General features: G+C 39.7%; 1 protein-coding gene across 2 annotated transcripts; it reads left to right on the forward strand.

Moving 5' to 3' along the window:
* Window positions 1–8041: 8041 nt before the first annotated feature.
* BDNF (brain derived neurotrophic factor) lies at window positions 8042–57384 on the forward strand. Of its 2 annotated transcripts, none has more exons than XM_063289545.1 (2): window positions 8042–8204; window positions 56292–57384. In XM_063289545.1, exon 2 carries the CDS (start codon window positions 56313–56315, stop codon window positions 57051–57053), a length of 741 nt encoding a protein of 246 aa, XP_063145615.1. In that variant the 5' UTR covers window positions 8042–8204; window positions 56292–56312; the 3' UTR covers window positions 57054–57384. The 2 variants fall into 2 exon arrangements, with proteins under 2 accessions (XP_063145615.1, XP_063145617.1); XM_063289547.1 differs by lacking the exon at window positions 8042–8204 and adding an exon at window positions 8497–8590.
* Window positions 57385–72089: the final 14705 nt, after the last annotated feature.

Raw genomic sequence — 72089 nt, forward strand, 5'->3', positions numbered from 1 at the left:
GAAGTTCACAAGATTGTTCAGGAGGCGGCAACAAAATACATCCCAAAGAAAGAGAAAACCAAGAAGGCAAAATGGCTGTATGCTGAGACACTAGAAGTAGCCCAAGAAAGAAGGAAAGCAAAAGGCAACAGTGATAGGAGGAGATACGCCCAATTAAATGCAAAATTCCAGAGGTTAGCCAGAAGAGATAAGGAATTATTTTTAAACAAGCAATGCGCGGAAGTGGAAGAAGACAATAGAATAGGAAGGACAAGAGACCTCTTCCAGAAAATTAGAAACATCGGAGGTAAATTCCAGGCAAAAATGGGCATGATCAAAAACAAAGATGGCAAGGACCTAACAGAAGAAGAAGAGATCAAGAAAAGGTGGCAAGAATATACAGAAAACCTGTATAGGAAGGATAACAATATCGGGGATAGCTTTGACGGTGTGGTCAGTGAGCTAGAGCCAGACATCCTGAAGAGTGAGGTTGAATGGGCCTTAAGAAGTATTGCTAATAACAAGGCAGCAGGAGACGACGGCATCCCAGCTGAACTGTTCAAAATCATGCAAGATGATGCTGTCAAGGTAATGCATGCTATATCCCAGCAAATTTGGAAAATACAAGAATGGCCATCAGAGTGGAAAAAATCACCTTATATCCCCATACCAAAAAAGGGAAACACTAAAGAATGTTCAAACTATTGAACAGTGGCACTCATTTCACATGCCAGTAAGGTAACACTCAAGATCCTGCAAGGTAGAGTTCAGCAATTCATGGAGCGAGAATTGCCAGATGTACAAGCTGGGTTTAGAAAAGGCAGAGGAACTAGGGACCAAATTGCCAATATTCGATGGATAATGGAAAAAGCCAGGGAGTTTCAGAAAAACATCTATTTCTGTTTTATTGACTATTCTAAAGCCTTTGACTGTGTGGACCAGAACAAATTGTGGCAAGTCCTTAGTGGTATGGGGATACCAAGTCATCTTGTATGCCTCCTGAAGAATCTGTATAATGACCAAGTAGCAACAGTAAGAACAGACCACGGAACAACAGACTGGTTTAAGATTGGGAAAGGAGTACGGCAGGGCTGTATACTCTCACCCTACCTATTCAACTTGTATGCAGAACACATCATGCGACATGCTGGGCTTGAGGAATCCAAGGCTAGAGTTAAAATTGCTGGAAGAACTATTAACAATCTCAGATATGCAGATGATACCACTTTGATGGCTGAAAGCGAAGAGGAACTGAGGAGCCTTATGATGAAGGTGAAAGAAAAAAGTGCAAAAGCTGGCTTGCAGCTAAACCTCAAAAAAACCAAGATTATGGCAACCAGCTTGATTGATAACTGGCAAATAGAGGGAGAAAATGTAGAAGCAGTGAAAGACTTTGTATTCCTAGGTGCAAAGATTACTGCAGATGCTGACTGCAGTCAGGAAATCAGAAGACGCTTAATCCTTGGGAGAAGAGCAATGACCAATCTCGATAAAATAGTTAAGAGCAGAGACATCACACTGACAACAAAGGCCCGCATAGTTAAAGCAATGGTGTTCCCCATAGTAACATATGGCTGTGAGAGCTGGACCATAAGGAAGGCTGAGAGAAGGAAGATCGATGCTTTTGAACTGTGGTGTTGGAGGAAAATTCTGAGAGTGCCTTGGACTGCCAGAAGATCAAACCAGTCCATCCTCCAGGAAATAAAGCCAGACTGCTCACTTGAGGGAATGATATTAAGGCAAAACTGAAATACTTTGGCCACATAATGAGAAGACAGGACACCCTGGAGAAGATGCTGATGCTAGGGAGAGTGGAGGGGAAAAGGAAGAGGGGCCGACCAAGGGCAAGGTGGATGGATGATATTTTAGAGGTGACGGACTCGTCCCTGGGGGAGCTGGGGGTGTTGACGACCGACAGGAAGCTCTGGCGTGGGCTGGTCCATGAAGTCACGAAGAGTCAGAAGCAACTAAACGAATAAACAACAAAGTCCTATTGAATTCAGTGGGACCTATTCTAAAGTAAGCAAGTGTGATGGAATGTCTAGCAGGACCTGGGAACATGGGGGTGGAAACACTCCAGCCCAGGGCAGAGGGGAAGCAACAGAAAGAGGCTTAGGGTAACTCTGCCTAGATTACTCTTGGTATAAATTAACCTGGAGAATTGCTTTAGCAGGCTTTCAAGATTCTGTACTTTACCCTACCAGCAATAAAATTCCAGAAATCCAAAAGGTTCTTTTTCCTGAATTGCCTACCTTGCAGGACTTGACAATCAGTGTAGAACTCCAGATTCATGTTTTGAGGTGGAAGTGAGTGACTATAAAATGTAAGCCATTATACATTATCTAGAGAAAGAGGGACTATGCCATTGTGACACAAGCTTCATGCTTTTGGTAGGTGCAATCAAGTGTCAGGCCACATGTAGAAAAGGGGTGAAGCTTGTATTGCAATACATGTCATACTAATTTTGCCATTCCCCACCCCCTTGTGGACACCTCTGATTCTATATGAGATATAATTCTTGTCATGAGTTAAAGGTACTGTAAATATGGACTAATAAATGTAGCAAACTATAGTCCTGTGTAGATAGTTCTTTCCCCATTCAAATGTCTGTTAATGAAGAGTATATTGCTTTCTGAAACTTTATGGCAGAGAGGGTTTGGGGAAGCATTCTCACACGAGATTTACTTAAGACTGCCAATAGCTTGAGAGGTTTTGAAGGACTGCAAATAAAACAGCCAATGTTTGTTATCTTCTCACATAAATCTATGGGACACTCATAGGTGAATATTGTATTCAATTCCGGTTGCCTCATTTGAAAAAGGATATAATAGAGTTGAAAAATTTAGAAGAGGGCATCCAAAATAATCAGGGGAATTTAACTTCTTTCTTGTGAAAAAAGACTAGAATGCCTGGGACTCTTCAGCTTGGAAAGAAAGGTAACTGAAAGAGGACATTATTTTTAAAAAAATTATGAATTTATAACGCACTTCAAATGACTCTAAAAGCTGTACAGGTGCAACAGCTGGACCCAATGTAACAATAAATAACACAATAATACAGCATAACAATTACTAACAATTCTATATCTAGTGCCTGGCAGAATCATGCATGATATAAGGAAAATGGTCAGGGAAATGTTTTACTCCCTTTCTCAAAATACAAATGAACCTGACTGGAAGCAGATTCAGAGCAGACGAAATAAAGTTCTTGTTCACCCAGCCCATAATCTGGTCCATGGACATTATTATCACATGAGGTGGTGGTAGCCACCAACTTGGATGGCTTTAAAAGCAACTGGATAAATACATGGAGTACAGGTTTATCAAGGGCTATCACTCTTAAAAACTCAGTGTACCTCTAGGTTAGGGGTAACATGCCTCCAAATATCAGTTGCAAGGGAATAAAAGTAGAAGTGGGTTTTATCATCATCTCCTGCTTGTGGTTAACCTTGAAACATCTGTGAGAAACAATTGCTGGAGTAAGTTGAGTCTTGACCTGATCCAACAAGCCTATTATTATGTTCTTATGACAATTTTTGAAATATCTTCACTCATTTTTTTTTCATTTTGGTTGATTGATTGGAGTTCAGTCATATCTCTACTAAGTCTGATAATCCCTGTATTGTGTGCTCTTACCAGTAATAAGCTCAGTTATTCAAACTGGAGGTAGTTTCTGTTGTATTCCTTGGAAAATAAGACTTATTGTAATTCATGGAATTTGTTTTAATGAAAAACAGGATAAATTAATCAATATGTTCTTCCTGTAGGACAAATAAAGCTTGAAAAGAAGGCAGATATAGATTTCAAAAACAGCATAAAAGAATCAATAAAACACCGCTACTGTTCAAATTCCTCTCACCAAGATTTAGGACTATGCAATGGTTTCTTTTAATTATAATTTCTGAATAAATCCCAGTGACTGAGTTCACAAATCACACTAACCAGAAACCATGGCTTACACAAGTTTCACACAATTTACTATGCCAGAATCAAAGGAACTACCTTTTGGCATGTGACAATCCAACCAGTGCAGACCAATGTCCTTTGTTCTTTTATTCACATTAAGCCCAGTGTGAATAAAGAGATCATTTCTATACTTTGTCTATCTGTATTGTTTTACTGAATGCAATGATGTGTGGACAGATTTGGCCATACACAACACTACAGTGAAACAGAGGATTGATGAATGATTTATTTTATTGAGCCAACTACGTTGTAAAACTATATTGTATACTTTCGAAGTGTGGATTGCACCCAGGGCATTTGTGCTACATTTCCACTGCTAGAAAATTGTCATTTAAAAAGGCAGAATGGATTCTTTTTTTAAAAAATGTGCTATATGTTTTTGCACTTAATTGAATTAGTAATTTCCTATAACTTTTATTGGGGGTGGAGCGAATGGCAGAGGGAAAAAGATTAGCTGAATACATGTAACTAGGTAACATACACACGCAATTACATGCAAATGTGGCAAATAATATTAGAACTGACCTCATCCAATTAAAAATATTAATAGAATAAAATACCCTTGTAAAAAATCCAAGTTCATTGACATTACTCCCATTTGTATAATCAGGATTAATTTAAATTTCCTAACAACAAGAAATGAAAATACAGCCCCTTCTTTTTTTCCCTTAACCTTTTCTTCTCAGAAAATCAGGCTGGGATCAAATCACATTAACCAAACAGATGGTTAGAAAGCTAGTGAGAAAAAGTTTGTTTATGATTTTGTCTTTTCTTTTTAAAAAAAAAAATACAATTCTGAATAGCATTCTATATGCAGATTAAAAGTAATGCTGGGTGAGGAGACTCATTTTAACTCACAGTAGCTTTTTCTTGAACTTATATCCCTTTAAAATCACTGCAGGTGGGCAATGAGTGAAATGGGGAATATTTGAGATGAGGGGCTTCAGCAAGAAAAAATGATATCTCAAAGGTATAACACATTTAACATAACCCCATACCTGCTCCCTTGGTGGCTTTCCAATTAAAAAGAGCACTGAAAACCAGGCTAGGAAGAATTCTGAACCTGAAACTCTTGAATCCCTTGCCCAGCCTCCAAATTGTTCTGCATCAGCCTGGAAGAAAGTCCTTTAGAAGGAGCCCAGGTGGAGAAGGCTGGATGGGCTATAGTCACATCCCCTGAAAGCAAACAGATGATATTTGTTTGCTTTGAAATCCCCCAGAGTCCCCCGATTGGAGGAGATGGGCAGGGACACATTTAATAAATAAATAAATATTTTAATGCATCATTTCATCTGAAGGGAAACAAAAAGTTATATGACTCCCTGGGTCAGTCTATACCAGCGTTTCTCAACCTTGGCAGATTTAAGATGGGTGGACTTCAACTCCCAGAATTCCCTAGCCAGCATCTGGCTGAGGGCCAGTCCAAGTGTGGATATCACCTCTCTTTAGGTCCTATAAAGGTGTCTAGGTTTGAAGTCAATCTGTTCAGTCAACAGTTGGTAATGACATACTCATCATTAATCATTATCTCTTTGGCACAGTGCTGGCTGATCCATTTCATTTGCTCCATTGATCTCATTTTCTGAGTTTGCAGAACCTACTAATTTAGGAACAAACCACTGGGCTTGGACATGCTAAGCTAAAAAGTAGTGAGCTTGTAATTCAACATTCCATGCAAATATTACCCGTGTACTTACGAGTTGCCCAATATTTCCTAAATTTCCTCATGGCAGAAAAGAAATAACTAAGAAAAGCCGTGTGTGCTTGCTGGTTCAGATCTCCTGTTGCTCCCCAAGTAAGTTAATGCGGGTTCCATTATATTTTCCAAGGGAGCCTTCTCATGCCATTCCAGATATCCTGTGATTTCAGATGTGAATATGCTACACAGCCTCAATCCAACTATCACATTCTAACCACATTTTTATTTTGCCAGAGAATTCAGAAGCGTGGGGAGGTGAAGGGGAGAGGTCTGCCAGGCACTGATAGTTCTCTTTCATTCTCCTTAAATCTAAGAAATCCTTTTGTCCCCATTTCTATGAAGACTTGAGGAACTGCTGGACAAAAGGATCTTAGAAGAGTTGGAGATGGGCCTCAAAATATCCAGCTTGGGACCATCCTTTCCTTCCTAGCCCAGACTAATAGAGGTTTTTCAGAAAAACGGGCAAGAGGTTTGAGGATGTGGTTTGGAAGTTTACAGTCTAAGGCGCTTTTTTGTTTGTTTGTTTGTTTAAAGCAGAAGTTGTCACAGCCAAAGATAAATATCTAACTTTAGCAACTTAAAAAAAATCAAGAGAAAACCTTTGAAATCAAGTTCAGGCCTCGAGGTTTAAAAAAAATAAAAACTTCGGCGAGATCGGGAAACCCTCTTCTCCCGGCGTTTATGGGGAAGCCCAAACAGCCGAAAGGAGGACCGCAATACAAAACACGTGCAAGGGCGGGATCCCAGGTTGCTGCCGCTGCCGCTGCGCCGCCGCTTCATTTTTGCTACGCGAGAAAGAGCTCGGTGGCGTGGAGGGAATCTGATTGCTCGTGAGCTACGCAGGGGTGTCTAGTTTACAGGCAGGCGGGGAATCATATGACATCCACGTCAAAGCAGAGCCCTCGTGTGGATTCCCGTACAGCCTCCATTCATGGCTGGAGAGATGTGGATTCAACCGTAGCTCACTCTAGCGAGCAAGCATGAAATCTCTCCATCCCGGCCGTGATCAAATGGAGCTACTCAATCGGGGGATGCCACTATTACTTCCACCACCACGCAATTTCCACTATCAATAATTTAATCTGCATTTGCGGCATAAACGGAACAGGGGGCGGGGAGGAAAGGGATGAGGACGCCTCCCGAAAGAGGTTTGGGCGAGGAGGTGGGGAATGCCGATTTTAAACATATTCTTTGGTATTTTAAATGCTGTCTTTCTCCGCCAACCAACTCTATCACAAGAGTCGGCGCTTGCCATCCAGGCGTCCCCCATGCCACCTCTCGGCGCTGTCTTTCGCGGCTAGGCGCCTAAGAGAGAAGGAGGGCGAGCAAGCAAGCGCAAGGTGAGTTTGGGGTTGCTTGACGGGCTGCCTTGTTATGTCTGCGAGAAAATCCGCTGGCTGGCGGGACGGTGCACGTTTGTCCGCTGCGTGTTCGCATCGAAAGTGACTCGTAACGTTATCCGGACACTTCATTAATAAACCATGCTTGTTATTATCTTGATTGCATTCTTAATAGGCAGACTATGAAGAGGTCAGTCAGGGAGCTATATTTAAATGGATCTGGTTTGTTTAATGTACTAACAAGTAGAAAGCTAATCTTCTCCGGCTTTTAGAGATTGCTAGCGTTACAAGTCGTAACGGAGCCCCGCGTTCAGGATCCAGAGCCCGCAACTTAGGAAGCCACGAGCGCGCTCAAAACTTTCATTCGGGCTTCCTCGTTTCCCCTGCTCCGATTTACCTCCTGGCATCCAACCCGTTCCGCGTCAACTAAGCTTTCCCCCGCCGTTTATCAGCTCGGCAGGAGTTGCGCTGAAGCCCGCTGCCTTCTTACCAAGCTGAAATCTGGGGGGCGGGGAGAACGCAAACAGGACTTAGTGTGGGTGAGGCTGGTTAGTTTTTATGCCTCCCCACCCACCCCGGTCCCCGCGGTAAATTTAATTTCTTGTTTCCTGATCGCAGGGAAGGGGCACGGAGGATGGAGGAAGGAGGATCCGGGCACAGTCCGGGCTATTTGCCGGCGTCTTGGGCGGCCTCCCGTGGGAGAGGTTTGGTCCATCTAGGCAGGGAGCGAACGAAAAGCCAAATTCCCAAGAAACGAACGCCGGAGTTTTCCGTGCAGTTGCGAGGGGCTGGGAAGGGGGGCGGGGGGCGGGCTGAGTAGGCAGTGCGGTTCCTTTAAACCGGGCGATCCGGTGCCGGCGCCCGTTTGGAAGCAGCTTGACCAATAGCAACCCAAACGGAGATCTAAATAATTCCTGAGTGAGAAGAAGCCAAACACAGGGAGGGAGGGAGTGAGGGAGGGGGCGGTGGTGTGGGGGCACAGCCAGGCTCCTACGACAGCCGGTGGGGCGGAGGGGGGAGAAAGGAAGGGAGAGAAAGAGATCAGAGGCTCCCAACAACTCCGTCGCCTTCCCACCCTTCATAAAGCTTTGATGAGACATTTGAGCCGCTCGCCTCCTCCGGTGTTTCTGGAGCTGCAGGAGGCGGCTGGAGGGACTGGACGGCTGGGAGACGATGTGACTTTCCGGAGGGGACCCCAGCAGGCTTTGTGTGGACGGCAAGGTAGGGGCAAGCGAGCAGCGGCGAGGCGCGGCCGCGGAGAAGTTGACTTGAACAGCCCTGCCGGAGCCTCCCGGGGAGCCAGCCTAGCAGCCCTGGGAGGGCTGGGGACGGCGCGGCTGCCCGAGCCAGAAACCCAAGGAAGAGGAGCTTCGGCGGGGGGAAGGAGGAGAGAGGCAGGTCGGTCGGTCCGCCGCCACCCCGCCGGGAAGAAAGAACTTCTCGGTCGGAACAGGCGAGCGCGAGCAGGGCGGTCCGCCCGAGACTCGGTTGGCAGCCGGCTGCCCAGGATTCCCTCCCGGCAGCTGGATCCGGGCCCTGGCGCGAGGAAACCGCCGCGCGTTTCCTCGCAAGGAAGGCTCGCTGAGCTCGGGTGGCTTCACTCCCAGGTAAGGGCACTTGGCGGGGCAGCCCGAGCCGAGGGCCAGAAAAGAGCCCCCGCTCCCCGCTTCGCTCTCCGGAGGCGGACAGCAGGGTGGGTGGGCGATTCTGTCGCCGCCTTTTTCCGTCCCGCCAGACACTCGTGTCTGGGCCCCAGGCACCTGCTCGGCTCGTGCCTTGGCCGGCGCCCGGCACTTGGCAGCCTCGCTCTCTCGCCCTGCCACCTTCGCCCAGCCTGTTGTGCTCTCACGTACACGCACACCCTCTTGCTTCGCTCGTCCTCTTCAACTTTCTCAGCCGGGGACCTTGCCTCCTTCCCGCGCGCTTTCTCCCGGTGCCGGGCAAGGAAGCGGGAGGGGGCGTCTTGGTCAGCAAACGCTCCCCTGCGAGGAGAGGAGCGCAGGGAGGTTGCAGCGTGGGAGAGCTAGCAGGAAGCGGGTTCGTGGGTGGCTGGCGACTACCTGGCTGGGCTTTCCCGCTCTTGCTGTGAGTTGCCGCAAGCGGACGGCTTCGGGGCGGGAGGTTCGCGGGGCTGGTTTGGGGCAGCACAGGAGAGGCTGCGAGCCCCCATCCATTACCCCGCAGCGTACGCATCCCGCCGCCGTCCAGACCTTACGAGCCGGATCGGCGGCAAGAGTTTTGTGATGCGACTTTGTTTTCAGTGGGAAAGGGGGCCCTCTGCTGGCCCAGAGTGGAGGCGCAAGGAAGCCGGGTCTGCCACGCATCTGGACAAGTTAACTCCCCTGTGCCCCGAGGTGTTTGCTTTCAGCGATTAAACTGGTTTCAGATCCAGAATAGGGATCCCTAGTGCAGCTTGGTATGATCTGCCCGTTTTTACGTTCATTGGAAGAGGATTTCTGGTGACAAAAGCAACATCAACAACAACAACCCGCACACATCAGCGCCAGGTGAAACAAAGCGGACTGGCTCTTGTTCGGGACTATTTTTCAGAAAGCAGTAAGAGAATTTATTTTCAATAATAGAAGACACCTCCATTTATCTGAACAACGGATGCAAATTCTATTAGGTGCTGAAAGAAGGCTTTTTACAGAGTCTGAATAGAAGTAGGGCTTAACCTGGGCAAGAAATGAATTTAGATGTTTGGGAAATTCAATCTTCACACAAAGGCTAACCTATGATAAAGCAGGGCAGGAAGATGTGCTGATAAAGTCTTGGGTGTCGTTCTGAACCCCAGCCTTCCCTACTCTGGAACCTTCTGTATCTTTGTGTTACAGATCCTGCCATTCCCAGTTAGCAAGGTTAGAATTGGAATTGTACTCCAAATCCAACTGCAGGGTGGATTTGGAGAGTGGCTTGGAGAGAGTGGGTTGGAAAAGGCTATTTGTATACTTTCACATGGTGATAGATTTGCACTGTGATATTTGGGAGAAGAAGAATAGACTTACACTGCTAGACTTTTTTTTAAAAGTAGGTTACATTCCATTTATAATAACTAAATAAGGGAGCCTCCATGCTTAGAAGCAATGTATCTTTGAGCACTAGCTGTTGCAAAGAACCCAGGGAAGTCTGCCACCAATTATGGCTAGCTTCTGCACTTCCAAAGGCTTCTGGTAGGTTGATCACTTTTGGTAGCAGAAAACAATGGAGTTTAATCTGCTACAGTAAGATAATTTGTATATTGAAATAGAATGGGACTTGGTGAAGCTTGTTTGAAAACAAAGCCACTTCCAAAGGTGATTTATCTTTTCTTCAGAGCTGGCTATGTGACTTTGGATTCCTTCCAACGTGCAGTATACACACATAGCACAAACACAATAACCCAGAAAAAGTTTCCCATATTTTTCTGCGCATTTTTTTAATGGACTTGGACATTGTGAAATTCTTACAGCTGTAGGGAGTGAGAAGAGGGCTGTTTAGAAGTAGCAATAAGCATGGCTAACCACATAGGTATGAGACACTGCCAAAGGTTATACATGGAATGTAATAGGAAACAATTCTTTGGCTACAGTGTAGAATTATGCATCTACACTACCCAGTGAGGCTCTGTGAGTAAATGGAAAGATACACTTGTTGAAACGTAACCTTTCCTGGAATTTCAGGCACGCCAGTTACCATAACTGAAATTCCAGAGCCATAAAGTTATTTGTCATTTTTGTCCACTTTGCTAGATGGAAGAATATGTGTAAATGCCTTCAGCAGATTATGAAGTGGTTTATGGAGGGTGGGACAATAAAAACATCCACTGCCTTATACCTGATATTGTTTAGTTGTTTACTACTTCCACTCAAAATAAGGAATTTTCATTTTATTTTATCAGTTAATCCTGTCTGCATACAGGGTCTTTTTCCATGGTCACTGTAATCATCAACAGTCCCTTACACTTGAAGAATTGTGTATGAAAAAAAAGAGGATGACCCTAGACATACCTCTGCTTGCTCTGGGAAAGCAGAACTTGAAAACAAAGTTCAGTGGCAAGATAGTCCTTTCGATCCCTTGTTATTTGGATGTGAGCATCTGATTCATTTCATTTGTGGGTTCTTACTAATGGGTACTTACTATCACAAGTTAGATCTGCATTCCTTTTTCCCTTAATATGCTTTTAATCCCATTGGAGGATTGTGCCATTCTAGCTACTTGAGAATCAGGTTGCTCAACTAGGTTATCCTGAAAACATAATATACAAGCATCCATTGGTTAAACCCTTCTCATATACAGTAAATGGTTTGTTGCATAACCAATTTATTAATCACAGCCATATGCTCCTTGATACTAAAGCTCTCTATGCAAAAACTGAATCCTAATATTTTTAAAATGCAGCCTAGATTCATTTATGTTTAATTAAGGGCTGGTAGCAATCAGTCCCCAGATTCTGACTACTGAGTATTCTATAACTACAGGAGGCAAAACCAAGATGCTACAGAAGTAACATTGAACTGTGGTCTCAGTAAGTCCTGCTAAATACAGTTATGTGGTATCAGTTCAGAATATTTGTGGTGGGAGGGAGTGGGGACCAAGTATGGGGGAACCATCAGTGCCATTCAGTGCCATTAAAATAGGTGATCTTCAAAGCAAATGTACAACTTTATGCATGACCAAAATAAATTAAAGATTGGAGAATGTGCACAGTTCTAAGCTTCTAGCTTTGCCTTGCTTTGTGAACACAGTTTTTTTTAAAAAATTGTGATGTCATTAGCCATAGATTTATAGGACAATCATATATTGGCCTTATCTCAGGAATGTTTACAACTACCATGTAAGGTTCCTTGTCATTATTTTCCTTATCTGCCATGTTTCAATAGAGGCTGGTAGCTCTGGATTGCTTAGTCTTTGTTAAATTAATGGCTGACATGAGGTTTTAACAAAGTGAAAATACTAATGCTAAGGACATTTACTAGAACTAAGTCTCATGCTGCATGGAGCTTACTTCCCCACCAGTAAGATACCTTAGGACTATAGTTGTAGATATTGTTCATAAGCGGTTCCTTTGAACTTAGATTAAAGCCATTGGATCTTACTCCAAGTAGATTTGTTTTGGAATCTGGTATAAATAACCTAGGTGCAGAGCTTTTGAAAACATTACTTAGTGATTGTTTCTGGATGTCCAAATTACAAATGAAATGTTTGGCAGCTTTGTTGTACACTATTGATTGCTCTATTTCTTCAATTTTTTATAAGATTAAAAGAGCAACGTGTTACAACCATGTATATTCTTTTTTCCCAGAACTGCCATTAGCATCCTGCCTTGAACATTAACAGTTTTTTTTTCCAAAAGTATTTTTTTAAATTTTGTTTGATATACATTTTTTGAGGTTATTGCCATTCTGGGATCAATAACCATTACTTATTTATGCTTCTAGTAACTGAGTTTTAATGTATGCAGAGAAACTACCCTGATAGATAGCAAGCAGCAAGTACCTGTGTTATCTTTAATTTATGGATTGATAAAAATATTTAGAAATGAAACTAGAGTGATATTTATAAATCCATGCATACACTGAGGCAGTGATCCAGGATGTATGGCCTGACTAAAAAAAGGAGAAGCAGCATCCTTAGAGATGAGTTATTCATATACACCATCCAACTGAGTGAAGCTCATTGAGTTACTCTATGGCAGCATAACTGGGAACTCATCAATGTGTCCACCATCTGCAACGTCAAGGCAGCAGACATTTGATTAAACTCATTCACTATGGTAGCTATGCCAAAGACTGAAAAAACCCAAAGCCTATTTAAAAAGTTGGGGACCACCTGTATGAATCTGAAAAATTGTTTATTTTTAACATGAGGTTTCTTTTTAAACATAGCTCATTTCCAAAAACATAATTATCTTTCCAGACCTCAACTCTCCTACTGCCAGCATGTACTTAGGGTGTTAATATATTTACCTTAGACGTGATGTTGATTTCCACTTCTTTTTTGGGGGAAGTTTATTGAAGGGCAGTTTTACCAATTAGATTTTGAGATGCAGCATGGTACCCCAGTATTCTTGGTCATTTTTTTTCTTAATAAAAGCAAATATATCCCATGAAGTCCATGAGAGTCACATTTGTTTCTGTTGCTATTAAGTTTGCAGTTGAATAATTCTACTCAGTCTTGACAAAAAGAGTCTGTTAAAAGATGACTTGGTTTATTCCAATTATGACTATACATATATACATACATATACATATACATACATATATTAAAGCAAATACTTTCAAGATATTACCTCCATAGGCATACTAAATGCACAGACAGAGTAGTCTGGCTCTGCTTCCTAGCTTATCCCTGACATCTCCCCACTCCACTCCAGAACCTGCAAGGATTATAGTAACTTTTTGTCTTCTTCTGGCCACATTCAGCCATTTAATTGGTTCATTCCTTTCATAATCTGGTCTATCCCATATTTTGCTTATTGGTTTTTTACTACCATGATACTCAGTCTAACCCAAATCCCATATGCAATATGTGAAAAATGAATGATGGGGGGATAACTGAAAAGATCCTAGATTATATCAATTTGGCACCTATAGCTTACCATGTAATGATTTTATTGTGCCTTAGCTGCTGTATACCTCCCTCATCTATCATGTGGCTTTAACAACAGATCATCATTGATCTTGTTCAGTCTTCTAAAAACCCTAGTTTCTCACCACTCCTGCAAAATTGGGGAGGGGGTCTCCCTCAATTTAACTACAGATGAAATCTGATTCCAGCAGATCTGCCCTGTGGTTAAGAACCTTTGTTCTCTTATTGGAAAGATGGCCTATCACACCATACCTGCCAAATTAGTTTCAATTACTCTAGCTCAAGGAAAAGCTTTGGAGCGTACTACTCATCTGGTACTATGAAGAGAAGAAAGCTTTGTAGGCTTCTCAGTGCATAGGCATTTGTAAATCATTTTTAAAAAATCAATCTTTTTGCATCCATTCCATTCTGACCCATGAGAAGGAATGTTTTGCAAACCACTAAGCACATGCACACAAGTACCTGTGGCAAGCACCTAACTCTGTGAGGAAGTGAGAAGAGAGAAATTCTATGAAGGAAGAAGCAAATCTGCTAATTCATAAAGTGCTGGACATTCTTGAAGGTATAGTAAACTCACAGATTAGCAAGCTTGAAGTACACTAGTATACACTAATTGGCTGGCTTAGGTTAAACAATGATTGGCTGAAGGTGCCTTCTCTGTGTTCCAGAGTTTCAAGAATGTAGATGAAAACATGCTGGGGAAAATGTGTGATGCCTTTAAACCACGTTGGGAATAAGTTACAGATGGAGTGGTTGGTGCTGTGGTAGAGTTCATCATCTGGATCATCTATAACAACCAGAAAAAGAAATTATATTCTGGAGAAAATAACAAGTGTGGAAGCATCTGGCTCTTCTTCACTCATTGTTTCAATTTTGGAGTGTTCTTTGATTTGTTGTTGCACTCCAGACTTTGAGCCATATTGATGGCCAGGGGAGCAATTTTCATCCATTCCCTTATCCAACAAATGAAGTCTGTCAATCCAGTTGTCATAATTTGTTTTGTTTTGTTTTCCTCTTACAAATGCCTACTTATTATATTCAGTACAGGGATATTTGAAAATATTGATATGTGAATATGTATGGCCTTAGAAAAAGCATTAAAGATACTTTTAGCCTGTGATGACAAAATTAATGTGTAAGAAATGTGCCTTCAATATTTTCACCATTTGTTTCTGTTTATAAAACACTGGTCATAGGTATTGGAACATATTATAAGTACTAAGTACTATATACTTAGTATATAGTGCTTAGTACTTATACAGTAGTACTTAGAAACTTACTTTGCTTCAGTATACTGGGAAAAATCATGTGACAGTAACTGAGTGTTGTTTCTGTTATGTGTCTGCACATCTGGAGTTAAATGGGAAGCAACCATATGATGGGTCTCTCTCCACATTATCTACTTTGTTTGTTTGTTTTTGCCATTCAATTGTGTCCGATCCCCGGAGACTGCCTGGACCAGTCCTGCAGTTTTCTTGGCAAGACTTCTGAAGTGGTTTGCCACTGCCTCCTTCCTAGGGCTGAGAGAGAGTGACTAGCCCAAGGTCACCCAGCCGGCTTTCATGAATTGTGTTTCAGGAATCTTTCTAAATACAGTGCCATTTCCAGAAGGGAGGTGACTACTTGTATCCTTTCTCCCTATATGGGAAACCAGTTAAGAAAACTGATATCCATCATTCATAAAACAACCATATTCATCCCCGAAGGATTCCTTGAAAGAGGTATGGAAGATTACTTTTAGGTCCACCGGTAGTAACCCTCATCAATTCCTATTGACTGCTGCTGAGTCAACTGCTGTTGGTATGTTGAAGGATGTCCAGTCACTTACTCATACTCATTTGTATGAAGGATGGAATTTCAGGGCTTGGAATGTAATAACAGCTTTATCTATTTTTGTTTTTCCTGCAGCAATACATAATTCTCCCAATTATCCTCATGCACATAGACATGTTCTGTTTTCACAAGAACAAACTTCCAAGATAGATTTGGGCAGAGGAAGATGAATGGAGGGTTACCCAGTGAGCTTCATAGTGGAATGGGAACTTTAAGGATTGTCATCCTACTTCTGTAGTGACTCCGCATGAGGTGCAGTTTTGTCATGTATCTCTGAAAAAAAAAGAGCCCCCCTTTTCAAATGTATCAAAATGTACAGAAGACCTGTTCTGTTTTGTATTTGCCCATTTCCTTTGTCCTAAGCCTACCTGCCTCTTAAGTTACAGCTCTTCCTGATAAGAAAGATTAGAGGCCTAATCCAGGAAAACAGGGGAAAATACAACTCTCTCAGCATTCTGTTTTACTCGGGACTGTAGATAAAATCCACTACTTAACTCCCAATATGAGGCAATTGAAAAAGAGCTGTTCACTATTGTTTATTTAATGAAAAGAGATAAAAAGAAAGACCTTTCTCTGAAAGTCAACAACATGGAACAATTTTCCCTCTGTAGTACTGCCACTTAGTGTTCAACATCACTGAATCACAGCTGGAAACCCCATTTTAAAAAATTGCACTCTCTGTTAGAGCGCTATTTTCCTTGTTAACAGGAGGATGTCACCATTCAGAAGCTGTAAATTGTGGATGGCATAACAATCCAAAAGATTTAAACGTTTTATTCTGCACCAGATAACTTGATAGAAGGCAAAAGGAGGGTGAAAGGGGGCAAGTCCAGTTGTTTATTTAGATGTATGTTTAATGGTAGTTTGATATGACAGTTTTAAAATAATCTGAAAATGAGATCACTTGCAACATTTGTGGTCACCTAATTTTATAGTCAGTGTTTCTCCTTTAAGACTGTTTAGTGTTTATGTTTATGCAGGGGTTGGCATGCTAGGATCATGTTGCAAGGTCTTTCCTTGTTCTGCTCCTTTGTGTTGGCCCCCTCACAATGACTCTTTGCTCATCACTCTCAACCAGGAGAAGCGTATCAAAACAAATATCTCACAAAAAAAAGTAAAACGTATCAGTAGTTGAAAAAGGAGAAACTGCTGATGACTGTTTCCCGTAACTACACATATAGTGAACATCATGACCAGAAGCAACCTTTTGCTTCAGTGCCGGTGAACTAAAACTGACGTGAGGAAACTATACCTTAGAAGAATTACCACCAGGTCAAACCCCTTTCTTGGGAAAGGGGGTCAACCGGATGTTACTGGGACAGAAAGTAAAAACTGTGTTTAGTCACTGTAAAACTTCTTGTCGTTTAAATTGAATGCCTCTTTAATAGCTACAGATGTTGTTTCTTTCCTTTGATTTACGATTGCATTGAAAATGTGCTTTGTGTGCTATGCAGTATGATGATTGCTATTTAAGCGGATATATCCTTTTAATAGGTTAATTGCTAACCTGCATTGACTTGTTTTCATATAATTGTTATGAGCACTCAGCCCCATCCCCCCCCAAGAACTGCAGTTTAATGGAACAACTTGCATCTATAAGAGAGGTTTACATGCTGGCACACTCTGCCTTTCCCAAAACTGAACTGTTTCTTGGAGTGTTTTGTTCTGAATGACTGAGCCCTGGCTTAAGAAGAACAAACTCTCTTTGTATGTCACTAAGACAAGGGGTACTGAAATAATATGCCCTTTGCATTCTGCCCTTGGGACAAACTATACAATACTCACAAATGCAGGCAGGCAACGTGGCATGCCAGTTTTAGTATTATTGTTTATGAAAAGTAGCTTTTGAATGGAGGAACAGCATGTAATGTGTAGTCTGCCCTTTATTAATAAGCAGAACTAAAGTCCTTGCTTTCAAAAGAGTTTTCTTATGCTAACAGTCTGAATGATAAAGTAGTTAAGTGTTAACTCCTTGTGTTAAAGCCAGTTCACCCCAGGTGAAGGCTGAGAGTCTTTATCAATTCACATTAGTGGACATGGTCTTCTGCTTCTGCTTCTGCTTCTGCTGCTGAGCTGTAGTATGGTGACATCTCCTTGAGGCAAGCGAGATACACCTCAACAATCCGGCTCTCATTGCCTTCTATAAATCTTTGGGTCAAGATCAGCAGCAAAAAAATTAGGAAAATGAAATCAGCAATAAGGCCTTTGCAATATTAGCTCCTTATCCTGTTTCTTGGCATAGTGGTGAAGTGCAGCCTTGAACCGGTAGAGAACAGCTGACATCTATGGTTGCCCTGTTGTGAGGAATGAATCAACCTAGCAGGAAGAAAAGGGAGTAGTACCTCTTTCAGGTGACAACCTAAAAAACAACAACAACCCTAACACTCCAAAATGACAACATATGTCATTCATTTTTGAATAAATTACAAAGAGGGGGCTTTGAAAAATCCAATCATTCTAGAATTAACTGCAGCTTTTTTTCCTATGGAACCATGCTCACATTTTCTATGGCCAATTGACCATCTCTGTAACATTATATATAACAAGCACCTTGCTTTACCACAAGTATTAACAATGACTGTTTCCTGTCACCATAGGAGTTGGTGGATTCTCTAATGAAATATGATGCACTAAGTTAGGAGCATTCATACCTGAGCCTATGAAATGTAGGATCTATTTACAGTTTCAGTGTTGCCAAAATGTATCTTTGAGTGGCTATACAATGCACTAACAAAAAGAAAGCAGGAAAAATCATTATAACGGATATGATTGCTTTTAAACATAGGAGTGACAAAAACAAAGTACTGTTATTGCTGAAACCAGCCATGTTTTCCCATTGTTTACAACTTTTATACAAGTCTACCTCTTTCTGAAAACACCCTGAGTAGATTTTATAGCAGAAAAGGGTGATCTCTCGTTTAGAGAGTATCAACAGTTTTATTTAAGTGATAATTTATGCATTTTTAAAAAAACGTAGATGCTAAGTCACAAATTGTTTAAAGTAGTAAAGTTTAAATTCTAGGTTTAAATGTTATGTATTCTCCTTAGTGGCGAAAACAATTTATCTATACAGTACCATAAAAACAGTCTTTGGAACTATTTGATTTTTTTGAGTTAAGAAATTCAATGCTTCAATAAACTTTAATTACTGGAAATTACTGAGTTGGGTTCAGATGAAGTTAGTCATAGTTTTATCACTTCTAATGTTAGTCATGAGTAATTTCACCCACTGATTTCAGTAGAACTAAAGAAGTCTATTATATTCAGTAGGACTCTAGTGACGATTTATTACATTGGGTTTTACATTTAATCCCATAAGGAACTGGAGAAAACATTAGATACAGATAGTATGTAACTAATTTCAACTGAAATAGTTATAAAAATGGGATTTCTAAACCTACTTTGGCAAAAAGAACTACTTGCATCATTTAAAGCCAAGCCTTTCTTCTGCCATTTTTTTCAGCTTTGTTGGACATTAGCACTCAAGGCCTCATCAGTTTAGTTTTAAATGTTTAAAATAGTTTCAGTATTTAATTACTATATTGTAAAAATATATATATGCAGAGTCAAATTGGACTAGATATCCTGTTCAAAGCCAGTTTGTAGTGCAATTTGATACATATCTAAGAAGGTGTATGTTGACTTATGGGGGAGTTACTGTCAAAGAGATAAATATGATTGCAACCTAGATTTATCCATCAGAATTGTAATTTGAATTGTGTTTGAAAATGGAATAATAGCCAATCCAAATCTTTAAGCAGTATTAAAGGCTGAATCTCTGCACCCAAGTAATTAAGTAGAGAGCAGGCATATTTGCCCATACTTATGAATGTCAAGGCATGTACTGGAGGAAACTATGGGATTAGGGTGGGGAAGATAGATTCATGAAGGATTCTGTTTTGAATTGATTTCATCCATCCATCCATTCATTCATTCATTCTACCTGTATACAGCACTGCTGACTCCTGTAGGACTTTCAGCAAGAAAACAATGTTGAACAGATAAAATATCCATGATGAATGACATAAAACATCCATGCTAAAAATAAAAACATACCATACATAGAATTTTCATGGTAAGAGACAAGATTAAAAATTCAACATAATCACCCATAATAAGAACACCTCAACAGTTCATATATGCATTTAGACTAGATGCTGCAAATCAGTCTACAAATGCTGCATGGAAGAGCACCATTTTGAGTATCTTCCTAAAGGAAATCAAGAAGGGTACCAGCCTGATCTCCACCAGGAGGCTATTCCAAGAGTAGTCATTGCTAATGAAAAGCAGTGTCTCCCCATTCCATGGAGGTGGAGTTCCACATACTGGAGTACCCTAGTACAAGTATGACAGAAGAAGGTGGACCTGCCGATGTTCAGGTGTAAGCCACATAGGGCTGTATAGGTCAAATCCAGTCCTTTGAATTGCACCCAGAAGCCTACTGGGACCCAATGCAATGCTCGAAGCAGAGGTTTAAGGTGTTTTCAATGCCAAGTTTTGGTTAATAGATGGGCTGCTGCAATTAGTACCAGCTGCAGCTTCCACAAAGTCTTCAATGAGAGCCTCATGTACAGCACATTGCATTAGTCCAAGGGAATGGTGATAAAAGTATCAGTTACTGCAGCAAGGCCTTCTCACTCCAGGTAGAGCTGGAACTGATGGACTAGCTAAAGCTAGGTAAATGGTCCCCTCACCACAGCCTCCTCTTGTTCAACTAGAAGTAGCCATAAGTCTAGGAGAACCCTCAAGTCATAGACTTGTTCCTTCATGGGTAGTGCTTTCCCATCAAGAGAAACAGTGGCTCTGAAACAGAAAATCCATCTTTCTTTGACTCAGTTTCAGCCTGTTTTTGCCCATTCAGCCTAACAGTTTCCATGCACTGGGTCAAGACTTTAATAGCATATCCTGTGTGGCTCAGGGTACAACTGGGTACCACCAGTGTAATGATGATATTGTATCCTTAATTAATAGTTGACCTCTTCCAGAAACTTCATGGAGACTTAAAAAAAAATATGCGGGTGAGCCCTGATGCACTCCACAAGGCACTGAGCCAAACTCTTTTCACCTATGACTATTAGCAGGGACGACCACTTAGGAAGGAGTGGAATCCCTGCAGCCCACTGCTTCCAACCCCCAACCTCATAAGCAATTCGGAAGATACCAGGTTTGACCATATTGAAGGACAATAGGTATACTGTACCCCTTTTACTTGGGCCCCACAAAGGACCTAGAGCAGTGCTTCCCAAACTTTTTCCTTCACTACCCAAAACCGCTTATCAGAAAGTCCTTGTTACCCAATGTAGGTAAAACACTTTAAGTCCATTTAAATGTCCCTGTTGTGATTGGGTAATAAGTTTGTGTGTCATTACCCAAAGAAAAACCACTTTTACCCAATTTTGGGTAATTTGCCCAGGTTTGGGAAGCACTGACCTAGAACAACCAATGCTGCCTCCATCTCAGACCCAGGCCTTTTATTTTATGTTAGTCACTACTGCAGAAATGAGCACAGTTATATTGTTTTCTGTTCTCCTCTACATGTGATTTCTTCACTCATCTCTATAGACAATTTGCCTTTATTGCTACTTCAAGATTTGCTTATGACACCAGTTTAGAAGTACATCTTTTCCCTCCAGGTTTATCTTCATGCTTGCTACTAGTAATACATTTAGAACTAGCACCTGTTCTTATCTTTCAAGCTCTATCATAAAGAAAGAAGGCCTTCAGACAAGCCCATCATAAATAATGTGTCAGAGCAATTATATCACAAAGCACAACCCGGTTATGTTTTGCTATTGTTGCTTGGTAATACAAGAATCTTTCCACATTTTCAGTGGAACAAACATTCAAACATCAAGGACTAGTATTGCTCATGAGGCACTTATTAACATTTTTTACTTTCACCAGGAGGCTAGCATTTGCAAATTTCCTGGGTCTTCTTGCAGGTGTCAAAGACCTAGATTTCATACTGAAAGCACTATCAGTACAAAACCTCTTAAAGAATTTGCTTCCTATTTAAATAATTAAGAAGAAAAATGTGAAAGGAAGCTTAGGAGGATGTTCAAGCAGAGTTGCTCCTGCAGTATTTATGGTTGGTTCATGCATGTCTTACTTCTAGGCACCACACCTTACTCTCTAATATTTTACATTCCCCAGAGCTGCCCAGTGGAAAATATAGCGTTTGCATTCTAATTCTACTCAGACGCTTGGCTTGTCATTCTGATTTTTGTTCTGTACTCTCTACACCCAGATTTTGTTGCCCTGGAGTTTGTTGCTGCTTTCTTATTTACATAAGAACTCAAAAACTGAGCTTAGTAAGTTAGTCAATAACATGAAAAAGGAGCTAAGGTTTATGTGCCTTTATAAACCATTTCCTAGTATATCTCCTTGTGGTTAGAAAAGGCCATTTCAAGACACATAATAACCAAACCTATTATTCTTCTAATGTTATTACTGCAGCTTAGTATATAAATATGTTTAATATTTTTTCAAACTCCTATGCTTTGGCTGGAGATGGGACAAGACAAGGATGAGGGTGTAGTGCTCATTTCTCATGACTCCCCCTCCCCCCTGGCCCCAAGTGGAAATCTTTTATTTTGGAAACATATTTTCTCCAAGTGGACAAATGCTTATTATGTGAAACAACAGTATAAAGACCTTTTACAGTCATGAAGTCTAAGCAACACCAAACAAATATAGATGTACTCATCCCATTCCCTTTGATATTCCCATGCTCTTCCATCACTAAGTCTAAGCCTTGTCAGTGAAACAATCCCATATTGTTTCGTTATTTACTCTGTTTCTGCTCCTTCTCTCTTTCTTTGTTGTTTCCACTGAAGTGCTATACCATAAACACTGACGGCACATCAGTATGAGTTCCAGTCTTAGTTTGTGCTTTTCTGTGGTTAGTCTTGAACTTTCCATCATGACAAATAAAGGTCTAACATAATACCAAAAAAAAAAAAAAGTCTGCACAATGGAGCCTAGTAAATAAGGTTAACATTCTAGACAGGGGTGATAGAGTTTACTTATTTATATATATATATATATATATTATACATCCCACACCCATCTATACTATCGTGAGCCCATTGAATAGATAAACAGAATATGACCAACTTGCATGACAAATTACAACACACCAATTATTTACTTATTAAGCTGTGGTTTATTAGTAAACCGTAGTTCCTTGGTGCAATGTTTTTTAAAACTAAACATCTTACCGAAAACAGCTAAAACTATGAATATAAATACAGCCCTTAGGTAAAAAACTTAGAGTATAAAAAGATGGACAAACTCGCCTATGATTTCTGAAATGATTTTGCAGGTTATGCACTGTAGCTGGGCAACCCATGGACCCATCCTCTTCTCCAGCTGTCAGGGTTATGTATGGTTAAAATGAAGCCCTGAACCACCAATGAACAGAAGCATAATTTTCCACCAATTTTGGATTAAGCCAAAGGAGAAAAAAAAAGTAGGTTATAGGAGAGGCTTCATCAAACTATACTAAACAATTACAATAAAAGCCTTGGACTTTTGAGATCAGATTCAACTTCCCAATCAACCATGGAGTTCACTGGGTGAGTTTAGGCCTCTCATTGTTTTCAACTCAATCTATCTCAGTGGGCTGTTGTTATGAGGATTATATGAGAGATCTTCATGTACGCTGTTTGGCATTCACAAGAGAAAAGGTGGACTATAAATGCAGTAATTAGTAAGTAAACATCCCCCCAAACAGAACACCCTCCACATCATCACACTGTGGCCCATAGCTGCTGTATTTCTATTCCCTATTCCTAGAATAGAAATACAGCCCAAATCACAGACACCTCTTTATTATCACTGCCTTACAATGCATGAATAACCCTGGGTCCCTTGAAGACTGTGTATATTATGCAACGTATAATGCATGAATAACACTCCTGTCAGGAGCAGAATCAAGTGGTAATTTGGAAATAGCTTTAAAAGTCTGTTTACAATCTGGAATCAGAAATATGTGGCCTGCTTATCTTTCCTAGAATTCCCTTCTCCACACCCATCATCTCCTCTCCTGCACCGGCTGTTCTCCTATTTAGTTACAAAAGAAATTGGGTGAGACTATCACTACTATACATGTGATCCCCATAAGGGGAACCAAGGATATAAATGCCCCCGTGCCTCCTGGAACAATGTAAACAACATCCACAGGAGAAGTGTGACCACACAAAGAGCTTGAGTTTCTTGCTAGACGAAAGCTTGATTTTGGACCCTTGTCATTGATGTGATGCAGCAAATACCTGTTATGTGAATATAATTTTAGATGTTTTAAGTCTCTTCAGGATTATGTGCCCACCTATTTCCTGATACACACTTGCCATGACATGCCCCCATTCTCATTCCAACAAACTGACTGAACATAAGATAACATCTTGCAGACCTTGCCAACCCAAGAGGATAATCTGGTTCCCTAGAATTGATTCTCAGGTAGATTCAGAAGCATTCCTTTCCCCCCCTCTCCAAGTTGTGGAGTTCTTCTTTGCTAAACTACTGTCCTAAATGACTCTACCTGACTGACTAGGTTTGTTTTCAGGTTGCTGACAAATAATGCTTAAAAAAGACCCAAATGACAAGTTTACCAAACAATTAGATGTTTCTGGGAATTGCAGAAACTTGGAAAAAATCTGCTTTTGGGGTGCACATGTTTGGAGGCAGGCAAAAACAAAATCTCTGCTTTAGAGGTAGCTTAGCATACGGTATCCCCAAACCGAGTGTTAGACTCTACTTCTATTTGTGCAGAACATTTTTCCTTCCTTTCCCAAATCTCCTTTTTTTCTAGTATAATAGTAGTTCTGACCTGAAACAGTGGTGTGTTACATCACATTAAAATTCCCAGGATTCTTGGGGCATATCATTATCAGATTTGTCCTTTATCTATCCTAATCCTCGAAGAAGATTCATTCTGCAGGATCCAACTTCTAGAAAATTGAATTAATGCAGGCCCTTCTGAAGGCAACAGCTTGAACTGTATTCTTGAACCGCCTTTTTAACTCTTTCAGTGTATCACCTCAGAAACAGAACTTTTCATGATGATTGTTACACTAGATCGCAAAATAAAATCACCAGAATTTGAGAGAGGGAATGTTTAATGCCTCAGTTATGCTTTTTGGAGTAGAGTGTCATGTAATTATAGGGAGTCTTTTACTCCTATCGTGTTAAGTTTAAAGGAAGAATGCTGTCTTAGTTCTACATTCTTCATAAGGTATTTCAATTTTTTTGCTCTCCATCAGCAACTTTCTGCATTTTTTTCTTTTTGTGTTTTTGAACCTTCCTCCCTGCTGCCTATTTCTTTTCGGTTCACTCAGAGTTTGTTTCTTCCCTGTCTCCTGCTTTCTTTTCTTTATCTTAGAATTACAAAATTCTAGGTGGATTGCTTGTTGGGGTTTTAAGCAACAGGGGGAAAATTTTAATACATCTTTAATAAATAGTAGAAGATATCGTAGAAAAATGAAAGAGGGGCAGTCATCGAGATTATCTAATGACAATTTATTATTATTGGAATAATTGCTTCAAAGAAATGGAACAATTGGATCTGGGCTTTCCGGGGCAAAAAACGGAAGATTTTGGAGGATATCAGAACATTATTTTACCAGGCCATAGTAAGAATAATCTTGCAGGAGTGTAATCTAGTTTATTATCCAGCTCCTGTAAGTTCCAAATTGTATGAGAATCATTCACTTTGGGGATCTGAAATTGACTGTACTACCAGTGGATGTGGGTGGGGGAGAAACAATGAATGGTTTTTCTACCCCTCTAGGACTCTAGCTTGGCAAATTAATTGAAAAAGCAACCTGAAGTGTTAATCAATTCAACCTGCCCTTGCTATCATTCCTCTCAAAAACAAGATAAACTGAACCACTCTGAAACAATTATACCAGTTTGAACCCTAACATGATTAAACAGTGTTATAAAGTGTTGTAGTAGAAGTTATTACCATCACTGTTCCATCTCTTCTTGCCTTTTTCTGCAAATTATTTATTTGGCTTTAATGAAAAAACTGTGCATGAGGCATAACTCAAGTTAAAGCAAAGCCACATGTCTTTTTACTTACATGTAGCTATATACTTTATGATAGTATGATTTTGTTCTTTAAATAGGCAATGGGTCATTTTTAGCCTTTCTGACGATGATAATGATGTTCTGTATTATTTTAAACACATAAAATTGGGGATACAACAGGTTAAAGATAAAATATACATACCGGCACTTTCAAAGATCAAAGTATATCGTTCTTGGTATTCTTAGTCAACTGTTTTTGCTAATGTCCTAATGCTGATCGTGTTGCATATCACTTTCACAAGAAAAAAAGTTGAATAAGGATGCAGACTTATTTTTGATAAGAGTGGACTTTGAAGCTAAGTTCCATTTCCTGAGTCCGTGCCACAAAATTCTGCAAAAAGGTCAAGACAGAGCAAATTCAGTAAGGGATTTCCATGCAGATTAAAGGACCGTTATAAAGGATACTGCAATCTTTGCAAACTTTGCATATATTCACTCAAAAATCCAGTGAGTTCTCAGTTTTTTTCCTTATGAGTATCTTAGGCTTGCAATATAATACTTTTTACAATGTATTATTAGAATTTATTTTATATGATATTTTGTGTTATATCCAAAAATATTTAAGCAGATCCAACCATCTGTTTCTTTCCTGTAAATCGACTGATGCGGAATGAAAAATCACAAGGGGATTTGTTAAATTGTTTCCCAGGCCACCATATTATTTCCATGATTAACCAATCACCTGTCTTGTATGTAAAACACATTCAGAGTTATAGTAGTGGCAGATGACAAACTTGCTACTTCTTGTATATGATTTGAAACTTTTGGAATAACCTATACTCTCTATATGTGGGTTTTCCCCATAACACAATCGGGGATTCTTACTAAGAGCACAATTCTCGCTTATTTGAGTATTATCAAAAGCACAGTTGCGTCTTCATTTTAATTAATCGAGGGTGACCCTCAAGGTCTGGTCAAGCTGCTACTGCAACTATCAGAAAGCATATTATATGTCCTCTAGAAACATCCATGTGTGTAGTAGTTTCTTCTTGTGCAGATAGTTAGTTCCTGTCTTTAAGAATGATTTTGCTGGGTGTGATATAACCAGAGGAGAGACAAGGAGTGAGGGAGGGAATCTGCATCTTAAATCAATAGTGTGTGTACATGTGGAGAAGGAAACCTGCATTTAGAAGGACTATGTTTCCCTTTGGCATTGGAAATGAACTTGAGCAAATACTCCTCCTTCTGTTCCAAAGCTAATATAGTGGTTTTCCTTGCGTGCCTATAAATAATAAACTTGAATGGGAAGGGAAGAGTTAAAAATGGGCCATATGGCAATAGCAGGAGGTCTGGCTACCCCACCTTAGGCTCGTGACAACATGCCCTACATTTAACCTACAGTCAGGAACTAATTAACAACACAGATGGGAATGAGCTAGCATATGTATGAAGGGGGGGGAAAAAACCCTCTAAGGTTTTAATCAGCAGCCTTGCCTAGTTCTTGGTTAGAAGCCCAAGGATAACCATTAAAGAAAAGAAAAAGTGCAAAAAATCAATTTGATATTGGGGTGTGGTGGCTCAGTGGTTAAGATGCCAAGCTTGTCGACTGGAAGGTTGCAAATTTGGCAGTTCGAAACCTGAGCACCACGTGATGAAATGAGCTCCCACACTCGCCCCAGCTCTTGCCAACCTAGCAATTTGAAAGCATGCAAATGCGAGTAGATGAACAGGTACCGCTTCGGCGGGAAGGTAACAGCGTTCCGTGATTGTCATGCTAGCCACATGACCATGGAAGTGTTTTCAGACAACGCTGGCTCTTTGGCCATGAAATGGAGATGAGCACCGCCCCTAGTGTTGGACATGACTAAACGGGAACCTTTACCTTTACTTTTTTAACCTATGGGAAAACAGTGCCTTGTAATGGTTAAAGCATGGGGCTCTCTTTCATGGAGCACTGCTAGTGTGCTGCATGGCTATCAGTAAATTTTTAAAAATCCAGTTGGTTACAGGGAAAAATGGGATGCCTAAAGAAACCAGCTATTGCCCCGAATAAGCTCTGTGGGTCTGAAAGTTTATAAAAGGAGATGGAAAAATGGACAGAGTGGATATGCCTCTGTGTATCTACTCTGCCACTACAGTGCAAAGAACTGTGATAATCTTGTTATTCTGGATTTATGAAATACTAGGTTGCAGAAGTAATCTATATCTCAAAATATGGCTCTTCCCATGTTGCTTCTGTTAAGTTATCTGCTTTTTCCTCCATGGCTGAGTAACATGTGAGTTTTAACCTTGGAGACCTGACATTTTCCTGGCCTTTCATGCCTTGCTTGATCTTTTGGTTCAGCATTCTTACAGGTGCCCTTCTTTATTAATATGTTTTCTGAAACTAATGCTACTACTTCTCTGAAACTGCTGCAGTAATAAAACCTTCCTTCTTTTGAAGTATTTAGCTGAATGACCTATAAAAACAACTTTCTGTTGGTCCTTCCCTTCCTTATTATTGGAGATAACATAGATTTTTTAAAATCCATGTTTGATGCAAAGATACTGGTATGTTTTGCTGAATAATGTGATATATTTAGGACAGACAGGACAGTATGTCAGCCTTGAAGCTGCAAGTGAAGAAGTCTGCTGGATCAGAGGGCCTCATGTGCCTCAACACATACTCCCACTTCCAAAAACTAAGCATAAAACAAATTTAGCAACTTTGTGAGAAAGACAAGGTTATATTTTAGGTCAAACAATTGCTAAAGAAGAAAACCAATACAATAGCTTGTATGAAAATAGAAAGCCAGAAGGGGCAAAGGTGCTATCTATGACTGTTTGCCCACTGGGCATAAGTCGTGAGCTTATGCTTGGTGTAGTGAGCTCCTGACTCTCAGGGAGAAAGTCTGGTCCCTTGAAACCAAGATGACTGTGTTAGATATGCTTAGAGAGGCTCTCAGATGAGAGGATATTATTTCAAAGATGAGGAAGATTATGATGTAGAAGGAATCCATTCCTTAGATGTTAAGACCACATTTTGTCTTATGGAGGGGGAGGGGAGAAGGCTTTTGATTGTGAGCAATTAAAAGATTAGAAACACAAAGAGATGAGTTTGTGACTGGTATGTAGACTTCTTAGTGACTTGTCTGCATGGTGGAAAGGTTGCAGACATCAGGTGCTATAGAGATAAAGTGAGATATTGTGCTGGAGAGGACACAACCACTGTGGTACATCTTGGCACCAAGGGCAATGGGAAATGTAGTTGGCCAGACCTGGAAGCCAATATAGGCTGCTACCTAGTAGACTGAAATCCAGAACCATTCCGCAGAATGCTACCTGCCTGTTCGATGTGAAGGCCAGCTAGACCGACAGAGCTCAGTTGTCTCAATGTGTGGGTAAGACAGTGGTGTCTGAAGAAGAGGTTTATATTTATAAGTCAGACTTGGGTCCAGCTGAATCTGTACCAGAGAAATGGGCTCCAGTTGAACCAAAATTGAAGCAGGATGCTGGCACAGTTCATATATTGAAAAAAATAGCAAAGAAGCTTTTAACTGAACTTTCAGAAAAAGTTGAACAGCATCTGGTTTGGAAGGGTGTAAATATTTTAGAAAATATTGTAAGGAATAGGGCCAGTGTAGAAATAGGTTAATAAGAAGGTGTGACAAGGTTTTTAAAAATGCCATGCAAAAAGGTCCATGTGGACAACATGAAATAAGATACAGTATACAGGTGCTTCTATGGTGACACTAGTAGTATCCAAGCTAAGTGCAATTAGAGAGGTTAGTTGTAAACATAAACAAAGATATAGTGGGTGTAACAGAAACTTGGTGGAATGGAGGGAATCAGTGGGATAGACATTCCTGCGTACAAGCTCCATAGAAAGGATAGGGAAGGAGGTACTGGGGGAGGTCTTGTGCCATATATCGAAGATGTATGAAAGTGAATGTACTGGAAAACATTGGAAGACTAGATCCCTTCACAGTAGCACTGTGGGTGGCAATATCTGATCACGAATGTAAATTAGGTCAAAGAATATCACCTACCTAATCAAAACATGGTGGTGATCTTGAGGTACAGAAAAGAAAAATTATTGTAATAAATTGGGGGGGGGGGGGTTCAGTTACCCTCACAACAAAGAATTCAGTTTTGAGATACCCATAATGAGAACACCTTAGAACAATTGGTCTTGGAACTGACCAGAAGACAGACAACCCAAGACTTAATCCTAGATAGTGACTGTCATCTGGTGCAAGATGTTAAATATTGTGGAGTCAATTGACACAGTAACCATGGTGCTATTACGTTTAGCATATACACAAGTGGAAAATTGCCAACAGAGTCAAACACAGTCACATTTGACTACAAAGGGGAAACTTCTCAAAAATGAGGATTTGGGTGAAAAAAAGACTGAAAAGAAAAGGCAAAAAGGATGTGTCTCTCCATGATGTTTCATAATAATTGAGGCTCAGGTAGAACCTACATTCCACAACACAGGAAAGAGTGAACCAAGTCTAAGAAAAGACCAGTATGGCTTTCTATCAGTGTCCAGGCAGTTGTGAAAATGAAGAAGGCTCCCTTCAGGAAATGTTCCAATGAGGAGAATAAAAACTAGCACCAATTTTGACAGAAAAAGTAACAAGAAATCATCATCATCACCATCAAGTTAAAACTTCTCTGGCAAAAAAGGGAAACGATAAGAACTATATTTGAAGCAGAAAACCAGCCAGGGGATATTAAATGATATTAAATGAAAAAAGACTGAAAGTGATGCTTAAGGAGGATATGAAGATTGCTCAGGAACTGACTGAAATATTTATCTTTCTTTCTTACAAAAGATATAGCTGAGGCTAAACTGACTCTCAGAGACTAAGGTAACAAGCAACAATACTCTAGAACATCTTGAGAGGATATATAACAACAAATCACCAGTTCCTGATGGCATCCACTCAGCTCAACTTTTCTTAAGAGTTCAAATGTAAAACTGCTGTCTTCCTAGCAAAACTTGTAACTTGCTACTCTAATCAGGTTCAGTGCCAAAGGACTGGAAGGTAGTCAATGCAATACCATTTTTAAAAAGGAATCTAGGGGACATTCAGGAAAGTATAGGATCATTACCTTGTCGTGGTGCTGGAGCTTGAGCACCTCAATGATGCCATGAGCTAAACCGTGAAGGGCCACCCAAGACGGGAAGGTCATGACAGAGAGGTCAGACTAAATGCGATCCCTGGGGAAGGTAATGGCAACCCACCTCAGTATTCTTGCCGTGAAAACTAAATGGATCAGTACAACCAGAGATATGTCGGTATACCATCGGAAGATGAGACCCCCAGGTCGGAAGATGGTCAAAATGCTACTGGGGAGGAACAGAGGATGAGTTCAACTAGTCCCAGACGTGACGACGCAGCTAGCTCAAAGCCGAAAGGACGGCTAGCAGCCGACGGTGCTGGTGGTGAACGGCGAATCCGATGTTCTAAGGATCAACACACCATTGGAACCTGGAATGTAAGATCTATGAGCCAGGGCAAATTGGATGTGGTTATTGGTGAGATGTCAAGATTAAAGATAGACATTTTGGGTGTCAGTGAACTGAAATGGACTGGAATGGGCCACTTCACATCGAATGACCACCAGATCTACTACTGTGGACAAGAGGACCACAGAAGAAATGGAGTAGCCTTCATAATTAATAGTAAAGTGGCTAAAGCAGTGCTTGGATACAATCCAAAAAATGACAGAATGATCTCAATTCAAATTCAGGGCAAGCCATCTAAAATCACAGTGATCCAAATATACGCCCCAACCACAGATGCTGAAGAAGCTGAAGTAGAGCAGTTCTATGAGGATCTGCAGCACCTACTGGACAACACACCTAAAAGAGATGTTATTTTCATCATGGGAGACTGGAATGCTAAGGTGGGCAGTCAAATGACACCTGGAATTACAGGTAAGTATGGCCTGGGAGAACAAAACAGAGCAGGACATAGGCTGATAGAATTTTGCCAAGACAATTCACTCTGCATAACAAACACTCTCTTCCAACAACCTAAGAGACAGCTTTATACATGGACTTCACCAGATGGACAACACCAAAATCAGATTGACTACATCCTTTGCAGCTAAAGGTGGCGGACATCTATACAGTCGGTAAAAACAAGACCCGGAGCTGACTGTAGTTCAGGTCACGAACTTCTTCTTGCACAATTTAGGATCAGACTAAAGAGATTAGGGAAGACCCACAGATCAGCTAGATATGAGCTCACTAATATTCCTAAGGAATATGCAGTGGAGGTGAAGAATAGATTTAAGGGACTGGACTTAGTAGATAGGGTCCCGGAAGAACTATGGACAGAAGTTCGCAGCATTGTTCAGGAGGCGACAACAAAATACATCCCAAAGAAAGAGAAAACCAAGAAGGCAAAATGGCTGTCTGCTGAGACACTAGAAGAAGCCCAAGAAAGAAGGAAAGCAAAAGGCAAAAGTGATAGGGGGAGATACGCCCAATTAAATGCAAAATTCCAGAGGTTAGCCAGAAGAGATAAGGAATTATTTTTAAACAAGCAATGTGTGGAAGTGGAAGAAGACAATAGAATAGGAAGGACAAGAGACCTCTTCCAGAAAATTAGAAACATTGGAGGTAAATTCCAGGCAAAAATGGGCATGATCAAAAACAAAGATGGCAAGGATCTAACAGAAGAAGAAGAGATCAAGACATGGTGGCAAGAATATATGGAAGACCTGTATAGGAAGGATGACAATATTGGGGATAGCTTTGACGGTGTGGTCAGTGAGCTAGAGCCAGACATCCTGAAGAGTGAGGTTGAGTGGGCCTTAAGAAGCATTGCTAATAACAAGGCAGCAGGAGACGACGGCATCCCAGCTGAACTGTTCAAAATCTTGCAAGATGATGCTGTCAAGGTAATGCATGCTATATGCCAGCAAATTTGGAAAACACAAGAATGGCCATCAGATTGGAAAAAATCAACTTATATCCCCATACCAAAAAAGGGGAACACTAAAGAATGTTCAAACTATCGAACAGTGGCACTCATTTCACATGCCAGTAAGGTAGACTTCAGCAGTTCATGGAGCGAGAATTGCCAGATGTACAAGCTGGGTTTAGAAAAGGCAGAGGAACTAGAGACCAAATTGCCAATATCCGCTGGATAATGGAAAAAGCCAGGGAGTTTCAGAAAAACATCTATTTCTGTCTTATTGACTATTCTAAAGCCTTTGACTGTGTGGACCATAACAAATTGTGGCAAGTTCTTAGTGGTATGGGGATACCAAGTCATCTTGTATGCCTCCTGAAGAATCTGTATAACAACCAAGTAGCAACAGTAAGAACAGACCACGGAACAACAGACTGGTTTAAGATTGGGAAAGGAGTACGGCAGGGCTGTATACTCTCACCCTACCTATTCAACTTGTATGCAGAACACATCATGTGACAAGCTGGGCTTGAGGAATCCAAGGCTGGAGTTAAAATTGCTGGAAGAAACATTAACAATCTCAGATATGCAGATGATACCACTTTGATGGCTGAAAGCGAAGAGGAACTGAGGAGCCTTATGATGAAGGTGAAAGGAGAAAGTGCAAAAGCTGGCTTGCAGCTAAACCTCAAAAAAACCAAGATTATGGCAACCAGCTTGATTGATAACTGGCAAATAGAGGGAGAAAATGTAGAAGCAGTGAAAGACTTTGTATTCCTAGGTGCAAAGATTACTGCAGATGCTGACTGCAGTCAGGAAATCAGAAGACGCTTAATCCTTGGGAGAAGAGCAATGACAAATCTCGATAAAATAGTTAAGAGCAGAGACATCACACTGACAACAAAGGCCCGCATAGTTAAATCAATGGTGTTCCCCGTAGTAATATATGGCTGCAAGAGCTGGACCATAAGGAAGGCTGAGAGAAGGAAGATCGATGCGTTGGAACTGTGGTGTTGGAGGAAAATTCTGAGAGTGCCTTGGACTGCAAGAAGATCAAACCAGTCCATCCTCCAGGAAATAAAGCCAGACTGCTCACTTGAGGGAATGATATTAAAGACAAAACTGAAATACTTTGGCCACATAATGAGAAGACAGGACAGCCTGGAGAAGATGTTGATGCTAGGGAGAGTGGAAGGCAAAAGGAAGAGGGGCCGACCAAAGGTAAGGTGGATGGATGATATTCTAGAGGTGACGGACGCGTCCCTGGGGGAGCTGGGGGTGTTGACGACCAACAGGAAGCTCTGGCGTGGGCTGGTCCATGAAGTCACTAAGAGTCGGAAGCGACTAAATGAATAAACAACAACAACAACAATAGCTGGTCAGTTTAACATCTGTTTTGGGGAAAATTGTAGATACAATGGTAAAAAAAAATTACTAACCATACAGAGGGACATTTCTTGATGAAGGAAAATTAGTGTGGATTTTACAAAGATAAATCCTGCCTTACCAATCTTCTGGATTTTTTGTTTTAAGAGTATCAGCAGGCACATAGATAGAGATGACCCTGTCAACACTGTATACCTGGACTTTCAAAATAGTTTGACAAAGTGCCCTATCAAAGGGTCTTGAGGTCATGGGATAAGAGGAACAGTCCTTTTATGAATTGCTAACTGGGTCAGAAAAGCACAAAGCAAAGAATTGGAATAAATGAGAAATAAGGACACCAAGCTGGAGGTAGCATGCCTCCAAATACCAGCGGCAAAGAAACAGCAAGAGGTATGTTTCAATCTCTTGCTTGCAAGTACATCCAAGACATCTGGTTGGGCCCTGTAAGAAACAAATGCTGGACTAAAATGAGCCTGATTCAGCAGATTATCTACCTTTTGCCTAGGACTTCTAAGGCTATGTTCTATGGCTGTAAAAGTCGAGGCAATAGCAAAGAACTAGAGCTTTTTGTATTTTTTTGCTGCTATCTCAAGATCACCGAGATTTTGGTAGGCCAGACATAGTAGCCCCAGTGACTTCTTGTCTACTGAAGAGTTGCAGAGAAGGGAAAGTTTCATTCAGAGGCTTCCAACATCAAACAACTATTATTGAAACTTAACAAAATTCTTCTGTCCCACTAATTACAGTGCTGCATTGTCTCTGGTTGCCTTAATGGTAGCAGGTATCTTCCAAAAGACTCTGTCAAAGTAAAAGAGAGGAAGTCCTGGGAATAATGTTTAAATTCATCTTTTAAGTTGAATTTAAACATTCAACTTAAAAAGATGCCAGATAAGATTGACAACCCAGAAAGAATTATGTTTTGTCACCATGCATGCTATATTTGGTTTGACTTAAATAATGCTTCAAAAAAACTGGCTGATCCAAAGACTTGAATTTTGCTGTGAACACATACAGCTGAAAAATGAAGTATCTATGTGGTACTCTTTCAGTATTATCCTAGCCAGATAGAAGCTGCTTTAGATGTATCTCTTTCCTACCATCTAGTGGTAATTTGGATTTTTGCATCTCAGATCTGGTGCACTTAAAGTGGGTCGCAGTCAGAGAAATTTCCAGCATCTCCTACTGCAGGAAATGCCAATTATGTGAGAGAAAACTAAAGTAAATTGGGCTTTGCCAACCTGGATGGATTGTTTCAGGAGTCATTCAGTGAATTACAAAGGGTTCCTATATTTACATTCAATGTGGAAAAAACATTTATGGCAGGTGTCATTGATTTATATGGTGCAAGTTTAGACTAGAAAACTGATTTATGGTATTGTAAGATACTGATTGTTCCACCCAAAGTAGCATTGTTAAAGACTTCAGCATGAAGGCACTTCCATATTTACATTTTGAGGAAAAATAAATATTTATGACCAGTGTCATTAAATTTGTACAGTAAACATTTGTTACAGATAGCTCATATATGGTCTTTGAAAATACTGAGTAATTTTCCCCAAGGCAGCTTTGCAAAGGAATATCTAGAGATAAACCTGCATAAAAGAGGATAACATGCATGCATGCTATTCTGTCTCTTGATGGTGTGCATTCAGTCCATTAGACAATTTCATACACAGTCTACATGTTATGTACATTATATACAGAAGGAAGTGAAAATATAGTGATCTATCCGTCACACAAAGCCAGAACTAGATATGATAGGCACAGGAAACTTCTATAGATTAGCCTTCTGTCTGTCTCTCTTTCCCCTTGCTGTTGATGTGTTTAAAATATAACTATGTATTTCCTTCATGATGATGAGAGGTTATATTCCCTAACAGGTTGTAAGATTTGTCAATCCAAAAGCTATGAAGCAGTAGTTTTGCCTTTTATATTAGCTGAGTTTCTGTCACATGCTGCCTTTCTAAGATTCACAACAGCAACAAGGTATTGCTTTTAATGGAAGGAATGTCAGAAGGCACCACAACCTGGTCTAAATCTAAAGACAAGCCTGAAATAAACCAGGTTTTTCTTCTTGCCAGATGGTTTAAAATGGAAAGTTGAAAATACATAAATTAGGAGTGAAAGGTTCAGTTTCTCCAGCAAGGGGGCAGAATCCTTTCCTATCTGTGGAGAGAGAAACACAGTCTAAAGCCCCATTTAGCTTTGTATAAATAATTTATATAAATGCGTACGTGTGTATACAGTTACAAATGTGATAAAATGTATAAATCACTTTATATTATTTTTGTCAGGGTATATTTATATACATTTGGGGGGCATGAAGAGGTTGTGGTAAATTCTTCAGCAGAGTTCCTACCCAGTGATTACATCCTACTGGTGCATTTTGTTCTGTTATTAATTACAGTGTTTGAACACTTGTTACTCTTAACTGTTACTTAAATAACAGTCAGTGCATATGTGTAAATACTCATAATTGGGGAACAAAATCCTTCATTTCAAGTGTACCCACAGCCAAAGGTTTTCAGGGTAATTCTGTTATTGTGGCAATAAAACCATGTAATTAAGCAGAGATAGTAGTGAATGTTCAAAATGTACTAGTCAGGGCAGGAATCAGCCATGACTGCCTGCGCAGTTTTCATTAAGGCATTACATAGATGCACAAGCTTCGCCTGCTATTCTTGTTACAAACATTTTCCTGCTGCCTGAGCTTCAGTGTAATGGCTGAGGAGGAGATCTCCTTGAACCCAGCTGTTAACTAAGTGGATCATTATGGCAAGTCATACATATTGCCCTTTCATGTTGTGGTGGGATTTCAGGCTCCTGCTTCTAACTTTCTTCCTGAGGCCACCCAGCTCAGAACCAGAATGCAGGCTTGATCAAGTAAGTAAGTGTACTGGGCATGTGCTGGGAGGAAACTACAGGGATTGTGGAATGGCTAGCCCAAAAATGATTGACACCTTCACCAACAAATACAAACAGTTAAAAACAAAATAACAAAGCTCACTATTGCAAAATGCCCATTGGAGCTCTGTTAACTGGCATTTCCAGTTCAGCAGTGCGTGCTTCCAGACCATTCCATTCCCAGACCCAGCTATGGCTAACAGCACATTGTCTTGTCTACTGTTTGCTACTTTTACCAGGGCCACCCAGCAGCAGAAGTGCCACAAAGGTAAGTAGTGTGTTTAGAAATAAAGCTGAGTGGCCAGTGATCCTCCTGATTCTATCACTCTTCTTCTGTCAAAAAGTTGGCCAGATGTTCCCCATCAGAACTGTCCACTATATCCTGGACTGTGTGCATTTCTTACAAACATTTCTTTCCTGCAAAAGACTTGTCAGGCATGTACTAATAGAACTCTACAAAAATTAGTTCTCCATGCCTCTTTGGAGGGTTGGCAATGAATGGTCATGGGTGGCAGAGTAAGGGTTGCCTGACTTGTTGTTTGCACATGCCACAATATTCCTAGGTAATACAAAAAAGAATGAATGCATTTTGTTCCCATGAGGCAGCCATCCTAGCAGTAGGATAGATTGCCTTCTTATATTCACAGTACCGTATTTCTTCAGATCATGTGCTTTGGCATCTGACATGGCAATTGAGAAAAAGATGCTATACCTGAGAGGCCAGAGCTAGCTCAGGATCTCTCAGCTGCTTTCCCCTACTTTCACTGCTCCAGATACCAAGGGGGAAAAAGTAATTGCAGGTTCCTTATAACTCTTGTTCATTAATTTTTTGGGCCAAATTGGCCATAACTTCCTGAAACCAGTAGCGATCCAGTTAGGCTTCACTCACTCCTCCCCACAGACTTCAGGCATAGGACTTGGGTGGATATGGAGACACAGGCAGGGTAATTAAAATAATGCAGAGCTGGAAGTGGAGCTGTGCTTCTCAGCAAGGCAGAGGGACCCAAATAAAGGAGACCTAGAATAGGGCATGAATCGAGATGGGCCGAACAGTCTCTCTGAAGCTTTCTAAAGCAGTAGTTGAAGGGAATCCTTACAAATGGTAGAAAGACTGTATCTTTTCTTCCTAAATCTTAGTAATTTGAACCTTATCTACTTTATTCTTTTTTAGATTTTCATCTGCTTAATTCGGATGTTTCCCTACGCATGCTCATTGCTTTTTCCTGTTTTCATAGCATAGACTTGTATTTCTAATCCACACGTTATTAACCTTTTTAAAAATGGGGTCTAAAAATCAGGTCTGCTGTCCAACATGGTCAGTATCCAAGTTTAGCCACAGACTGAGCATAATCAAAAAGCAAAATGTGTTCACAATATATTAGTCCATCATAGAAAGAGTTATAAACTTCTGAATTGGCTGTCAAGACATCAGCTGGTTTAATTTGTTCCAGCTAGAAATATATATTTTTATTTTAAAGAAATTTATCGTTCAGTAGTGGTACATATAGGCTATGTAGCTATCTTTCTCTTTTGATGACCAATTAAGACTAATGAGAAAATTGTAGAAAAAAAATAAGATTTTGCTAAAATTAGTATATACAGGTTTAAAAAATGAATTAAAATGCTGACTTCTACCTCAGTGTCATTCCTTAATATAATACCTTTTACACTGCAAAAACAGCAATATTTGATTGATCCCCGTGCACAGCTTTAAATTAACAAGTTGTTAATATCTTCTTTCCTATAATTATTGCAACTTCATTGAATAACACTGGGTTGAAAACATTTGGTTAGCTTTGACTGCTGAGCCTTTTGAATTGTAAGACCATTTTTTCAGGATTACTTACTCTTATATACATCTATGCATTATAATAAATGTATTTATTCATTTATTTATTTTTCAAATGTATATTCACATGCTCCTGGCAAAGCCAGTTTACATTAAACAACAATATACTACATGAAATTGTACAAACATAAGTAAGCTTCAGGGAGGAAATGCCGGTTTCTAAAATCAAGTTTTCAGATGACTTTAAAAGTAATCAAAGCAGGTAAAGACAATGGGGAGGGAATTTCACAGCACTGGAGCCACTGCAGAGTAGGCCTTAGCCTGAGTGGATTCCAGCTAGGCTTCCTCCCTCGATGGCTCTCTCAAAGGACCCTTGATTGATGAATGAATTGCCAGTTAGTAATAGAACAGGAGACAGGCAGGTCTTGAACTGTAAAGAGATTTATATGTTAGAACAAGCAGGCTGAACTTGACTCAGAAAAATTATGACAAAGTGGGTGGTATATCTGTATGTTTAAAAAAAAAACCCAAGCTCAATTAGATCCCATTGTTTGCATAATCTGTTTAATGATTCTTGTAATTACTAAATAGCATTTTCATCACTGCGAAGGTATGAGAGCCCTCAAAAGTCTTCTAGGTTGCTTATACACTTTTCAAATGACATCAGTTAAGCCAATTGGTATTTCATCTAATATCAGGTAAAAGTTGCAGACAGTAACCTCTGGAGGGCCATAGGCCCAGCCCTGAATTAAGGGATTTCAGCCAATAAACTGAAACTGGCATCAAAAATGTCTGTCACAATCACAAAGATACTGTATTTCCGCCAATATGAAACAGGTCTTGAGTGTGAAGTGCTTCAAATAACACTGGTTAAAGGCACTGTGTATTGGAGGATACTCACCACAATGTTTGGATCAGGTTAAAGTGTAGGTCACTTTCAAAATATTTACTTCAAGGTGCATGCTAGTTTAACCACCTCCTCTTCTTCCCCAGAGATCTTTAATTCTATGAGAGGGTTCAGAGATTTCTAATAAATAATTCTTGACATTCTTGTCAAATCACAGTTTGTAGAATTTGACTCTGGCAAAACACATAACATTTAAAATAACATAAAACTGAATTCAAATAGAAGTTGGACAGCCATTTGTTTCGGTCTGCGGATTCCTGTTCTGGGCACTGGAAGACCCCCAAGGTCCCTCCTAACCCTACAGTCCCATAAAACACACCAGAATCTAGTGCAGGTTGTATCTGTGGTGGAAACAATGGTCAGAAAGTGAACAATGACTAACAAATAATGAAGCAACATAAGGAACTTCTCTATCGATTAAGGTTACACAGTTAGTTTGAAATGAATAATAGAGAACGTGATAAAAGTGAATATATTTCTGCATAAGGTGGAGAAAGTGGTCAAAAGGATGTTTCCATCCTCTCTGAAAGTATCTGATCCAGAAGTACTTTACGCTTTTCATTGTTAAACTATGGCATTCATTTTCACAGAATGTAATGGTATGGATAGCTTTAAAGGAGGATTGAGATAGATTGGGCCATTTAGATCTGGGCTACAAATATCTGAATGAACATTGGATGACAGAAGACACAATTTTCTGAATCATTTTGCTGCCATCTAGTGGTTGTCCAGACATTTACAGTCCAGATCTGATAACTCTAATGTAGATGAAACTATCAAATGATGATGCAACTATTGAACTATCATAATGGTAGCTTTATATTAGCCCCAATATCAGAGGTAGCATACCCATTGGAGTATACTATTTCATTCATTCAATTCTTGTGGTTTTTCACATAGTTTGGCCATCATGGTAACAAAATGCAGGATCAAAGTGGCCTTTCTGTGATGCAAAACAATGTTTCCTACATCAAGGACAGATGGTAGTTTAAAAAAAAAACCCAGAATATCAAAGGAAAAAAAATCTAGGAATATGGATAGGTAAAGGATGGGCATTCCATCCCTATATGAATCCTGGAACATCTCTGTCCTTCTATGAACTCTGTTGACCAATAGAGTTATTTAATCAATGAATTATCTAATGGTCAAATAGTTTCATGATGGATGCAGAGCTATTAAGTTCTTAAACAGGACAATATATATTTTCATGTTGCAACATGATAGCTTGCTTTCCACTTAATCTCTTGTTTGTTTTGAAGCCTCAATCAGTTTATTTAATATTGATTGCCATTATCTGTTGTACTATAGTATGGTTGACTAGTGGTATTATCTGGGCAAATTATAAACCACCAACAGGCCAACATGGGGAGTATTTCTAACCTCACTATTTTAGGAGCACTTGAAATCATTAGTATGTGGTTAGGGTGCGTATGTGGGGTGTTTTCAGTAATTAAAACAAAATAATTATACAGTTCGATGAATATGTATCCTCAGGGATAACCTGTGTGTACTGAACAGCCAGTGGCACATGCATCTGACTCTAATCCTACTTGCTCTTAGTAGATTCAGTTCTTGCAAATCATGTGCTAACATGCAATCCATTTCAGTATCTGTTTACAAAAGATAAATAAAGCAGGAAATGAAGCAATGAAATCTTACATGCAGAGGCACAAAAATAAAACTCTAGTTTTCTAAACGTATTCCCCCTGCTGACATGGTGATTTATCTATCACTAAACATATTTGTATAACTTGATTCTATGTTTGTTTTTCAGAATTAATCAGTTAAACAGGAATTTCTTTCAAATCAGTGCACATAGGACTGCCACTTCCTTTTGATAAATTTAAAACAAATGTAACTTTAATATAGCATGGATTATTAATTTTATTTTCTTTATACTTTAGAAATACTAGAGTTATGTATTGTAATCTTATACATACCTTCTCAAAAGTAAGCTCTACTGAATTCAGTTGGCTTTACTCTCATGCAAAAGAACGAATGCATTACCTTGGAAATAAAGCTCATTGACTCAGTAGTATTTACTTCTTAGAAGTCACATGAAAAAAGCACTGATAGCATCAAGGTTTAGTGATATATGTCATGGTGACATAATGCTAGAATCCCATATTTCTGGTTAAGTGTACAATCTTTCACCTCACCTTAAAGTTACCAGATGCAAAACAAGACCAATTTCCTGCACCATTAATAATTTAGAACATGAAATTTCAGCTACATTTTTTCTACATTATTAAAGGCTCAGTAATCCCCTTTTTTGCATCTGGCCACCTTACCACCATACCTCTAGTGACAAAACTGCCAATTGCTTCATTAAAGTCAATAGTACCTACTATGCTGAATTCATGGAAGGCTTAGTTAAAAATAAGTATTTTGCATACTAAACATCTTTAAACATCTTTATTTATTTATTTATTAAATTTTGCCACCACCCATTTCCCCCTGAAAGAATGGAAATATGTTGAATTGCATGTTAGCTCAGTGGCATTTTATATATTGATCTCAGGACAATTGTTAATGTTTCATTCTAATGTAAATTTCAAGTGTATCATATTAGGCATATGGGAAGGAGAAATTTAGTTATCTATTGGCTTGAGAAACATGGATAAGAAATAATGCATTGTGTATATTTTTGTATGATATATAGTATGAAATCTCTGAGGAGATAAGGATATGCAGCATCTCAAATCCACTTGAAGTTACAATTTCTGTTTTGGAAGGGTGCCCACTTAAGGCACTTCCATGTGTTTTGTTAAGTACTGAACAAAGATGCCTTCTCCCATAGGGGGAATGTTAGGTGATTGTTTTTCCTCTTGGCAGGTAACATCAGGGGGAACTGCCAATTGCTTTCATTACCTTTTCCTGCATTAAATGTGTGAGGACAGCACCAATCTCTGCCTTCATTCCTGAGAAAGAACAGGGGCCAAAAGGGCAGGGCAAAGTATGCCAGTTTATGGATTGGAGAAAAGTATTTTAATATGGTGGTGAAGAAGAGCCCTTTGTGGCTAGATTTCAGATACATCTGGCTACAAAGAAGCTATTTACCCTATCTTTTTTACAGCAGGACTGCTAGATATGTACTGTAAAAATCCAGATGACCTCTAGATGGCAGCAAGAGTTAATTTTCTGTATCTCTTTCCTTCCAACTAGCAGTCACCTGAGTTTCTGCAGCAGAGATTTGGATAAGTTCTGTTTTATACAGCTCCTTCCCAATATCATCTGGAGCATACAATCTCCATGTTTAGAGTACAGCTACTAGATCTAGGCTGCAAAAATCTAGATGACCACTGGGCAGCAGGAAAGGGATACAGAAATCTCTTCTAAACTATTTCTGCATCTGGTGGTCATTCTGATTTTTGCAGCCAGATCTAGTAATCCTAGGTTTACCAGCAGCTGTCCAGTGCACACACTTAGCATTTTCTTGTATCTCTTTGTTGCCATCTAGAACTCTTTTAGATTTATCCAGCAGAGATCTGGTACCCCAGTAAACTAAATTGCTCCAGATCACTTGATTTATGAGCCAAGCCATATATAGGAAAATTTTGTAAGGGATTACTCTTTCACTATATTTAGGTTCTCAGCCTGCAGTTTGATCTAAACAATTGTGGATGGCACAACACCTTGAGGAGCAGATCCTTCTCCTATATTACTAGGACAAATTTTATTAAGAAAAATAGAGGAGGTGTATCCAGACGATAGCTCTGAACATTTCCAAGTATTTTATTATTGTTATTGACAAATGCTTCATTCCTCAACTTTGAACAAAATATTTTAAAAACAGAGCTGACAGACAAGGTTGAAAAATATATTTGATCTGGAATGGATTTTTAAAAAGGGAGCACAGGCTTGAGGTGTGCTCACCTACTCAGGAACAAAAATGAATGAAATTGCCGTCATACCAATCAGCACAAATGGCTATAATCTAGCATTTGTTAGGATCATTTGCTTTTCCTCCAAGAATGTTTAAATGAGGGTGGGGAGACCATTATGAACTTTATGTATTTGGAATTTGTATACCGTTATATACATATATTGAATCTTAAAGTAGAAATAGGTTTGGTGCATAGAATGTGCATACTGATGTTTGGAAGATAATGCAAAATGAATAAAACTACTAACAACACTACTACACGATTTGGATTATGCATCTAAACACTCAAGAGCTAAAATCCCTAAACTAAACTTTACATATGCCCAAGGGTTTTGACATGCTTGATGGATTTTTTAAAAAAATTCTTTTCTTAGATCAGCAGACTGCCATCTGTTTTAGAAAGAATCTTCAGCTTGCTATGTGAAATTGATGGGTGAGGGGCTGCTGTTTGACAAACACTAGCCCATATTCCTATCGCAGAACACAGAATACTTTGCACACTTGTCTGGATTTCAGCAAGGCTAGAGAAGCAGTGCTAATGAATTATCTGTGCCTTTGTCTGTGGCAGCATCCAACATTCTTCAATAGAGGTCAACAGTCAAGCAAGCACCAAACATTTGCCTCTTAACCCAGACTTCTTTCAAACTGCTGGGCAGTCAATCGGTGTTGATGTTTATGGCCTATTCCAAAGCAGCTTGTACAGACCAATCTGCAGTGGTGTGCTCGAGCCAGATTGCAGTGGCTTGCAAGACCGATATTAAATTTTCTAGAATTTTGCAAGCCAGTTGAAAGTAGAGCTGAACCACTATGCCTGCAGTCACTATTCCACAGCTAGCATGGTGGCAGCAATGAAGCTGGCAGAGCCAGCTCTTAAATATTTACCAGCACAACACTCCAATCTGTATTAGGATATTCAGACCATACTTATACTTAGTTATAAATACATCCCAAAGATTTCTTTTTTTGGTCCCTTTGAGTCAGTGCTGACTCCTGGTGACTGTCTGGACCAGTCCCTGCAGTTTTCTTGGCAAGGTTTTTCAGAAGTGGTTTGCCACTGCCTCCTTCCTAGGGCTGAGAGGGAGTGACTGGCCCAAGGACACCCAGCTGACTTAATGCCTAAGGTGGGACTAGAACTCAGTCTCCCAGTTTCCAGCCTGAAGCCTTAGCCACTACACCAAACTGGCTCACAAAGAAAAACGCTGCTACTTAAAATCTAATGAACTGTTGGATACATTGCCTACTAAGTATTCTATTAACAGCAGAAACCTTTTCAGAACTGAATTGTTGGGAGCTATTTCCACATCTCCCATTATAGTCTAAGGTGATGTGAGTGAAAAAGGGTTCTTCTGCATTACAGAACTCAAAAGTAACATTTATTAGATGAACTTTTGCCTCTGTTTGAAGAAGAGGAGGAAGAGAGGGAGACAGGGAGGTATTTGAGCTAGCCTTAGTTTCATTTTCCTTATTTTCATCTTACTTCGATTACTGGTATTATTATTATTATTATTATTATTGATTTTAGTACACTTTCATTTATTGCTTACATGGAGTAAAGGCAACCTGCCTTGGCCACTCCATTAAGAGAAAAAAGATGGGATAGATAAAGAAATAAGCAAACAAATGGTCTGAATACTGTTACAACATTACTTAATCCAACATGATAGCATTAAAATGTGTACTGCTAACTGATAGATGTCTTTTAGTTCTTTATAGCCATCCTGTACTGCCTCTCCTTTGTTGCTAAAAACTGACTCCCACATTCCTTCTATGGCATAATATGGTATAAGGATGTGAGAGTTGTTTAAGTACATTCTCCCTCTTTCACCTCCCTCCACCAAGCCTCTCAGCACAATTAGTAAAGTGCAAATACTAATAAATATGTGCAAAACAAGATGGGTGAATGTTAAGCACCTGACAGCCATTATGTATGTCATGCCTGACTTACAGTAGCATGGTCAGTGATAAAAACATTGGGGGGGAGGGGGGAACTTTCATTGATAGCTTAGACAAAATAGGGGAAGAGGAGCCTGTTGAAACATAGTACATTCTCACTCCAGCAAAACAAATACTAAGTATTTACAAATGTTGTTAATGCATGTTTTGCAACATGAAGATACTTGCAGATAGCTCTGTTCTTGCGTTTAAGGAATGACAGACCTAAGTGCTGGCAATAGCATAGGAAGGCACGAGGTCTTGGGTATCTGTGGAAGAAATGTTCCTTGGCAACAGCCCAACCTACTTCATCGGATGAATAATATGATCTCACACATAGTAACACTGACCTTGTTATTAAAATGTTCCTGAAGCATTTTAGACAAGGTGTGGACTGATACAGTGGGGGCTAAACTGCATGAGTAAGCAAGATGAGTACTAAATTAATCCTGATTGCACACACTTCTTAACTATATGGAATTAAACAGTAGTGTGTTTTATATTCACTTTTTAAGGAAAAGAAATGCCCTGTATCTTCAACGTATTGGTTCAAGGACAAGGCCTCAGTTGAATGCTCAACTGAATATGGCATCCACCTGCAAACATTTTACTACACAAACATTTAGATCACATTTTGTTACCAGCTTGAAGCATTAGTTGTCCCCCTTGCTACCAGAAGAGACTTCACATTTCCTGCAGTCCCAGATATTTAGTCAGCAGCTTGTAGCAGAAATGGCAATTTTGATCACTGCTTGTCCTTCAGAGGATCCATGAAGACTCAACACACTCCCTCATTACCAGAGAAAGTGACCAGGTCAGACACCCCATACAATGGGGAACCCTCTTTCTCCGGAGCTCTGTTAAAAACCATTCCTAACAACTTCAAAACAGCTTTAATTTTTTTTTTCCTTTGGGATTGGCTAACTATGCTCAAAGCTACTTTGGGAAGAAGAGTTTTAATGTTTTAATAATATTTTTAAAATAATATACTTCTTGGATTTCAAATCACTCGTAGCTAGTAACTGCAAGAGATAAAAATGAATAATTCAAAGGTCTGAAGTTCTAACTGAGACCCCCAGATCATGCTTGGCATTTTTGCTTTCCAGCCATTCTCTGGAGAAATATTTCTCTGCCCGCCTAACTCAGAAGTGTGTGGCCCCACTGCTGGTAATGAACTAACTCCAGAACTCACTCTGCAGTCTCCCAATGCCAATTATCTGCTATGAAAATCCACTAAATAGAGGGCAAGATGGGAATCCAGGTGGTTGGTGGGTGGTAAAGAAGGTATTGGGATGGGGGGAAATGTACTTTACCATTCTCCATTTGCTCACTTGCTGCACTGCCACACATTTATTGAATCCACATGCCAATATCTGGCATTGGACACTGCCATATTGGATTTAATTTCATGAAAAGTTTAAATGATCTTTTAGAAGTCTCAGATTTATTTATTTGTGTCAGAAGCATCACAATTAAAATAAGGCATACTTGTAAACGTAGAATTTAAACTATAAAATATAAAAGTTAAAATATGTGAAAGTTAAACAGATCTTGCCCAGAAACTGGCAACATTGTGTTCATGCTGTCATGAGGTCCTCAAATGTGCATTGATCAGGGCACAAAAACAAGTGTACATATGTATTATATACATTGTTGTCTGCATGTCTCCACAGTCACAAAGGGCAGAGGCCACCAGATACATCTGAAGTCTCAGATGTATCATTGAAATAAACAACTGGATTTGCCCAAAGAACAACAATGTATTATTGTTGTTTATTGTAAAGGCCAAATAAAATATTTATATTTATATACGTATTACATGATATATATAAATAGGAAGAAAGACTGACATCCAAGTAGTTTGTTAAAATTAGTGTCTAGCAGAATAATACTCTTCCTGGTAAATGTCAGGACCTAAAACTTGAGCAGTTCCTTTTAGAATACATGAAGCTTCTTTGTTTTCCTGTTCTTCTGATGAGTGTAAGGATTCCTCATTCTCCTGAAATAGCATGAATGAGAGATATGAAGTAGTCTTTCTGTGCAGCACTGTTCTGGCAAACAGAAAGGATGTTTAGTCCAGTAACTGTTGCCAGGTATGAGGGATTTCTGACTTTAGAAACCTTCAAATGAGCATTAGTTGCTTTTTCAAAAATGGGAACGACAGGATTGCTTTTTAGCAGAGAAAGAGTGGCCAGCTGCAAAGTTGTGAAAGGACACAGAGCGAGCATTTTAGGCTCAGAAATAAAAAAAAACACAGAGCCTTAATACATCCAGGAATCCGGTAGTGTTTGCGAGAACGATTCCTGAAGCTGTTTAATTATCACTGAAGTGTTGTAACTGATTACAGGAATTGTTCACGTTATCTAGATATTTGTGCAGTAGAAATTTCATGCCTAAATGTCATAGTCAACTGAATATCCTCCAGTTGTGACTTTAATTTTAATTATGGCCATCATTCCCAACCAGCATGGTTCAGCATAGTAAATTCACAAGGCATTCTTTAATCATCACCTCATGTTTTATCTCCATCTGAAAATCTGGAGTCATTTGAAATTCTGGCATCATCATTTTAAAAAAGTTATGGAAGAGGGCACACAATGGTATATGTACTTGTATATCTCTTTGCTTGGGGAAGTAGGCATGGAAAGAAGTGGAATGAACAGGGACAGAGGCATGCAACACAAGTAAGTAGAAGTCCAAGTACATCCTGATATAATCTGCTCACTTGCTGTGAATAATATTCAAAGAGGCAATGTTTGCACAGCATGCTTAAGTACATTTTTTTTCTCATCCTAGTTTGCTGAGCAAACCCAGAAACCCAGTCAGTTCAGTGCCAGGAGAAGAACCATTGCATCCTGTACATTCTGACAAACCATATTATCCTAGTCAGGCTAAGTTGTATGACAACAGAAAGTCAGTTTCTTCTGGGTTAGTGGTCTTACATTCTCCAGTCATTTTTCCAAGGAAATGAGGTGGAGGTGTAGAGTGCCTGAAAAGTATAAGGTGCTCTAATACAAAGCTCACTACCAAGCTGGCAAGCCACAAAACATGCCTCCCAAACATTGACTGGTTACAGCATCCAACCGTGCCCACTACTGTCTGGTCTATCTAGTTGATGAGAAGGGCCCCTTGATGTTATGCAGATTATATCAGTACTCTCTTGGTAAAAGGGCTCACTGAGATACCAGGCAGAACTGGAGGATGGAGGTAGGATTTCACTGAACATGTAAGTGAACCTGACACAATCTCTACAAGGTACAAAGTTAAGCATGACATCTATCTGCAAATTTGAATCCCCTACTGTTTGTGGGCTCATCCACACAGTCACTTTGACATGCTTTTCTCCCATCCCAGAGCTGAAAATCACATGGAGATAGATCATGCTGTACCCACAACATGCCTTTAATAAGCCACTCAGAATTATTTGCTTAAGATGGGAGGCCATATACATTTCATAAACAAACAAACACATCAGGAATGGGTCCATGCTGTGTCGCTCGTAGAGATCTCACACACTGTAATGGCAGGGACTGGCAATTGCCCTTGGTTGAAATTTGAAAATATACCAACCATGGGAAAAGCCACCACCCGTAACAACACAGAATGTGCCAGGGTGATGCTCCTAAGGTTCAGACACTATACCCAGTACATGTTTTTATTTGTTTCCCCCCCAAATAACTGTCAGCCTATCAGCCAGACAGCCACTAGATGGCTGCAAAGAATTCATCTGTCATAACTGCATAATAATTGCCTGGATTTATGCAGTCCAAACAGAGGTACTGCATGAACGTTCTTGATGATGGAATTCAAGAAAAGGATTGTGATGTGTGTGAGATGTGTTTTTAACTACACATACTCTTGGGTACATCTGCATAATTTTTCCAAAATGATTATTGACTGGTTGGCCTATCAACCACTAGTAGATAGCAAAACGTTGAACTTTCTGTTTCTCTTGGCTGCCAAATAGTGGTCAACCAGATTTGTGCAGCCAAGATGCAGCCACTAAAGAGTATTGTAGAAAAGCTAAAGTCTGAGAAACCACTTTACTAATTCTTGTAGCAAATCACAGTGTACATGCAGCTCTGCTTATCCAAAAGGATAGGTAAGGTAAAGGTAAAGGTTTCCCTTGACGTAAAGTCCAGTCGAATCCGACTCTAGGGGGCGGTGCTCATCTCCGTTTCTAAGCCTTGGAGCCGGCGTTGTCATAGACACTTCCGGGTCATGTGGCCAGCATGACGACTCGGAACGCCGTTACCTTCCCGCCGAAGCGGTACCTATCGATCTACTCACATTTGCATGTTTTCGAACTGCTAGGTGAGCAGGAGCTGGGATTAACAACGGGAGCTCACCCCGCCGCGCGGTTTCGAACCGCCGACCTTCCGATCGACAGCTCAGCGGTTTAACCCGCAGCGCCACCGCGTCCGGCTGTATGTTGAAGCCAGATCTATACTAGATTACATTCTAAATGGAGTGAACTTTTTAAAAGAACATTAAGTGAAGAGAGGAAGCAAGGACCCAGATTTCCCCAAGAATGGTAAGAGGAGGAATTCCCCCCTCCACAGGCTACAGAAGTACAAGAGCTGAGTCCTTTCAATTACATGTATTAAATTGGGGATAGGCAAGCCAATTTCAGGGTTTCATACCCTCTAGGTAAACCATGGGCCAACCACCCTGGGGAAGCCAGGTTCCATTCTGTCTCTCAGCTAAAACAATGTTGCAGAAAAGGAACTGAACCCATCAACCAGATGGCTGATCTTCTGGGCCAACTGGAGCTGGTGACCACCCTTGACACTTCAAGCCTTCTCTATGATGCACCATGGATTTTCCAGATGGGAGATCTTCTTCCATTTTCCCAGATAAAACATACTTTCATGCTGAAACATGGTGGACTGGTTTCTGCCCGCCCTGCTGGGAGGACATCTCCTCAGCAAACATTAAATGGGGTGTTTTTGCACCATAGGAACCAGGCTATATAGCTGAGCCCTAAATGCCGTTGTTTACCAATTCAAAATAAGAAAACAGTGGATATGGCAGGTGCTGAAGTTTGTAAATTCTTTCCAGTCAATACCTTATAACATCTCTTTGGCAGAAGTAACAACTTCCAAGTGCTTTCTGTAACTAGTTAAGAGTCTTTCTACCTTTGCTTCTGAATTTGTTGTCTGCCTTTTTTGCTAAACTCATCAGGAGGAGGTTTGGCTTTACTGGCTGCCGCACAACGCCAAAGCATAATACAGGCGTCCCCTGTGCTTAAAGGTTGGCAAAGTATAATTTTCTTCAGTACTTCAGCCTTCTTTCTCCAAATGTATCTTATGTAGTTATGACCCAGCAGTTCAATTTTTGTTTCATTTTTCCAAAGAACTTTGAGCCCAAACATTTCAGGCTTCTCATGGTTTTCTCTTCCATACTTTAGATAATGATTTTTGTGGTGAGGTTTCCTTCTGACAACTCACCCATGCAGATCATTGTATAAGCAACACTGTAGTGTGGACCTGTGGACATCTACTCCAGCGTCAGCTAAAGTTTTCAGGACACTGTTTACAGTGATGTGTAGTTTCTGTTTTGCAGGTCTTTTCAGTTTGGGGACAATTCTACCGGTGATTTTTTTGGTCTTCAAGCTGTCCCATACTCAATAAAGAAATTAGAGCTGAAAAGAGGTTGGATATTTCAGCAAGACAATGATCTGAAACTTACCTCCAAATCAGTCTTGAAGTACCTACAGAAAAAATGATAAAGGTTTTGGCATAGCCTCCATAGTCCATAGGCTTGAGTATTATTGAAAATAGGTGGGGAGACCTCAAGCATTTGGTGGATATAAGGAGGCCTAAGAACACTTCTGAGCTAGAATTGTTCTGCAAAGAAGAGTAGGGAAAAATTCCAGAAGTAAAAAGACTCTTGGCTGGTTGCAGAAAACATTTGGAAGTTGTTATTTCTGCCAAAAGAAGTATCACAAAGTACTGACTGAAAGAGTATTCAAGCATCTGCATCTGCCATATTCACTTATTTTAAATCTGTAAACAACTGTACAGAAGTAGTAAGCATACATTCAAATTAGTAGAAAGGAGTTGTGCTTAACTTCATATAATATAAAGGTTGTGTCAGCTTCTATTCACCTAGGATACCCTGGAACATGCAGTCTGACCAGAAATATCTAAACTTTGGCATACAGCTATAGATTATTAGCTACCTTGAGTGTTCTATGGTTAGAAAGGGAACATTTAAATGAAGAATGATGCATATTTTTTAAAAATAACAGAAAAGCACTGTATCATTGTATTATAATTCCACAAACACAACAAACAGCAAGATCCATTATGCTGAATCTTGATTTGCTTCAGGCATAGTTGGCTGAACAAGTCTCATTGGTCTGATCTGCACACATAATGCTTAGCTCAAATCAGTACATACTGTGGTTTATTTACATGTCAAAGTGAGTTATAACTAGGCATACTGTATCTACAGTGCTGTTTTCTCCACCCAATATCAACCCAGTTGATGCAAAGTTCCCAGGAGAATCTCCCCCACACGGGGGACCCTGGGCAGTTCACAATAAAAGCAATTTAAAATTTTGTAAAATCATAAATACTACCAATAATCAATAAATGTAAAATGCAATGAACTAGAACTATGCCACCCACCCCCAACTCCCAGAGCCGACCCAAAAGGATACCATGGTCGATGGTATCGAAAGCCGCTGAGAGGTCAAGGAGAGCTAGGATGGATGCACTGCCACCATCCTGCTCCCACCAGAGATCATCCATAAGTGTGACCAATGCTGTTTCTGTTCCATATCCGGGCCTGAAACCTGACTGAAAGGGGTCTAGATAATCCGCTTCCTCCAGGATCCCCTGGAGCTGCAATGCCACCACCTTCTCAACCACCTTCCCCATGAAGAGGAGGTGGGAGACTGGACAAAAATTATCCAGTATAGTAGGGTCCAGTGATGGTTTCTTGAGGAGGAGGTATACCAGTGCCTCCTTAAAGGCCGCTGGAAACACCCCCTCCTGCAAGGATGTATTTACCATCACCTGGGCCCAACCACATATCACCTCCCGAGCTTCACCAGCCAGGAGGGACATGAATCAAATTGACAGGTGGTGGCATTTACAGTTCAGAGGATCTTGTCCATTTCCTCAGGTCCAATGGGATTAAACTGTTCCCAGATAACTGGGTAAGTACGTTCCCCAGGCATCTCCACAGACCCTGTCTCACACTTGAAGTCCAACTTAGAGCGAATCCAAGCAATTTTATCCTGCAGATGCTGAATCTGAAAATTCCTCTGCATGGCCCTGTAGATGATTTTCTGGACCCCCCTTCCCCAGGAGGGATCATGTGACCTTAAACAGGGTTGCTGGGTGGCATTCTGCGGATGCAATAAGAGTGGAGAAATACTGACGTTTTGCCGCACTTACTGCCACAAGGTAGGCCTTAATAGCGGCTGTAGCTTGTGTATGGTCGGGTTCAGTCTTCATCTTTCTCCAGCGGCACTCCAGGCATCTTTTAGTCCTCTTCAGAACCCTCAGCTCCTCCGTGAACCACGGGGAATGTCAGGTTTGATGGGATAACAGAGGCCATGCAGGCGTGATCCTGTCCAAGGCCCCAGCCTCCCTATTCCAGGCAGTGGCCAGGGCCTCCGCTGGAACATGCAGCAAGTCTTTGGGTATAACCCCCAGCTCCCTCTGAAACTGCATTGGGTCCATTAGTCACCGGGGGCAGACCGATCGAATAGGTCCTGCTTTCCTACGGAGGGGGTTGGCATAGGAGAAGCTAAAGGCCACCAAGGCATGATCTGACCATGACGAAGGGGAAAGATGTAACTTTCCCCTCAGATCATATTGCCACTGCTCCAACAAGAAAACTAAGTCTGGTGTGAGGCCACTCTCGAGTCGGGTCCCGAATAATCTGAGTCAGGCCCATGGCTGCCATGGTGGCCATGAACTCCTGAGCTTCCTCTGAGGCCCACCCCAGGGATGGCAGATTGAAGTCCCCCAGAACCATAAGCCTGGGGAACTCCACTGCCAACCCCGGGACGGCCTCCAGCAGCTCAGGCAGGGAGGTTGCCACGCAGCAGGGAGGCTGGTACAGCAGCAACACTCCCAACTGCTCTTGGGAGCCCAACTTGAAGAAGAGGGTCCCACAACCAGCCACTTGTGGACCAGGGCCCCTGAAGGACACTAGACTCTCTGATGACAACTGCCACCCCTCCTCCCCTGCCCTGGCATCTTGGCTGGTGCCACTCCCAAAACCTGACTGGGCACTTCTCTGACAAAGCCACTCCTCCTTCAGGGCCCAGCCAGGTTTCAGTAATACACGCCAGGTCTGCCCCCTCCTCCGTGATCAAGTCACATATGAGGGGGGCCTTGTTGTTAACTGACCTGGCATTAAGCAGCAGCCGGAGGCCAGGGCCCCCACAGGACTGCTGTCCAGGGCCTAGGTTTAAGCACAGAGGGTCAGAACACACTACAGGTAGTAAACACCTGGGGCGTCTTCCTCTATGATGACTCACCCTCCGGCTTCTGTCATAACATCCCCTGCCCGTCACCACCTCGATAAAGTGTCCCGCCCTACCTCCCTGGATCTTCCAGTCCAATTGCCTCCAGTCCTGGACCTCTAAAGTTCCTGGTTTGAAATAGGGATCCCTCCATCCTCTCACACAACCATGCACCCATAGCAACAACCACAAGGGGATGGTGGGCCCCCAGCGCACCAGCTCTCGCTCTTGGAGCTGATAGGCCCAACCACCACCCATAGACACACTATGCCCCCCGTGCCTCTCTCACTGGACAACAGGGGGCATCACATCTGCTACCCCCAACCCCGTCTCTCACTCAGGGGGTGAGTGCTCTAACACACCACACTCACACCTGGACTCCCCCTCATCTCTCACTCATGGGGGGAGCCTCGATTCATATTGGAGGGACCCTATTAGTCCTTGCCATATCTAGCTATTGGGAGGATGAGGAGGATTGGGAAGGGATAGCCAAGCCTTAATTCAGGTCTAACATCCTACAGTGTCCAGCTACTCCAGAGATTTTCCAGTCCAGGAGTCAAAGGCCTTATTGGGTGTTTGTTTCTATTAATTTTATTTCATCATTTAAATTTTATGATTGCTCATTTAATATGTGTTTGTTCAGTGGATGTTTTCTTGGCATGACTCTAACCCACCAACAGTTCCTTGATTGCAATGGATTTTTTTAAAAAAAGAATAAATACATAAATCTGGGCTTCAAAAATCCAGGTAATCATCAGTACAGTACCCAGCATGTTTTCTTCCATGTAGTGGTCATCTGGATTTTTGCAGCCCAAATATGGTACTCCTAGACACATTACAAATCATTTTATGTGTAAAATGACTCATTATGGAAAAGGGCCTTGTATGGACATAGTTCTCGAAAATTGTCTAGAATCTGATTGACCTATATGTAGAATCTATACACAGTTAGTGTCCCTATGATGTTTTTGGGTTTTTTTTTCCTTGATCAAATGAGAATCTAGAATTCAGTGCAAATTATTGGAAGAGTTCAGATGGCTGGGAGTTATTAGAGGGCTAGTAAATCATCATGTTGCAGAAATGGGGTAGTATGACTCTCCAGTTATGGGTTAATCAGAAGTCCCAGCAGCCCTCACCACTGGCCATGCTACCTGGTGCTACGAAGAGTTGTAATTCAGCAATAGTTAGAGAACAATAGTTTTCCATCTATGTGATACAAACCTCATTGAACTTGATAAGGTTTTTCTTTTTTACTACACATGTACTATATCAGATTGTTAGTTTATAATTTCCATGCTTTTCAGACAATAATTTCAAGTTATAGCTAGCTGTAATCTTAAATCAATTTATCACTCTGTTTATGAAATAAAATTAACCATGGCGTGGTGGTTAAAGTATTGGATGAGCAGTTAGACCCAAACAAATTTCTATTCAGTCATAGCAACATACAGGGTGACTTTACCCCACTCACTTTCTCTCCTGGAGGAAAGGTAGGATATAAATTGAAGACAATAAAGTAAAATTAAAAAATATTTCATGAGCTTTCTTTCTGCCTCTTATTCAAATCATAATTTTTGTATGTTTTCAGATCAGGTGTACTATAGCATGATTGAGTCCCCTATTTATAATATCTTTTTCCAGTTTCTGCAGAATTAGTTAGTTCCTATAATTCCAAACTCCAAACTGGGATTTTTCTGCAAAAGACAATAATTTTCTGATTTTTTCCAATTACTGCAAGCATATCACAGATGCTTAGTAACCTTTCCAAACATACTGTTAACACTTGTCATACAAATAGAGAATAATTAATTATCATGCCTAAAGTGTGACATTTTCTCCACAAGGGCCTTGGGACTTCTAGGCCAACATTTTTAACTTGTTCCTAGCAGGATACTCCAATTATGAGCATCTGCTGTAGACAGTTATTTTAAATGACAGCATTGGTGATATAGATAGATAGATAGATAGATAGATAGATAGATAGATAGATAGATAGATAGATAAAAATAAAAATAAAAATAAAAATAAAAATAAAACTGGGAAACACTTGTACAACGTTTAGAATAGAGTAGTACTTGGGCTGAGTTCAAACACTGCAAGAAGCCATGATGTGATTTGTTTGGTTTTGGACCCTGTCTTTATGGTTTGTGAACCATGGCGTTGATTTATTCAATAAAACATTATTAAACAAACCATGGGGTAATGTGATATGTAAACCAGGCTATAGTTCTATTTGTGTTAATCCAGAGCTTCCAACCTCTATGACCAAATATGAATTTCTAGTATTTGAAGTCCCTGAGTGCTGTCCATGCTAGAGTAGTCCTACGGGAACCAGATCTTCTATAAGACTTCAGGTTGTTTTATCCCTGTTCTAATAGGATATATTACATATCTTCCCCAATGTGGTGCCCTCCTAATATGTTTGATTGCAACTCATGCTAATCTTGCCAGACAGCTTGTGAGCATCCTGTGCTGACTTGGAATTCTGGGAGTTTCAGTCCCAGTCCATCTTGAAGGTACCAGATTGTGGAAAGATGAATAAAAGTATAACTCTTTCCAACTGTTGTGAAAAGTAAACAATGTATCTAGATCTTTGTAGCTTATTTTATTTTGTTTTAAAAAATGCATTTGTTTTCAACTGGTTTTCCATTTTCTTCTTCTCTTGAACAGTTCCACCAAGTGAAAAGAGTGATGACCATCCTTTTCCTTACTATGGTTATTTCATACTTGAGTTGCATGAAAGCTGCCCCAATGAAGGAAGTTAGTATCAGAGGACAAGGCAGCTTGGCTTATCCTGGTCTTCGGACACAGGGAAATCTGGAGACCCTCAGTGGGCCCAATGATGCCACAAGAGGATTAACGTCTTTGGCAGACACTTTTGAACACGTCATTGAGGAGCTCCTGGATGAGCAGCAGGTCATTCAGCCCAGCAAGGAAAATAAGGATGCAGACTTGTACTCAACTCGGGTGATGCTAAGCAGCCAAGTGCCTTTGGAGCCTCCCCTGCTCTTCCTGCTCGAGGAGTATAAAAACTACTTGGATGCTGCAAACATGTCCATGAGGGTCCGGCGCCATTCTGACCCTGCTCGCCGTGGGGAGCTGAGCGTGTGTGACAGTACTAGTGAGTGGGTGACAGCAGCTGAAAAAAAGACTGCAGTAGACATGTCCGGAGCAACAGTTACAGTCCTGGAAAAAGTTCCAGTACCCAAAGGCCAACTGAAGCAATATTTTTATGAGACCAAGTGCAGCTCAAAGGGTTATGCAAAAGAAGGTTGTAGGGGCATAGACAAGAGGTACTGGAATTCCCAGTGCCGAACTACTCAGTCTTTCGTCCGAGCTCTCACCATGGATAACAAAAAGAGAGTTGGATGGCGCTTTATAAGAATAGACACTTCCTGTGTTTGTACACTGACCATAAAAAGGGGAAGATAGTGGATTCGTGTTGGATAGATTATATTGAGACAAAAATTATCTATTTGTATATATACATAACAGGGTAAATTATTCAGTAAGAAAGAAAATAATTTTATGGACTGCATGTATAAAGGAAGTTTATACAGTACCGTGGTTCCACAATCTATTTATTGAACATGTCCATGACCTAAACGGGAACAAAAGGAAAAAAAAATCCATTTGCGCACAACTTTGAAAACAAAAGAAATTGCATTACATTCCTCTAACATTGTGATTTGTTGCCGTTGCCAAGAATTGAAAACTTAAAAAAAATAAAAAAAATAAAATTGCATGCTGCTTCAATTGTGAATTGATGATAAACTGTCCTCTTTCCGAAAAAAATTGAACCAAAACATTCCGTTTACATTTTAGACAGTAAGTATCTTTATTCCTGTTAGTATTATATCTGTTAACTGCTTTTAAATTCTTCTGGTAGCGTTGGAATTAAAACAATGTCAAGGTGCTGTTGTCATAGTTTTCCTGTTGACTTTTTTTTAATTTTAAAATTCCCACATGATTTTAAAAGAAGGGAGATCTTCCACCCTGCCATTAACATATATGTTCTGGAGAAACAAATTTGGTTTTTTTGTTTTGTTTTGTTTTGTTTTTGTATGTTGTGAAGGTGTTTGCAATATCAAATCAGACTACTGAAAAAAAAATAAAAAAGAGGCAACTAAAAAAAGTCAGTGTTGATGTTCCACCCAGTGCTCTTTTCTAGTCTACACTACAAGCTACCCTTCCATTTTGGTTAAGGTCCATGGGGATTCTCTGAATTTTGCTTGTAACAGCCTTTTCCATCCTGCATCCTTCAGATATGTGGAAACTGTAACTCCCAGAATCCCCAGTTAAAGCTGAACTCCCAACATCTGGAGGTCACCAGGTTGACAAGTGTTAGCTTGTAAGAAATGCCTTTGGCTTGTTTCATGTTTGGGTTGCATGTGGGGTCTTCTCCTCTTGGGAAGCAAATGCATCACAGTCTCTTTCAGATGCAATTTTTCATTCTCCCAAGGTGTTGAGAACAAAAATTGTATTTCAATCTAACACAGAAGATCCACACACATTCACAGATACGCATCCATCATATTTGATGCCAGATAGTATCGATCCTATAGGAGAGTCACTGGCCATGCAGCCAGAATTGGATTGGGGACAACTAATTTATTGGGACTGGAACACCTGTATTTTTAAAGGACAACAGCAAATCCCAACAAGGAAAAGTAAACTGAACATCAGATTGTATTTGTGCAAAAATGGCTGAAATGCCATTATTATTGTAAGTACAGCACTATAAAGCAGCACAAGTAATATAGTGAGACCATTTTACTTACTGAGGGTTTATAACTAATTGGCTTCTGTTTGCAATGGCAGGTGTAGTAATCACAACTGAATAGCATGCATGGAAACTCAGTGAAGTAGTAAAGGATATCCATGAGAAATAATATACATAGTACAGCCTGAATTTCTTAAAATACAACTAATGTCTAGAATATCATCATTTTCAAGTATCTGCTTTCTGTACTATGAAAAAATCCAGGCTGGAAGGAGTGGCTCTGGAATCAGAAAGACAGAGCCTTCTACCTCAAAACCTAACTACCTGTTGCATTTAAATATGGCTGTAAGCATCTATGTCTTTCTAAAGGGTAGCACAAAATAGCCTTAACTCCTACAGGGAAAACAATCCTACAGCTCTTGATTTAAAATCCCTAAATGATGGGATGCAAACCTGGCATCGGCTGTATGCACTTTAATTAAAGCTGACTTCAGTGAGAGGCATATGCAAGTTGCTGACCACAGAACTGAAGCCTTAGGCCATGGATAATGATAAACAAATCCAACACAACCCACAACACAAATAGTCAATGAGTATAATATATATGTATATGTATATGTATACGTATATGTATATGTATATGTATATATGTATGTGTATGTATGTGTGTGTATATATATATATATATATATATATATATATATATATATGTATTCTTATTCTTGCAAGAATTTTGCTTGTTCTTTGAAGAAGTGCATTGTTTTTTTCCTAAGAGCCTGTCTCATATGACCCATGTATTAGAATGCACACAATGTTATTTAGTATCTAGCATTATTTCACAGCAACAAGGCATGCTTTCCAAGATGATTTCTGAAGTTTTGCTATAAATAAGTCTTTGATTTGAGAAAGGTATCAGTAGGTGAAGGAAGTTTGGGCTGTACCACTTCAGACTGCAGATAGAATGCCTTCCTCTCATTCCTGAAGAACAGCCTGCTTGGATAGTCAACATGTCAGCAAAAAAGTTAGGCAAAAGCCCTACTCATCAGAGTTGTTTTCTGTGGGAAGGAGATAGAGAAGCATAATCTGCAATCTCTAATACAGTTTAGGCATGGATTTATTTTTTTCTTTCACTGTTAGGGTGGACTAGGCTAGCCATACTAAGATACTATTTCTTGACCAAGATCTGGCCAAGAATCTTTTTAAAGATTAAGCTCTTAAAATATATGTATTAAAACGACAGTAATTTAGGTAGCAGCTAATTCCAACTATTGGAATTATTACTTTAGTCATGGAAAGTAGCCATCCCATATCATTAACACACAGGTGTACAGTTACCAAAAAGAAAAACTGGACATAGATAGAATCTAAATATATTTTTTTAAAAAATGAAACTAAAATGTCAAAGCTTTTTACTGGCTTCTAATACTTGAAAAATAGGATTGATTCTGATTAAATTGTGCATGCTGTCCTTAGACATGTGTTTAGTATTAAAGTAAACCAGCTCCATTGATTGATGGCATTAAGCAGTAGATACCATTCCATTAATCAACAATGTCGGCCTAGGGTCAGGCAACCAAATGGTTGTTACCTCAAAAAAAGCAGATAGGGACATTACCCTATTTTAAGGGAAGATGTAGCTGGAGCTGAATCACATTTTCCAGCCTGATGACCATTCCTTTCTTTAAACCTGTTCCTCAGGATATTTTCCCTAGAAAATTCTAGAAGACCTATAATATTGCCACCTTCTTATTATGAAATAGAAAAGCATCTCTGTTATAAACCATTTCATGCAAGAAGGTGCTTTTGTTCACACAACTGCGAGCAGAAATAGAAAGGAAGATTTGTAATCTCTAAGATGTTTCCATATCCTGATTTCCTTCAATTCTATTAGCCTAAATTTCCTTTCCGTGTGCACCGTTACATAATCCTAATTTTACTACAGTACACGGATTCAAATAATCATATCCATAAAAAATAATTCATTTCCTTCCAAGCCTGCCACATTCATAATTAGTGATTACTAAAATCAGCCACCCAAATTCCCTGTATTGATTGACAACAACTCTAGTCTGCAGTCTGAAAGAGATAAAAATAATCAAAATTGCATATCAAACATGCTCTATTAGTGTGGCCTGTGGGGGAAAAAAACCTAGAACATAGGTATAATCTTACTCTGAATTAAAAATGTTGCTATTTCACTTTAACTTTTAACAGTGAAAAGAAATGAATTGAGCAGGACACAATTAGAAATATCTAGGATTAGTTGGCTTTAAGGAAATGTCTCCCTAATGGTCATATGTGAAATAATAATAGAACCAGTAGCAGCAACAATTTTTTCTTAGTATAAGATGCATCCCATGGCATTGGGGAATAGACAGTGAGACCCATAATGATACAGACTTATAGAGCTTTCAAGTTTAAGTCTCACCTCCTTCAGTTGCTGTAGGGTTCCCATTTAATCCAACAAGTAGGATGACTACGGAGTGACTGGTTTCAGGGCCACAGAATGGAAATTTAACGTGAAGGTGCAGTTCATATATCTAGCAATAGTAAGCATAGATTAATAGCTGCATTTTGTAAACATGCAAATAGTTACAGATCTTTACTAGGATACAGGAACACTAAAGAAATTTGCTGTGTGACAAATTAGCATTTCATGAATTAGTCTCTTAGAGCATTGCAATTATTTTTAAGCCCCCTCCCCCCATCACTATTTTTAACATCCATGGTTATGTTAGGCCAGAACAATTGCAAAATACAGTACCACAGGCTTGGCAGTTTTAGTGGAACTGAGATTTCAAAAATGTCACTCAGTTGAAGTTTTGCTGTGTTTTGTTTGTGGCAGAAATATTTCATTGTCATTGGCCCTATTGTTTTGTTTTGAAAAAAAAAATTGGAAATGTAAGTTAATGTTTGTGGCCTTGTTCTCTCTTATTCTCCATGTATAACAGATATTTATTGTATATTTATATAATTTTATGGGACTTTTTTTGAAAAAAATGAATCTGGCATTAAATCTTACAAGATCTGCATCACATTGTAAATATAATTAAGCTATATTTAAGTGTACTGATTAACATATAATATATGTTTAAATGTAGATGTTTATGTTTTTTAAATATATATTCCATATATATATATATATATATATATATATGAAAGAAAAAAACTTGGGTTTTTGGGACTATATATATATATATATATATATATATATATATATATGAAAGAAAAAAAACTTGGGTTTTTGGGGACCATGTGACTTTTCTCTAATTGTAAACCAACATGAGTTTTACAAAGAATATGTGTGTTCTTTTTTCCCAAAACAAAATCTACTTTTATTTTAACAATAAAATCTTCTTGGTAAGGCAGCTAGGCAGCTGTTTCATATTTGGACAATTGGCAAGTGGGGAGGGTTTTTCAAGAGGTTGAAAGGAAAGAAAAGAAAAGGATAATTCCCCAAATCATGCCTTTTTATTTAGTTCAAAACAATAAAGACTAAGCGACTTTGAATCAGGCACAGTAGTTTTTATTCTCCTTTAAAATAATGGCTAAACATACATCTATAGTTTTTAAATCACATATGTGAATCAAACACAAATGAATTTTGTGCAGATGCCCTAATTCAACATGGGCAGCACATGTGCAGTGTCCTGAATGCACACATGCTGCTTTGTGCAATTAAGGGTTATTCTATTTCTTTCAGAAATGATACTGCATGTGTAAATACATTCTTCATTGCACAAAGCAGTGCCTAGGACATAGGTAAAAAGTATGATCATTAGGAGACAGTTCGGAAACTTTTTTTTTCCAAAATGCGGTATTACAGAAAAATATGCAGTTCTTCTGGAGCTCTATCATCTCAGAGTGCAGAATCATCTCTTTGAAAATTCTCCCACATCTAAAACTGCCTACAGAAAGATAGCATGTTAGAAACAATGACACGGACCTAGATTTAGGCCACGTGCCCACAAATGTCTAACACTATCTTCATGGTAACACTTCACCATCTTTAAAATGATACAAAGACTGTTTTAATTACTGTTAGTTGTGTGATTCTAAAGGAAGCTATGATAGTCCTGGAGAAATACTCAGAGATTTGAAAAGAGACTTAAGTCGTTACTGTGTCCCATTTATTTCAGAAAGATTACTCTATGACAGTGTTTCTCAACCTTGGTAACTTTAAGATGTCTAGAGCATGCTGGCTGGGGAATTCTGGGGGTTCAAGTCCAGACAGCTTAAAGTTTCTAAGGTTGAGAAACACTGCTTTATGATGTAGGTCTTGATCAAGCCCAATAGTTCCAAATTTCTTTCTCCCAGATGTGAGGCTGTTGTTTTGCACGCATGCAATTTGCCAGCCAACAGTCTGAAGTGGTACAATCCTATTATGCAGTCTGCTTAATTTGGCTCTGTGGTCTTGTGTTTTCTTTTTTCCTAAGGAGAATGGGAAGGATACAAATGATATACTTAGGCTGTACTCAAATGATAATGCTTCACTAAGAAGTTCTGGATAACAATGAAAATATTAAATCAGTTTATTATTCACCCATTACTGTTACTGTGTAAAAAACATGATTGTATAAGGACATCCTCATAGTGAATTCCACTGTATCTGACATATTGTTTAACAAATCTGCGTCTCCTATAACTGCCAAGCCTTTGTACACTTATGAATACCATTGTCTTATAATAGCCATCTTGATGAAAACTCACTGAAACCAAATTATAGGAAAACCAAAATAAAACTTTTCCCACATACATATGTTCCCGCCCAACATATTTAAAATTAAAATTCTTTGAGATACATACTTCTTCATACGTTTCAAGAAATGGTAGTTCTTTCTACTAAAAGTTATTTACTTAAAAAGACATTTTGAGGATTCAATTTTTAAAAAGAAAATAAAATGTTGTATAGGTCTCAGTGGGCAACTTAATATTTAAAAAGATGGCACTCTCACTTTCAACAATCTAGACACATGTAAGACAGACATCTTATTTCCATTCTAATTTAGTTCATCTAAAATACTGCACATTATTAAATAAAACCTTTCAGATATATAGCAAAGGATTCCCACATCTTCAAAGTGTGCAATAATTATTTTTTTCTGAGCAGAATACAACTTATTTGTGTACTTTATCAATTTAATTCAGGTTGAAAGTAGTCAGCACATCAACTAAAGTCACAAGGACTGCTCCAAAATGGTGGGAATTTGCTTCCGAGTCCCTCTGCAGTGGCCCCCTTCTATTCTATGGCAGAACATTTCCTTGCTGGTGTAGCATGTATACTACTTCAGCAGTAGTCCTTAAATGTGCTTCTGGAGTTGAATAGCCATTTCAATTTCCTAGAATATTCCCCGGCTTGTAGCATCACTCTGAAACACTGGGGTGGGGGTGGGGACTACATAGCAATCCCAAGAAATTTCAACTCTGAAAAGAGCTCCAGGGTACAGAGTATTTTTTAGCTGCATGCTAACAAACATTTCAGAATAGCACCTATGTACTTAGGACCAATGAGTATCAAAGGTAGAACTTGATTAGGAACCAGATCAAGTGGTCTCCACTTCAGCTCTGTAGCAAGCCACATAGTTCGATGCCCTGAAGAGGCAAATCATATTATACTATATTACATGAGGCCAAAGATGTTCTACATTTGTGAGAAATCATGTTATCTTCTGCTTTCTCATGATCAGCATAGTATGTGAATGCTGCCTACAATAGATGCTTGCTGGCTCTAACCATTAGGCTGAATGTGGCAACCACTTTAGATTGCACATACTGGAGGGAGGATGCAGTGTTGAGAAGTTGGAGGGAGGGCAGTTTGTGCCCTAGGCTGTCCTGCATCCAGTAAACTAGATGGCTGCCTTCAGGTTGGAGGCAGGACATTATCCTCTCATCAGTGCTGAAATCATCTTTGACCATCAGTCAGTTTGGCCTCTATGCCTAGATTGGGGTGTATTTTGCCCTCAGGCAGCAAAATATTTTACTCCCGCCCTGTGTCTGGAAACGTCATGCCTGACGGACATGTGTGGTTAGATTTGTAGTTTGAGAAAGAAGAAAGAAATGGTACCATTGATGGAGAAGGTGAAGGTTATGCTTCTCTGCAATGGTACCCTCCAATTACATTTAAATAAAGATTTTACTAGCCCAACATATTTAAAATTAAAATTCTTTGAGATACATAAAACCCACACCACTCTCTTCCCTTCTGTGTTTCATGAGCTGTTTATAGACCATATATCTTGATTATCTTTGGTGTGACATCCTTTCAGGTAAAGGGGTTATTATGTTCCTCTCAGCATTCTTTTCTCAGGGCTGAACATAACCCATTCTTTCAATCTCTCCTTGTAAGATTTAAAGACCAGTCCTCTGGTTATGCTTCTCCCACTTCTCTGGATCTGTCCTAGTTTTTCTGAATCCTCCTTCAAATGTGGACCCCAACATTGGATACAGTGGAATCTGATCAATGCAATATACAGTGGAACCATTATTTCTCATACAGTTGGTGCCATGTAGCATTCTGAGTTGAGAAATGGGGACAGCAATGTCCGTATCACATCACTACATCTAAATTGGACCTATGCAACTTTCTGGTCATGAAGCTAAACACAACAGCTCTAATCCTGCTAAAGTTGGTTTGCTAAGTCACAGTGAAAGCTATTATAAGCATCCTGTTATTTTTAAAGGGACATGGTCCTATTCAGGCTTCAAAAAAAAGCAGAAGATCACACATTTCTACATTCCCACAAACAATAGTTCTCTCTTTTCCCTTTCAGGCTTCCTAGGTTGGACAGAAAACTCAACTCATAAGCAATAGCTTTCCATGACCAAAATCTCTAATCATAGGGAAGATTCTTAGGCTGGCCTCATACATTGTATTATACTAAATGAGACTGTGGTTTGTTAGGTTTGAATCTAGTTTGCTATGCAAAATCCCCACAACACTATGGTTTGTAAATATGTATTCACTTAATTTGGCTTAATCAACAACAAAAAAATGGCTAGAACAATCATGGCTTATAACAATATGCAAGCTAAGTCAAGTAGTATGCTTAGATTCTCCCTTCAGAACTTCAGAGATGAATGAAACTTCATAAATTAATATTTGAGGAGGAGAGGATAGGCTAGTACATGCCAAAGCACTAATGGTAGGCTGATGAGTACAGCTCAGTAGCATCTACATAACTTGTGACTATATATATCCTGAACAGCCATAGCTAGATCACAAACAATATGTAATAGGGCTGGGCAAAGCTTTGCAGAAGTGCTTCAGTTTAACAAAGCTTCAGCTAAATCATCCCATTAAAGTAGCAATTCAGGTCAGATAGTTCTGAAGTGCTCCATGGCTTTTCTACTACTTCTGGGGTTGTTACAGACAATGAACCATGTGGCCACTTCAGTTCTATCTATGGAGAAGCTAAAGGGAGGGTGAATGGTGTGAAGGAGTCACTAACAGTGGCACAAAGAGCCACACAATCAGTTTAGTGCATCATTAAACTCTGCCTACTGAGAGCTCTTTGGGAGGTTGACAAGACTAACTGTACCTCAGGATTCACTTACTTTTTCAACTCTGCAGTTTGGTCAGAAGCCTTCACTTGGTTTTCTCTTGTGTTAGTAGTATGTTACACTTCTCTGCATTTATCCTGCCTCATCTCAACCTTTGGCACTCTGAATGTTGGCTCAGGATTGCCTTTCCATATAAATTTGGAACAATTGGGGCAGTTTTAAGTATCTGGACTATAAGTGAGTGGGCCCTAGGCACTGCCCCAACCTTTTACTGCTCTAAAAATAGAAATGCAATGGCAAGGCTGCAAAAACTTTTTTTTTTCTGAGCCAGTTTTTTTTCCCTCTGTGGCTTGATTATCTCTGCGACACTGAACCTCACTTAGCCATTTAGTTCCAGTCACCATGAGACAACCAAATCCTATCAGTGATGAGGATAGTCATTCTCAGAAGGGACCAGGCTTGACAAACATCCATATCAGCCCTTCTGGTATCTAAAAAAATGATCAGAGTGATCAGAGGCAAGAAAACTCTCCCCCCACCCACCACTTTGGGGAAGTGCAGATCATTCTTCAGTCTATGCCAGTGTTTCTCAACCTTGGCAACTTTAAGATGTGTGGACTTCAACTCCCAGAATTCTCCAGCCAGCAAAGCTTTCTTTGATGAACAGCTCTATTCAATTGCTCCTTTAATTGCTCCTAGAATTCTGGGAGTTGAAGTCCACACATCTTAAAGTTGCCGAGGTTGAGAAACACTGGTCTATGCCATGCCTGGAACCCTAGAAAAGAAAGTTTCTTTTAAAAAAAGTTATGTGGAATTTTGTAGTTTCAAATGGTCGTATAACACTTTACAGTATGTTCAGCCAACTTCACCATAGAATCTTTGCTAAGTTTGATGGCTCTTCTTCTTTCCTATCTCTAACAGGAGCACAAGAGGGATATTTTGAAACTGTATAATGCTGGAACACTGGAAGGTATCCAACTAAAATTTAGTTACTGTCTCTTACAGAATGTTCCATATTTCCTATTTTCATCTCATTATGAAAAAAAAACAACTCTGCAGTTTCACATGTTTTGAAGTTTCCTATTACAACTTGTGAATTTTTTTTTTCAAATATAATCTTAAAACCAACTTAAAACAAATTGGGTTGACTTCAGATCACAAACTGAAATTTAATTGTGCTCTCTTAGAATCTCCAATCCCCAGGTTGAATCAAATCAGGGCTGATTCATATGGCTTAGACTGTAGGATGATCTCTGCATAATCATTCATTTCCCTCAATTTTCTAATTTCAGGCACACAGAAGGTTCATTAAATCCATGGAGTATTACCAATATATGGCTAGATGGATCACAAGTTCTGGTTAATAAATGATTTCGTCCAGGTTATTTTTAGCAAATGCAAAATTCTTTATACTCAGGTTTGATTCTTGTGGTGCTAGATAGCACATGTATTTTTCTGGGCAGCAATGTGGAAATGCTTTGCCATTACCTTCTTCCAGGATGTTTTTCCATCATTTTAGAACTCTAGTATTTCCTCTGTATTTTTTAAAATTGAGAATTGGTCCTTATACCCATTAAAAATAGATGTGACAATCATCACTTTTCACTAAGACAGAAATGTCACATGATGGAAGAACACTGAATCACACCCACATTTTGTCCACAGGCAGACATTTCTCAGTGATTACTAAAATGGCAAAGTATTGGTCAACCCATACTTCTAAAGTGAGTTGCCTTATACATTTTTAAAGGAGTAATTGAATAGAGCAGTTCATCTCCTCCTGTCTTCTTACAAAGGGCAATTGCCATCAAAGTGGAGTCATTTTCTCCCAGAGATTGGCATGTTTGAGTAATCTAGTTCCTCTTCACTTGCAGTTTCAGCTCTTCAGAGAGATCACAGTCCAGTGATCCAAGCTATGCTTTGTCATTCCTGAGATCTTCATAATACAGAACTATAAAACAGCATCACCCTGAGTGATAACTGTATGTCAGTACCAAGGCTTGGCCCAACAGTAATCAGCTGTCTACATGCATGTCTGTATTAGCAGAAGGAAGAGTGGCCTTGGTGGCCTATTCGAAGCCCCCAAATTCTTAAACGATGGGACAGTTAGCTTGACTGAAATCTGTAGCTTCTGTAGCTCTCTTGCTTTTGGAAAATTACACAGATGCCAAATTGAAAAGGGCTGTTATTTTTAGAAGTAGTTCTTTTATTTAAGCACCCAAGGGTTTTTAGCTTCATTGCAGCTATAAATAGTGAATCCAGATATTTCCTCACAGCTCTAGAAATAAAAATCCCTTGTCTATGCAGTATTTTATAGTGGAGTCCACAGCAACATTTCAGTTGTTATGGAAGTCGGTGAGTGTAGAAACCGCAAAGCAAAAGTTAATATATTGTTTGTTCTTTGACTCTGATATATTTATATTCTCATTCTGTAGATTCTCTAATAATATAGGGAAACCTGCTGTGTCAAGTAGTTTTTTCAGCTCAGTTAAATACTGCCAAATGAAAGTTAACAGCTATAAATTAGCTAGGCCATCTAATTAAGTGCCAGTTCTTCTGAGTAACAGTTTACTGTTTTCCCTAAATTAATGCCAGAATATAAACTTTATCAAATAGAAGAATAAGGGAGGTTTTCAGTAGCAAGTTATAATGGATGGACCTCTCAAATCTATTTCCCATTCTCTCTTTCACTGTGCAGAACTCCTGATCTCATATTATAGGGCAACATAATCATTCACAAGTGACAAATCGAGGAGCTGAACTATTCTGGCTATCAAAAAGAGGTCCACCCAAGTCCCTTGATCCAAAGGAAATTGTGGAGAAATTTGATTCTTGTCATGACAAGAGATGCCTTTAGCTTCATTAACAAAACAAGCTAACAACATTGATTACCTTATGCTGGATGTTTTGTTGTTGTTGTTGTTGTTTATTCGTTTAGTCGCTTCCGACTCTTCGTGACTTCATGGACCAGCCCACGCCAGAGCTTCCTGTCGGTCGTCAACATCCCCAGCTCCCCCAGGGACGAGTCCGTCACCTCTAGAATATCATCCATCCATCTTGCCCTTGGTCGGCCCCTCTTCCTTTTGCCTTCCACTCTCCCTAGCATCAGCATCTTCTCCAGGGTGTCCTGTCTTCTCATTATGTGGCCAAAGTATTTCAGTTTTGCCTTTAATATCATTCCCTCAAGTGAGCAGTCTGGCTTTATTTCCTGGAGGATGGACTGGTTGGATCTTCTTGCAGTCCAAGGCACTCTCAGAATTTTCCTCCAACACCACAGTTCAAAAGCATCGATCTTCCTTCGCTCAGCCTTCCTTATGGTCCAGCTCTCGCAGCCATATGTTACTACAGGGAACACCATTGCTTTAACTATGCGGGCCTTTGTTGTCAGTGTGATGTCTCTGCTCTTAACTATTTTATCGAGATTTGTCATTGCTCTTCTCCCAAGGATTAAGCGTCTTCTGATTTCCTGACTGCAGTCAGCATCTGCAGTAATCTTTGCACCTAGGAATACAAAGTCTTTCACTGCTTCTACATTTTCTCCCTCTATTTGCCAGTTATCAATCAAGCTGGTTGCCATAATCTTGGTTTTTTTGAGGTTTAGCTGCAAGCCAGCTTTTGCACTTTCTTCTTTCACCTTCATCATAAGGCTCCTCAGTTCCTCTTCACTTTCAGCCATCAAAGTGGTATCATCTGCATATCTGAGATTGTTAATGTTTCTTCCAGAGATTTTAACTCCAGCCTTGGATTCCTCAAGACCAGCTTGTCGCATGATGTGTTCTGCATACAAGTTGAATAGGTAGGGTGAGAGTATACAGCCCTGCCGTACTCCTTTCCCAATCTTAAACCAGTCCGTTGTTCCGTGGTCTGTTCTTACTGTTGCTACTTGGTCGTTATACAGATTCTTCAGGAGGCAGACAAGATGACTTGGTATCCCCATACTACTAAGAACTTGCCACAATTTGTTATGGTCCACACAGTCAAAGGCTTTAGAATAGTCAATAAAACAGAAATAGATGTTTTTCTGAAACTCCCTGGCTTTTTCCATTATCCAGCGGATATTGGCAATTTGGTCTCTAGTTCCTCTGCCTTTTCTAAACCCAGCCTGTACATCTGGCAATTCTCGCTCCATGAACTGCTGAAGTCTACCTTGCAGGATCTTGAGCATTACCTTACTGGCATGTGAAATGAGTGCCACTGTTCGATAGTTTGAACATTCTTTAGTGTTTCCCTTTTTTGGTATGGGGATATAAGTTGATTTTTTCCAATCTGATGGCCATTCTTGTGTTTTCCAAATTTGCTGGCATATAGCATGCATTACCTTGACAGCATCATCTTGCAAGATTTTGAACAGTTCAGCTGGGATGCCGTCTTCTCCTGCTGCCTTGTTATTAGCAATGCTTCTTAAGGCCCACTCAACCTCACTCTTCAGGATGTCTGGCTCTAGCTCACTGACCACACCGTCAAAGCTATCCCCGATATTGTTATCCTTCCTATACAGGTCTTCTGTATATTCTTGCCACCTTTTCTTGATCTCTTCTTCTTCTGTTAGGTCCTTGCCATCTTTGTTTTTGATCATACCCATTTTTGCCTGGAATTTACCTCCAATGTTTCTAATTTTCTGGAAGAGGTCTCTTGTCCTTCCTATTCTATTGTCTTCTTCCACTTCCGCGCATTGCTTGTTTAAAAATAATTCCTTATCTCTTCTGGCTAACCTCTGGAATTTTGCATTTAATTGGGCATATCTCCCCCTATCGCTGTTGCCTTTTGCTTTCCTTCTTTCTTGGGCTACTTCTAGTGTCTCAGCAGACAGCCATTTTGCCTTCTTGGTTTTCTCTTTCTTTGGGATGTATTTTGTTGCCGCCTCCTGAACAATGCTGCCAACTTCTGTCCAGAGTTCTTCCGGGACCCTATCTACTAAGTCCAGTCCCTTAAATCTATTCTTCACCTCCACTGCATATTCCTGAGGAATATTCGTGAGCTCATATCTAGCTGATCTGTGGGTCTTCCCTAATCTCTTTAGTCTGATCCTAAATTGTGCAAGAAGAAGTTCGTGATCTGAACTACAGTCAGCTCCAGGCCTTGTTTTTACCGACTGTACAGATGTCCGCCACCTTTGGCTGCAAAGGATGTAATCAATCTGATTTCGGTGTTGTCCATCTGGTGAAGTCCATGTGTAAAGCCGTCTCTTAGGTTGTTGGAAGAGAGTGTTTGTTATGCAGAGTGAATGTACAGAACTTTTGTTAATCCAAACTCGGTGCTGCCATTGTTCAGAAGAATCAAATTCTCCTGAATTATTTTTTTAAAGAAAATGATGGAAAAGAAGTAGCTCCATTGATAAGATGGGAAGCAGTGAAAGCAGTAGTAAGAGGGAAATATATTAATCAGTGGAGTATAATTAAAAAGAAAAAATCATATTTATCTGATAAATTAGATTTAGAAATTAAAGAATTGTTAGCAGAAAAATAATAAAACAAGTTCCCTAAAGGTATTTAAACAAAATTTAAAAGAAAAGTATTAGATATTCTAGAGGCCAATTAAATTTCAACACAGCTTCTATATTCAAAGCAAAAATATTATGAGTTTGGTAAGAACTCTAAATTATTAGCAAATAAGCCAGGGAAAAGCAATTCATAAAATCAACACAAGACTCTAAAGGTAAAATAGTTACTAACATTGGTCATATTAATACTCAATTTCTTACATTTTTCAAATATTTACTGTACATTCATCCAAACATCCAATATTAGAGGACATTAAGAATTACTTAGATAAATTGGAAGTATCAGCATTATCAACACAAGATATCCCATACCTAGATTCACCATTTGTAGAATCTGAATTAATAATAATTTTCCAAACTATGGATTTTGCAATGAGTTCAATAAAGGATTCAAGGATATTTTAATTCCAGGATTTTTACAAATATGTAAAAAAAAACAACCTCTGCTTCTAAATTTACATTTCTTTTAAAGCCAGGAAAAAGCTCTCAGGGGTTACATCATATAGGCCTATCTCATTATTAAACACAGATTATAAATTATATTCCAAATTATTAGCCAACCATTTCAAATTAATTATAGATAAAATTATACATCCAGATCAAACTGGATTTATTCCCAATTGAATATACTGTATCTAGCCCTATCAGAAAGTTATTAAATATTCTTAATTTCTGTAAAATAAATTTCACTTCTTCAACCATATATTTTTTAGATATATGGAAAGCCTTTGATTGTATGGAAGGA

This window comes from Candoia aspera, chromosome 1 (assembly GCF_035149785.1).
Source record: "Candoia aspera isolate rCanAsp1 chromosome 1, rCanAsp1.hap2, whole genome shotgun sequence".
Lineage (NCBI taxonomy): Eukaryota > Metazoa > Chordata > Lepidosauria > Squamata > Boidae > Candoia > Candoia aspera.

Coding starts and splice junctions, on each gene's coding strand:
- BDNF (XM_063289545.1), top strand. CDS start 56,313: ATGACCATCCTTTTCCTTACTATGGTTATTTCATACTTGAGTTGCATG.